Source organism: Mesoplodon densirostris, chromosome X, assembly GCF_025265405.1.
Source record: "Mesoplodon densirostris isolate mMesDen1 chromosome X, mMesDen1 primary haplotype, whole genome shotgun sequence".
Lineage (NCBI taxonomy): Eukaryota > Metazoa > Chordata > Mammalia > Artiodactyla > Ziphiidae > Mesoplodon > Mesoplodon densirostris.
In genome coordinates, this window is record NC_082681.1 from 49,823,311 (window position 1) to 49,895,399 (window position 72,089).

A 72,089-nucleotide genomic window follows, 5' to 3' on the forward strand; every position below is an offset into this window, starting at 1 on the left:
ACCCAATAATCTGCTTCAAAATGCTTGAGCAAATCCTAACTAACACTGAAAAGATACATAGACAAATCTGAAATTATAGTTGTAGATTTCAATGCTCCTCTCTCAATAATTGATGGAGCAAGTTGACAAAAAATTAAGGATATAAAAACCTGAACATCAACACATGAAAATCTGCACACAAATATTTGTAGTAGTTTATAATTGCCAAAGTGTGGAAACAACCAAGATGTCCTTCAACAGGTGAATGGATAAACAAACTGTGGTTCATCTATAAATGGAACAGTATTCAACAATAAAACTACATGAGCTATCAAGCCACAGAAAGACATGGAAGAAACTTAACTGTATATTTCTAAGTGACAGAAGCCAAACTGAAAAGGCTCCATACTGTATGATTCCAACTATATGACATTCTGGAAAAGGCAAAATTATGGAGACAGTAAAAAGATCCGTGGTTGCCAGGGGCCAGCGAGAAGAAAGCAAGTATGAACTGCTGGAGCACAGCGGATTTTTAGGGCACTGAAAGTATCCTGTATAATACTACAATGGTGGATAAATGTCATTATACGTTTGTCAAAACTCATAGAGTGTACAATTCAAAGAGTGGACTCATAAACTCTGGACTTTAGTTAATAATAATGCATCAGTATTGGTTGGTTCATCAGCAGATGTAAACTAAACTTATCGTGGTGATCATTTTGCAGTATATACATATAATCATTGTTGTACACCTGAAAGTAATATAATGTTAAATGTCAATTATCTCTCAATAAAAAATAAAATAATAAACTGAAAAAAATATTGGCTCATCAGTTGTAGCAAATGTACCATGCTAATGCAAGATGCTAATATTAGGGAAACTGTTGGGGGCAGAAGGTGTGTATGGGAACTCTGTACTTTTGATTTACTGTTTATGTAAACCTAAAACTGCTCTAAAAAATGAAGCCCATCAATTAAAAAAAAAACCTGAACAACACTATTAACTTGACCTAATCGAAATTTGTAGAACAAATTTCAACCAACCAACAACAGCAGAATAAACATTAGTAAACATGGAATATTCAAAAACATTCAACCATATTCTTAAGACAGACAAGTTTAAAAAAATTTGAGGATTAAAATCATACAGAGTATGGTCACTGCTGGCAGCTGAATTAAGTTAGTAATGAATAACAGAAAGATATCAGAATATCCTCTAATACTTGAATTTTAAACAACATGATTATAAATAATCCATGGATCAATGAAGACCTCACAAAGAGAATTATAAAATACTTTGACCTGAGTAATAAGAACATAATATATCAAAATATGTGGGGTGTAGATGTGTCCATGCCATGACCAAGTGGTGTTTATTTTAGGGATGCAAGGCTGATTCAACATTCAAACATCAACCAATGTAATCCACCAAATAAAAAAATATATATAATTTCAATTAGTGCATAAAAAGCATTTGAGGGACTTCCCTGGTGGCTCAGTGGTTAAGAATCCGCCTGCCAACGCAGGGGAAATGGATTCGAGCCCTGGTCCAGGAAGATCCCACATGCTGTGGGGCAACTAAGCCCATGTGCCACAACTACTGAGCCCATGCTCTAGAGCTCACAAGCAACAACTACTGAGCCCGCATGCCACAACTACTGAAGCCCGCATGCCTAGAGCCCATGCTCCGCAACAAGAGAAGCCACCGCAATGAGAAGCCTGGGCACCAAAACGAATAGTAGCCCCCCACTTGCCGCAACTAGAGAAAACCCGTGTGCAGCAACAAAGACCCAACGCAGCCAAAAATAATAAAAATAACAATAATAATAAATAAATAAACTTAAAAAAAGCATTTGACAAATTCCAAACCCTTTCATGATTAAAAACTCTCAGTAAGTTAAGAATAGAGGGAAACTGGGGCTTCCCTGGTGGCGCAGTGGTTGAGAGTCCACCTGCCGATGCAGGGGACGCGGGTTCATGCCCCGGCCTGGGAAGATCCCACATGCCACGGAGGCCTGGGAAGATCCCACATGCCACGGAGCGGCTAGGCCCGTGAGCCATGGCCACTGAGCCTGCGCGTCCGGAGCCTGTGCTCTGCAACAGGAGAGGCCACAACAGTGAGAGGCCCGCATACCACAAAAAAAAACAAAAAAGTGGTACCTACCTCAGAGACTTGTGCTGAGGATTAGATGACGCAAGTAGAGCACTTAACACAACCCCTGTCACACAGTATAAAGTATTTACAGTAAAGGCTACTTACAAAACCTGTACAAAATGAGAAACTTCAGGAGATAATGACAAGAATATGCAGAGGCAGAGACAAGGAAATTTGCTGATTTTTATGTTTTCTGCTCTTATGTCACATGGCGTGGAGATCCGTGGTTCTTTGAGCAAAGCCAGAGCCAGTTATTCAATACCAAAAGGTGATGGTAATGGACTACATGATCTTCTCTTTCAGCCTGTTCTTTGTTCTTTTCTTCTGAGAGCTTCAGACACCAATGGAGTTTGAGAATCTTTCATCTTAGAGAGGCTGAATCTCCTGGAGTTAAGTTGTCCGAAGTTGTTTCCACATTTGAAAAGCCCTGTGGGACGCTAATGTGATGAGGAGCAGAAGAGAGAGAATCAGCTGCAACATGAAAAAGTGATAGGGAATCATGTCTGACCAACCACCCATTGTGATGGACAGGTTTTCACTCAGAGAAGGCCCTCTCTTCACTCTGCCAACAGCAAGGAGTCCATAATTTTAAAGTGTTGGAAGAGGAGCTGTCCCACAGTCACAAACTCCCTGGGTTGTCGTCTCCTCTTTCACTCAGTCTAAGTTCACAGTGATGGGTGATTTGGGCAAGAGGCTTAAAGGGAGGCTGACCAGAGGAGTTCAGTGTCTGTTGACCTGGCAACGGGGTGGCTCCATTATTACCTGCCTCTTTTTTTTTTTTCTCCTCTGAAACTTCCATTATTACCCTAGCATGCAGAGCTGCTTATCAGAGTCTTGGTTGCCAGTTCAGCCTTGGGTGGAGGAGCTACTGCTAGTTTTCCTAGAAACTTTATTCACCGACTAATTTATTTGGTGTTTCCCATTTTGTACTGAAAAAATGACTTGTGATTCTTTTCTGCCAGTATATAGGGTGGGAAAAGAAACGTAGCACTCATCAAAAGTGTCCAGCCACTGTTTGTCACATGTAGTTATCTCCTTCTGGGCTTCACTATAAATCCTTACTCTTGTTTTGGGTGGATTATGCTAGACATGGGGTTCTTTGTCCCCCAGGGCCCTCAAGGAAAGACCTCATCCACCCTCCTCCCCAATTAGTCTCAGGGAGAGGAGGTCATTTCTCAGAAGCCCTTTGCCTGGTTCTCATCAGAGGCAGCTCCCTTCACTTTGCCAGGAGGCCTAAATTAATTCCTTTAAAAGAATCTACCACATGAACAACCTTACTCTGTGACTCTCTCCATGTCTAAAACTGCTGGAACTGAATACAACCTCTGAGTTCTAATTCTTGCCTAGAAACAGCCTTCTTCCAAAGGAGGATCCCGCCACCTCCCTGCTCTCCTGGAGTGACCCACCAGGATCAGAAAGATGCTCATCAGGAGGCATCCAGCACCCTGGGAATATGAGGATGGTACAGTCACTGTCTGACTTAGGGCCTTGGTGCCATTCCCTTCCAGCCTCAATGGGCCTGTGAAGACAGAAGCCGAGCCATACATTCAAAGGAAAAAGGAAGAGGGACTCACAATTTTTGAGGACAGATCTGCTGAGTCAGGGATCTGGTGGAGCTTTACCTTACTAGTAGTGGAGGGAGCAAGAGAGTGTGAACACAGATGTGAATATATTTGAGGGGCAGCATGATCTGGAGAGCATGTGGAGAGAAGGAAAATACACACACATTTCCATTTTGACTGTAAGTCAACACCGTTTCATGCGGTGGAATAAGTGCCCTGAGGGCTGGGGAAAAAAGGTGTTTGCACCATTTCCATTCAATTGAGTCATGTGCCCCATGAATGGAGTTTGGGGTAAGGGAATGAACTCACCACTGACTCTGTTTCCCGTGTTTCCCATGTTTTCCCGTCCCCTTATCTTATTCCCTTGTTTCACATGAGAGAAGAGTGATTCCTCTGAGATCCTGAAGGGTGAGATCAAAGTCACTTGTCTGCCAGACAGGACACTGGACACTGGATTAAGAGAGACAGGAGACCTCTCTGTTCATGTCTGTAAGTCACTTCACTCCTCTTAGTCTCACTTGCAAAATACATATTTGTGTTACCTGTGAGCTTCATTGCTATGGGGTAGAGTGATGGCACTGCAAACAAACAGGTGGAAACTGAGAGCTTGATGGATGAACCAATGGCCAGGGCATGGGCTTCAGTACCTGTGTTTCCTGATGCACCATTCTGGTTGTCAGGCACCTCCCATCTTTCTGTCCTCACTGTCAAGGCACCCCAGTTTCCTGGCTTCTGTCTACATTCCTCTAATGTCACAAAGGGCTGGGCTGGAGCAAAGGGGTCAGAAAGGGGGCAACGAGAGAGCCCCTGGAAAACCTGCTGTTTTCTGCTCTCCTCCCCTGGAGAAGCTGGGGAAAAGGAAGAAAGTCATCATCCTGTTTGTTCTCGTTCCATGTGCTCTCATATTCCCTTACTTCTCCCTCTGGATAACTTCAAGAAAATACTTTTCCATTGAACCTTTGAAAGGTAGGGTGCTGCATAGGATCAAAAACTATTTCTGTGTATTTTGTACAGGACCCTACAATACCAGCCAGGAGATCTCGCTGGGTCCCAGCAGCAGACCTCACCTCAAAACTCTGGGATGACCTTGGGTAAGTCACTGCCCAAAAAGGAGGTGGTCTCACCTGTCAAAGAAGATCACACCAGCCTCTTCTCCCAGCTAGCTAGGTCTGGGCCAGAGAATAAAGTCATTTCTATTCAGAAAAACACTTTGAGTTTCTAGAAGGGAGATATTTTTCCATGTAAGTCCAAGAAATTATTTTAAGAGTCATGCTGCAGGCTCACCAGAATTCTACATTCAGTCACTATATCTAAGTTCAATTCAGTTAAAAAGTCACTGAGTTCCAGACCCTGGGCAAGGCTTTAGAGATATCTGTTGATGCATGGTAGGATATCTTTGTGGTTAATATCAATGGGCTTTAATACCATACAGTCCTGGGAAGGGCCCTTCCTCTGTCTCCTACTAACCGTGTGACCTAGACAAGTTCCTTAACCTCTCCATGTGTTGAATTTCCGATCCATAAATGGTGATAAAACCTTAAAGGGCTTTTGTGAAGATCAAATATGTTAATGTCATTAAAGTAGTTAGCATGGCGTCTGTCACAGAAATACAGGCTACACTGGACCTTCAGGCTTTTGTTCCATCATCTTAATGTTGAGCTCTGGCTCTGGCTTTACCTGGTGGTAGTGTAACTCACTTAGACATGTTCTTCCATTTCAAATACATTACTTTTACAAAGGGAAACAAAAGCTAAGCAATAAATGTTGGGTTGAAAATGCAGATTTTGATAAAGTTTATAAGAATGATCCTACTTCAGTTTGTAGACTGGTGTAAGGATAGAAAAAGGCTTGATAACTCTCAATTTTATAAGCCATTTGCATTTATTTAACAAATATTTATGGGGAACCTATTACATGCCAGGCCCCATTCAGCCTATAAATCTTGTCTTCATCTCAGGACTTTTTTCTAGTCTCCAGACCCATGTATCCAGTTACCTGTCAGAAATGTATATCTAGAGTGGTAGTTCTCAAATGGTGGTGATTTTGTTCCCCAGCTCCAGGAGACATGTGGAGATGTCTGAAAACATTTTTGGTAGTCACAACTGGGGGTGCTACTGAAATCTTGTGGGTAGAGGCTAAACATCCCACAATACATAGAACAGCCTTCACAACAAGGAGTTCTCTGACCCAAAGTGTCAACAGTGCTAAGGTTGAGAAAACCTGCTCTAGAGCAAGGTAAACGTTACTACCCATCCTATGTGCACAGATGCAGAGTAGAACCCAACTTTGGAATCCAACAACCCTGGATTAGGATACACTCTTACCAGGTGTGTCCTTGGAAAATGTATTTAACCTCTCTGAGTCTTGGTAGAGTGTGCCTTGGGGGAGGAATGAGTTGTAACAGGGAATACTGATACTTAACTTACAGAACAATTGTAAGAAGTTATAAAAACAGTATTTAGAGTTCTTAACACACTGTCTGGCTAGTAGTAGGCCCCTGAAGTGTTAGTTTCCTTCCTACCCCACTTCCTAACTTCTGCTTCCAAGATTACTTTAACCTAAACTACATAGCCCTAAACAGCATAACTATGTCCTAAAGAGCTTCTGGAACTATGACAACAAGAAGGAATATAACTCACACAGACCCACCTTGTGTTTAAGAGTTGGTGCCACTTTTGTGTTGTAAAGTTGTCTAATGGAGGTGGGCTAGGGGAAAAATTGTCACCCCATTTCCATGCAATCAGTGTACCTTTACTGAGCTCTTATGAGGCCCTCTTGGAGAGTTAACATCAGGAATGCCCACTAACTGGGTATGTGAGTTCATCTTGTGGCTCAGTAAACATAAACACCCAGAGAAGCACAAGCATGATGATGGGTGTTCTGGAGAAAGCAATGGAGCAAAAGGAAGGAAATGTTGGTCCCTAACTATTTTCTGTAGGACCCTGGGTAAGATGCATAACTTCTCCTGGCTTTTGACTCAGTTTTAGGGCATAAGATTTGAATTGATCTTCTATCAGGCCAAATTTGTGTATAAGCCATTTAGCTTCTCTCTTCACAAGCATTCCTGTCATCATTTAAATTATCATATTTTAGTATTACTGAAAGATTAGATGAGTGAAACTACTTTACAAGAAATCTGGGACATTCTGAGGCAGAGGGAAAAAAGAGTACTGATGGAACCTCTCAATGGTTCTTAACACTTCCACTCAAGGGGTGTATTTGATTTCCTCTTATATTTGGCCACATCTAGTCACATGTCCAAGGCTGATGTCAATGGGGTGGGATCAGTGAGCCTGGGAGTGATCTCAGGGACCAGCCAATCTGTGTGACCCCACTGCTAGGCATCTTGGTCTAAGGAGCAGGATTTAATCATCTATCATCTTCCTCAACAAGAGAAGTTGTTGAGTGTGTACCCATGAGGGTACAATAATGGGGAAGTGTAAAACTATCATCTTCTAAATGGGAAGCTCCTGGTCATACTGTGGGGAGAGAAAGAGATGGGGCCTCATCCTATCCTGCCATTTATCTGAAAAGGTGACATAGGCTCTGTCAGCCTAAGCTTGGTTATCTGAGACTTATCATGATACCTGTCTCACAGTGCTGTCCTGGGCTGTAAATGAGAAAACCTGTAAAGTACATATGGGAGGTAGTAAGACTTCAACCAGATTATGGTATCATGTATCAGTTCTGCCCCACCGGGCTCCTCCCTTCCAGAGAGGAGATGACATTAACCTAATCCAAAGAGCACTACTGCCATAAAGAGCATTTGGAAAGGTAGTAGCAAGAGCTGAAATATATCCCCATAATGTATTAGCTTTAGTGCCAGTTATGAATTACGGGATGAGTTACTTGTGGAAGTTGGGGAAAGAGAAGAAAATCACCATTCCGTCTCCTGTTAAAGTGTATGCTTTCCTGTCCCCTTAGTTTATCATCTAGTTTGACACTAAAGGAAGAGCAGTTTCCCATTGATTCTGAGGTAGAAGAGATAGTACAGAGCAAAATAATGTGGATGCTGGAAAGGAAACTGGAGTCAGGAGACCAGACATATCCCTGGCTATAGAACCTCGTTTGAGACACTCCCTCTGTTCTGGCCTCAGCCCTAACAATATGATGTTCTATACCAGTAGCCTGAGCTTTGGGTCAGAAAACTCAGTTTAAAGCTGGATATCACTGATTAAAGGTTGCACAACATTTTTTGGTCTGAAGTTCCATGTGGTAGGCAGGATTCTAAGATGATCTCCAATGATCCTCAGACTTGTATAATCCCCTCACCTTTGAGTGTGGGTGGAACCAATGAATATGAAGAGATATCACTTCCATGATTATGGTATGTTATATTGCAAAATGGAGACTATCTGGGTGGGTCTGACCTAATCAGACAAGCCATTTAAAGCAGATAATTTTCTCTGGCTTTTTACAGGAGGAGAAGTCAGAGATTCAAAGTACAAGAAGGATTAAATGTGCTGTTGCTGGCTCAAAGACAGAGGGGTCCACATGACAAGGAATTAGAGTTGCCTCTAGGAACTGAGAGCACCCTGAGCTGACAGCCACCAGACAGCCAACAGATATGCACTGTAGTCCTTGACCTTTGTGACAGTTCCAATGTAGTACTGCTGGGTGGATAAGTATCTGATTCTAGGTTCATTAATAGGAAATGTGGTGCCTGTAGATCTAAGCCACTTTCTCAATATCACTTTTTTAAGGAGTAAAGTTGATATATTGTTCTTATTCTTTTTTCATATTTCTTAATTGGTTTAGAGCTCAGATGTGGAGCAGTGATGTATTAGGGGTGGGGGAGCCCTTAGAAGCCCAAGCATTTTGGAGCAAGACCATAGGAATAATTGGGAGCCAGCAAGACACAGAAAGGGGAGAGAACTGTGGGCCAATTGTAAGACCCACCTGTGAGGGCAGAGCAGAACATGTGCTCCATAAGGGCAACTCACCACCAAGAGTTTTGAAGGGAGCGGGCCTGGGCTCTGCAATTAGTTTCTCCTTCCAGTGTCACTAATCAGGTAAGTCGTTCCTGTGATAGAGAAGAAATGAGTGTACGGAGAGGCTAGAAGTGTTTTGGTCATGGATGCCCCTTCATATAGAAGAAGTTAACAGGAATGGAGGATTAGAATTCCCCAGGACAAACCAATGTATGGTCCAACTGACTAAATTTCTGCCTACTAAATAACTATAATATTCTAGGCCTGCTTTCTTTAAATAATTCCCAAATTGCCTAAATGGCATTTATTTTGTGTGTTCCTCGATCATTCAGTCACATGATTACAGTCAGTCTCTTAGTTTTCTGCCACAGATGGCTAACTGCTTAGCATGGCCTGTGATTTTACACGTTCACCCTCCGAGGGCTAGTTCACCTTCAAGAACCCTGTTATACTGATACTTCCTTCCTGTCTCATTTTAACACAAAATTCCTGACGACAGGCACATGCCTTGTTACAACAACGTGGGCAGAATTTCGCCAACCGCCCGGGCCCCAGTCTAGTGCCTCTATTTCTCCGGTGGCAGCCTGAAGAGCAAAGGTACTCTGCTTTCGGCGAAATCCAGGGTGTGAATGGGTGGCTGTGAAGAGGCATTTCCGGTATGGAGAAACAAGCCTGCGCCTCGCGGTTGCCATAGAAACCTGACGTCAATATGGCGACCGTGACGATTTTTTAATGCAGACGGACGCTGCTTGATGAGAGAAACAGGTCCCGCCTTCACGGTTTTGGGACTCAGCTGAGAGTGTGGGTCCGTGAGGTGGGGGCTGGTCCGCCCTGGGGTGTGGGGAGATAAAGGGATCCACATCCAAGTCACCTCTCCCGCTTTGGGGCTCGGTGCCTCCGCTGTCTCGTAGGTAAAGCCACTGGGGTCCCTCCTGGACCCAGTGGGTGCGGTGTCCTGCTCCAGGGGTGTCCTGGAGCCACTTTACTTCTAAAGGCAGGGGCGCGGGAGGTGAGACAGGTAACGACTCTCTCTGAGCCTCAGCTTTCCCCTCTGTAAAATGGGGATAAGAATGCTTTCCCCACAGGATCGCTGTGAACGTTTAGCGATAACACATGAATAAGCCGATGGTCCTGTGGTTATTGCAGGATCATGAATGTCTGTATGAATTCAGGCCACTTCTTATTCCTTTTCCACTTTGTTCTTAGGGGACATATGAGGAAAGGAGAAGAAAAAGGCCCTGGTGGGAAGCTCATTGTACCTTCTGGTGGGTAGGATCACTACCCAGTTGTTTCACTGTTATTGTCACTAACCCAGTGCTTAGCACGGTGCAGGGCACACAGTTACACCAGTAAAGCATGGTAATTGCTGGATCTGTCTCTCCCTGTGCAGCTCCTCATGCCGATGGCCTTGCTCATATCAGGTGTCTGAAGGGGGCAGGTTCTGAGGATCTGTGTCCTGATGGCTTCTGAAGCTTCTACTCCAGATTCAAAGGCAGCAGTCTTCAGGAGAACCCAACAGTTCACATCTTTATTTGGTTATGCCACCTGGTTCAAGTGAGTTCACAGATCTGATAAAAGCATGCTGTGGAATAGCTCCTGTGAGGTTCACAAACTAGCCTAAAAGTAGAGAAGCTACTTTGATCTTATCATGGAAGAAGAGTTTTAGCAGGTGGAACTCCATTCATTCTATCAGCAGCTGCATGCTTTGTAATAGCCCTTATTTTGTCTGAAAGCAATTATTTGTCCAGTCTGAGGGAGGAACTTGATCTTTAACATGCATTTGGAATAAATATACCTAAATTGTTCTCACTGGGTAAATATTATTCAGTGATTCCCATGTTTCTCTCAGGTGGTTGTTGAAATATGCATTTGGATAGAAACTCTTCCTAGTGATTTGAGATTGTAATATAGTTTCTTCCCTGGAAGCCACGTTTTTATCCATTCTATAATGAAAAGTTTTAAGAAGGCAGAAAATTTCCAAATGTAAGTTTAAAATATTTTTTAAGAATTTATATTTTTAAATAATTACTTTAAAGTGTCTTATTAATCTGCTAAAATAACCAAATACTCTTAAATATAGTTACGTTTACTTTCCCAGTACATAACAGTTTCAGCTCTTTATTACCTGGCCTCCCTCCCCCTCCCTCTGCAGTGTACCGAGGTAACCACTGAACTTCTCTCACTATAGATTAATTTTCATATCCTGGAATTTTATTCAGATGGCATCATAAAGGTTTTTTTAGTTCATTGGTTTTGGTTTGGCTTCTTTCATTCAGCCTATTTATTTTAGATTTATCCCTTTTGTTGCATGTATCAATAGTTCATTCTTTTTTATTGATGACTAGTATCCCAGTATACAGTTATACTGCAATTTGTTTGAAATTTGTTGTTGTTTTTTAATTATACCTCCAGTGAATATTTGTATATTAGTTTTTGCATGGACATATGCTTTCTTTCTCTCAGGTAAATACTTAAGAGTGCAGTGTCTGGATCATATGGTAGATGTAAGATTAACATTGTTAAGAAACTGCCAAACTGGTTGCACCATTTTTCATTCCCTCCAGGAGTGTGTGAGAGTTCCATCCTCCACAACCTTGCCAATGCTTGGGATGATTAGTCTTTTTAATTTTAGCCACTCTCATGTGGATGTAGTGGTATCAGATTGTAGTTTTAATTTGCAATTCCCTAATGATGTTGTTGAGCATATTTTCATGTGCTTATTTGCTAATTCTATATCTTCTTCGGTGAAATTTCTATTCAAAAATTTCCCTCATTTATTTATTATAGTGTCTTTGTTTTCCTAAATGACTTTTGATAGATTTTCTATATTCTGGATATAGGTCCTTTGTCAGATATGTAATTTGCACATATTTTCTCCCACTCAGTGCCTTGACTTTTCTTTCTCACACCAGTATCTTAGGAAGGGCAGTTTTTAACTTAGAAGTCCAGTGTATGTATTAGTTCACTTATGGATTATAGTTTCGGTGTCTCATTTATGAAATCTTCACCTAACCCAGGGTCACAAGGATTTTTCTCCTATATTTCGTCTAGAAGGTTGATAGCTTTAGAGCATATTTGGGTCTATGATCCATTTTGAGTGGACTTTTCTGTATAATGTGATATGTGGGTCAGTTTATATTTGTGTATATGATATCCACTTGTCCCAGCACCGTTTGTTGATAAGACTATCATTTCTCCACTGAATTGCCTTTGCCTCTTTTTCAAAAATCAGTTTTCCATGTATGTTTGCATCTATTTCTGGACTCTTTAGTATTTTTCTTCAATCTACTTATCTACCTTGATTCCAATACCACACTGCCTTGATTGCTGTAGGTTTATAGTAAGTCTTCAAATCTGGGAGTGTTCATCCTTCAACCTTATTCTTCTTTTTCAAAGTTGTTTTTCATAGTCCATGGCCTCTGCATTTCCACATGAACTTCAGAATTGGCCCATAAATTTCTTTTAAAAATATTTTCTAAGATTTTTATTGGGATTGCACTGAATATATAAATCAATTTGAGGAGAAGTGCCATCTTAACAATACTGAATCTTCTGACCCTTAAAGACAGTTGTCTCTCCATTTATTTAAGTCTTCTTTAATTTTTCTGAGCAATGGTTTGTAGTGTTCAGTACAGGCCTTGCACATTTATGGACAGATTATCCATAAGTATTTCAGACTTTTTGATGCTATTGTAAAGAGCATTATTTTGTAAATACAGTTTCCAATTACTGTATTTTCACTGAACTGTCAGCAGCCAAATGCTTAACAATAGCCATTGCAGGAACTTTTTGGTTGAAAGCACAGGCTATCCTAGGGTGGAAAAGCTACTTAATGCATAACATGCTTTTGACTGTGTTTCTATATCAGCTTTTAGACGTTATTGGCAATGTGCTGAAACTAGGCAGGAAAATGTCATGGAGATAATTCTACATGACATCTTCAGAAAAATTAGCCACTGAAAGAAAATAGTTACAGTAGCTTTTAACTTCATGTGTGTGGTTAGAATTGAACCAATTTAATTGTGGGGTTCTTTTCTGTCCCACAGCAAGTCCTCCTCAATGAATTCCTGGGTTCTCGGGTGGTGAAACAGACAGAAGGAGAGAGCATGTATGTATATGAACATGTACGTTTGTATGTATATTGGGGAAGCTGCCAGGAATCTTTATTATAAGGAATACTTGAGATTAATCCTGTGGTCATGTCAGTCCTTTCAACTTCCTAGCACATAATTGGAACCAAATCACAGTTGTTGTTCGTTTTTTTTCCAGCTTCACTTGGCCAGCATGGTTACCATGGTGACTCAGTGACTACTGTGGGATTTGGCACAGATTGAACATCATTTTATAATTCTAACCTGAATTATTTATTACTATGATAGTTGTCAAGTGTTGCTTTTCTGATTTGCTCATTCCTTTCAGTTTGTTCATTGAAATTTGACTGGAGGTAGAGCTTTCTCTTCTCTCTATTTTAAAATTTATATCAGTATCACTCATAGATTCCTATTTTGCTCAGAGGGCTACCATCTGATGCTATATTTATTTTGATGCTCAAAATGTCCCAGAATCGGCCAATAGAGGCCGTTTTAAGTTGGCTTCTATGTCTATTTGACACCTCCTTAGAATTCTTTGAACATGTACTTTGTTCTCTAAATTTGAGTATCTCCTAATGTGTAGAAAGAAAATTATGATCCCCACCTCAGAACATCCCTTTGAGGAACTGAAGAGAAAAAGTCTGATAATTACAGCCTTCAGTGTGTGGCACCTATTAGGCCCTCAGCAATGTTAGTTCCCCATTCCAACTTTGCTTACTTCATTCTGTCAATGTGATGCCTCTGGCATTACCATAGTAGCATGACCTCCAGGGAGAGTACTTGGACATGTAACACAAGCAGGGATAAGCGCACATGTCCATGACATGTGAGCCTCAGTGTCACTGCTGTGTGTGCAGAGGGGGCTGTGTGATGGAGCTGGGGAAGAGGAAAATCATCACTGCACAGCTTCCAGTGAACTGAGAGGGGGCAGGCAGAACATCCTCACCTCTTCCCCTGTGTTTCATGTACTTTCCCTTCATCTCTGTTTCCTCTCTATTCCATGTGCTGTCTTATCTCCTTACAGTGGAACATCAGAGAAGGGTGTGGACTTCGAGTCCCAGGAGCAGGATCCAATAGAGAACTAAGTGTGATGTTGAGTCTACTAGACAGGTTCCTGGAACAAGAGTGTAAGGTAAGTCACCACCCTTCCCTCCATTGTCTTCTATACATCAGGATAACAGTACTCAATGTTTCTGACCACCCAGGAGTATTGTGGGCTTTAGGTATGATCCCATGTGGGAAAGCAATCTGTGCTCATAGGTGGGAGGGAAGGACCAGTGCACTTTCAAGTAATAACATTAACAGATACACCCCAGATATCATAGAACTCTTCATGGTAGGCATTAAATTAATGCTACACAAATGTTAGCTGTTTGGGTCAGGATTTCTCCAAGTGGGATCCTCAAAGCACTTCATTAAACTCACTTGGGGTCTTGTTAAAAATCCCAGACCCCAGGTCTGCTGACTCAAAACCAGGGAGGTAGAATATGAGGTGTCTACATTTTGAGTAACATCTCCAGTGTTTCTGGTATTCATCCCATTTTAAACAGCTCTGCTGCAGATTTGCAACAAACACTTCTTAAAATTTTGAATCCTTTAATGTCTAATTTCCTTGTTAACTTTTCCTGTACCTCAATCTTAAATACTTGTCTCTGCTCCTATATGTCAAATAGGTAACAGTTCCTTCATGTAAGTAATATTTATTCAGAGATTTATATGTGAAGCACTGAACTAGGCACCAGGGACACAGCACAGAGAATAAGACAGGCAAGGTCCCTAGTGACATACTCTGATTCACGTGCTTACAAGGTGACTCTGGCTGCTGTGTGGGGAATGGACTGGACAGGGACAGGATAGTTATGGGGATAACCATTAGGAGAATTTTCAGGGTCCAGGGGAGAGATGAGAGTGGATCGGCCCTGAGCTGCAGCAGTGTGCAGAGGATGGGTGGCCTGGACAGGGCCTGTTGGAGGTAGGGCAGGAGGGACCGGCAGTGGGTGTGCACGGGAGGTATGTGGGGATAAGGCAGGATCCTGCATGGGGCCTCAGCTTTATGTTTGGCCACGTGCAGAAATGGTGGTGTATTTCCTGAAATCAGTTGTTCCAAGTACTTTGAGATGTTCTCATAATTAGTTAGGTATCCAACAGTGGTTAACAGTGAAAGTTAATGATATACAAAGTCTAACATTTGATGAATAGGATTCAGTTGTAAGACTATTAAGCTTTATTAAACATATGTGTAAACTATAAAACTATAAAAATATCATATTGTCAGTATTTGTTTAAAGCAGCTAGCATTTAGTGAGCTGTTATTGTGTGCCTAGCACTGTTCTAATGGTTATATATTAACTCAGTTCTCAAAGCAGCAGCCCATGACGTAGGGATGGTTGTTTTCCTCCTTTTACAGAATCGGTAACTGAAGTGCAGAGTGGTTCTTTCAGTCTCCCAAGATCACAGAGAGCCAGGTATCGCAATATATCTGCAGTAGAATTTTTAAATTATTGATATTCAGGACCATTTATCCTTGTAAAGACCAGAACACAAAGCCATATCTGTTTAGAAATGTTTCGTCTTCTACAGTAAGTACTGCACAATCCCAATTTTATACATAAGGCAATTTCATACATTGAGTGACTATAAGGTGAAGTAAGAGTATTCCAACTCACACAGTTTATAAGTGGCAGAAGGACGGTTTGGACCTGGTCTTTCTCCATAGCCCATACTCCTAACCAATATGCTTAGGAAGAAGAAAGAGACATTTGTTGAACTATGTCAGCCCATAATGGGTGATGATAGGTTAGGGCCATCCATATCTCTTTGGGTGGAAACTGTGCTTCGTTAGGCATTTTGCCATGTACCAGATGGTATTTATTTAATAAAAAGGTAATGATTATAGAAAAAAACTGTCAAAGATGAATAAAGCCAGACCCTAGTTAAAGTGGTAAGGACATATTTTAATCAGTAATATACTATTATGACAGGGAAAAGAGTCCAGCGTGAACTGACCCCAACTTCAATTTGTACAGAGGTGACTAGGCTTTTCAAAGTGAGCATGAGGGAAAAGGGAGGGGGTGAGTAGGGGCCAGTACAGCCAGGGAAGTAAAAATTACAAGAAAACAGGAAAGGGGTGTTCATCCATGTGAAACCCATTTGGGTTTCTAACTGGCACTTGAATTCGAGTTAGATTTCTACCCTCCCACAGAGTCTGGGAGAAAAGGTCCTCTCCTCCTGTGTTAGCTGGAACAAATAGTAAATTGTCCTGGAAGACTTAAGTGTTCTCAGACAATCACTTTAAGGGAATTTAGGGTCATCTTAGGGATGCAGCCTTGAGCTGTTAGAAACTACATTAGTGTTTTGTTCAAGACTATTGGCCAGGTTGAGGCCTGGTTCAAAAGAGAGGTAAGAGGAGTGTAACTAGTGTTTGGTCAAGGAGAGAATCTTTTTCAAGGGCAATAATTATTTATTTATTTATTTTTATTGAAGTATAGTTGATTTACAATGTTGTGTTTGTTTTGGTGTAAGCAAAGTGATTCAGTTTTATGCATATATATATATATATATATATATTTGTTTCCATATTCTTTTCCATTATGGTGTATTATAAGATACTGAATATAGTTCCCTGTGCTATATAGTAGGACCTTGCTGTTTATCTATTTTATATACAGTAGTTTTTATCTGTTAATCCCAAACTCCTAATTTATCTCTCTCCCCCAACATCCCCTTTGGTAACCATAAGTTTTTTTTCTATGTCTGTGAGTCTATTTCTGTTTTGTAAATAAGTTCATTTATATTATATTTTAGATTCCACATATAAGTGATATCATACAGTATTTGTCTTTTTCTTTCTGACTTACTTTACTTAATATGATAATCTCTAGTTGCATCCATGTTGCTGCAAATGGCATTTTTTCATTCTTTATTATGGCTGAGTAGTATTCCATTGTATATATGTACCACATCTTCTTTATCCATTCATGGGTCAATGGGCATTTAGGTTGCTTCAATGTCCTGGCTATTGAAAATAGTGCTGTAATGGACATAGGGGTGCATGTATCTTTTCGAATTATGGTTTTCTCTGGATATATGCCCAGGAGTGGGATTGCTGGATCATATGGTAGCTTTATTTTTAGTTTTTTAAGGAAGCTCCATACTGTTTTTCATAGTGGCTGCACCAATTTACATTCCCACCAAGGAGGGTTCCTTTTTCTCCACACCTTCTGCAGCATTTATTATTATTATTATTATTATTATTATTATTATTATTATTATTTATTTTTTTGCAGTACGTGGGCCTCTCACTGTTGTGGCCTCTCCTGTTGTGGAGCACAGGCTCTGGAAGTGCACGCTTAGCGGATATGGCTCACGGGCCTAGCTGCTCCGTGGCGTGTGGGATCTTCCAGGACTGGGGCACGAACCTATGTCCCCTGCATCAGCAGGCGGACTCTCAACCACTGCGCCACCAGGGAAGCCCAGCATTTATTATTTGTAAACTTTTTAATGATGGCCATTCTTACCAGAGTGAGGTGATATTTCACTGTAGTTTCGATTTACATTTCCCTAATAATTAGCAATGTTGATCATCTTTTCATGTGCTTTTTGGCCATCTGTATGTCTTCGTTGGAGAAATGTCTATTTACATCTTCTGTCAAGGGCAATAATTATAAAAACAAATGGAAAAAGGGAATAATAATTATAGTTCCTATGCATTAGGCAACTTGGATGTTAAAATAATTACTTGGATGTCCATTATGAATTATTTTCCCTTTTATGAAATTAAGGTGCTTTTCAGATGGGAATCACATTGCTCTGTGCTCTAGGCTTCACTGGTTGGGAGGCAGGGATGGTCTGATAGGTGAGGCCAGAGGAAAAATTCCTGGAAATATGCAGCATGTACTCTTGAGTATGGTTCCTTTTAATCAACATAATGTATGTATGAGTGATTTACGTTACTGTCATCTAGAGTTGTAGATCATTCATTCTCATTAGTGTATAGTATAGTATTACATTGTGTGGATATTTCATAATATATGTATCTGAACTTTTTGATGATGGCCATTCTGATTGGTGTCAGGTGATACCTCATTGTAGTTTTGATTTGCATTCCTCTAATGATTAGTGATGTTGAGCACCCTTTCATGTATTTGTTGGCAAGCTGTATATCTTCTTTGGAGAAATGTCTATTTAGGTCTTCTGCCCATTTTTTGAATTGGGTTGATTGATTTTTTTATATTGCGCTACATGAGCTGCTTGTATATTTTGGAGATTAATCCTTTGTCAGTTGCTTCATTTGCAAATATTTTCTCCTATTCTGAGGGTTGTCTTTTCGTCTTGTTTATGGTTTCCTTTGCTGTGCAAAAGCTTTTACATTTCATTAGGTCCCACTTGTTTATTTTTGTTTTTATTTCCATTTCTCTAAGCGGTGGGTCTAAAAGGATCTTGCTGTGAATCATGTCATAGAGTGTTCTGCCTATGTTTTCCTCTAAGAGTTTTAGAGTGTCTGTTCTTACATTTAGGTCTTTAATCCATTTTGAGTTTATTTTTGTGTATGGTGTTAGGAAGTGTTCTAATTTCATTCTTTTACATGTAGCTGTCCAGTTTTCCCAGCACCGCTTACTGAAGAGGCTGTCTTTTCTCCATTGTATATTCTTACCTCCTTTTTCAAAGATAAGGTGACCATACTGTGTGGGTTTATCTCTGGGCTTTCTATCCTGTTCCATTGATCTATATTTCTGTTTTTGTGCAAGTACCATACTGTCTTGATTACTGTAACTTTGTAGTATTGTCTGAAGTCAGGGAGCCTGATTCCTTCAGCTCTGTTTATCTTTCTCAAGATTGCTTTGGTTATTCGGGGTCTTTTCTGTTTCCAAACAAATTGTAAAACGTCTAGTTCTAGTTCTGTGAAAAATGCCATTTGTAATTTGATAGGGATCACATTGAATCTGTAGATTGCTTTGGGTAATATAGTCATTTTCACAATATTGATTCTTCCAATCCAAGCACATGGTATACCTCTTCATCTGTTTGTGTCATCTTTAATCTCTTTCATCAGTATCTTAAGTTTTCTGCGTACAGGTCTTTTGCCTCCTTAGGTAGGTTTATTCCTAGGTATTTTATTCTTTTTTTGCAATGGTAATCTCTTTCAGATTTTTCGTTGTTAGTGTAAAGGAGTACAAGAGATTTCTGTGCATTTATTTTGTATCCTGCGAATTTACCAAATTCATTGATTAGCTATAGTAGTTTTCTGGTGGCATCTTTAGGATTTTCTATGTATAGTAGCATGTCATCTGCAAACAGTGACAGTTTTACTTCTTCTTTTCCAATTTGTATTCCTTTTTTTTTCTTTTTCTTCTCTGATTGCTAAGGCTAAAACTTCCAACACTATGTTGAAAAATAGTGGTGAGAGTCGGCACACTTGTCTTCTTCCTGATCTTAGTGGAAATGGTTTCAGTTTTTCACCATTGAGAATGAATTTGGCTGTGGGTATATTGTATATGGCTTTTATTATATTGAGGTAGGTTCCCTCTATGCCCACTTTCTGGAGAGTTTTTATCATAAATGGGTGTTGAATTTTGTTGAAAGCTTCTTCTGCATCTATTGAGATGATCATATGATTTTTATCCTTCAATTTGTTACTATGGTGTATCACATTGATTGATTTGCATATATTGAAGAATCCTTGCATTCCTGGGATAAACCCCATTTGATCATGGTGTATGATCATTTTAATGTGCTGTTGGACTTTGTTTGCTAGTATTTTGTTGAGGATTTTTGCATCTATGTTCATCAGTGATATTGGCCTGTAGTATTCTTTTTTTGTGACATCTTTGTCTGGTTTTGGTGTCAGGGTGATGGTGGCCTCATAGAATGCGTTTGGGAGTGTTCCTCCCTCTGCTATATTTTGGAAGAGTTTGAGAAGGATAGGTGTTAGCTCTTCTCTAAATGTTTGATAGAATTCGCCTGTGAAGCCATCTGGTCCTGGGCTTTTGTTTGTTGGAAAATTTTTAATCACAGTCTCAATTTCAGTGCTTGTGATTGGTCTATTCATATTTTCTATTTCTTCCTGGTTCAGTCTTGGAGGGTTGTGCTTTTCTAAGAATTTGTCCATTTTTTCCTGGTTGTCCATTTTATTGGCATATATCATTGCTTGTAGTAGTCCCTCATGATCCTTTGTATTTCTGCAGTGTCAGTTGTTACTTCTCCTTTTTCATTTCTAATTCTGTTGATTTGAGTCTTCTGCCTTTTTCTCCTGATAAGTCTGGCTAATGGTTTATCAATTTCCTTTATTGTCTCAAAGAACCAGATGTTACTTTTATTGATCTTTGCTATTGTTTTCTTCATTTGTTTTTCATTTATTTCTGATCTGATCTATATGATTTCTTTCCTTCTGCTAAATTTGGGGGTATTTTTGTTCTTCTTTCTCTAATTGCTTTAGGTGTAAGGTTAGGTTGTTTATTTGAGATGTTTCTTCTTTCTTGAGGTAGGATTATATTGCTATAAACTTCTCTCTTAGAACTGCTTTTGCTGCATCCCATAGGTTTTGGGTCATCGTGTTTTCATTGTCATTTATTTCTAGGTGTTTTTTGACTTCCTCTTTGATTTCTTAAGTGATTTCTTAGTTATTTGGTAGTGTATTGTTTAGCTTCCATGTGTTTGTATTTTTTACAGTTTTTTTCCTGTAATTGATATCTAGTCTCATAGTGTTGTGGTCAGAAAAGATGCTTGATATAATTTCAATGTTCTTAAATTTACCAAGGCTTGATTTGTGACTCAAGGTGTGATCTATCCTGGAGAATGTTCCGTTTGCACTTGAGAAGAATGTATATTCTGTTGATTTTGGATGGAATGTACTGTAAATATTGATTAAGTCCATTTGGTCTAATTGTCATTTAAAGCTTGTGTTTCCTTATTTATTTCCTGTTTGGATGATCTTTCCATTGGTGTAAGTGGGGTGTTAAGGTCCCCTACTATTATCGTGTTACTGTTGATATCCCCTTTTATGGCTGTTAGCATTTGCCTTATGTATTGAGGTGCTCCTATGTTGGGTACATAGATATTTACAATTGTTATATCTTCTTCTTGGACTGATCCCTTGATCATTATATATTGCTCTTCCTTGTCTCTTGTAATAGCCTTTATTTTAAAGTCTATTTTGTCTGATATGAGTATTCCTCCTCCAGCTTTCTTTTGATTTCCATTTGCATGGAATATCTTTTTCCATCCCCTCACTTTCAGTCTGTTTGAGTCCCTAGATCTGAGGTGGGTCTCTTGTAGACAGCATATTTATGGGTCTTGTTTTTTTGTCCATTCAGCCAGTCTGTGTCTTTTGGTTGGAACATTTAATGCATTTATATTTAAGGTAATTATTGATATGTATGTTCCTATTACCATTTTCTTAATTGTTTTGGGTTTGTGTTTTTTTTTTAATTTACTAAATTTTTTTATTTTTGGCTTTGTTGGGTCTTTGTTGCTGCGCAAGGACTTCCGCTAGTTGCGGGGGGGGGGTCCCCCTTCATTGTGGTGTGCAGCCTTTTCATTGTGGTGGCTTCTCTTGTTGTGGAGTGTGGTCTCTAGGCGCACTTGGGCTTCAGTAGTTTTGTCGCATGGGCTCCATAGTTGTGGCTCGCCGGCTCTAGAGTGCAGGCTCAGTAGTTGTGGTGCACGGGCTTAGTTGCTCCACAGCTTGTGGGATCTCCCCAGACCAGGGCTCGAACCCATGTCCCCTGCATTGGCAGGCGGATTCTTAACCACTGCACCACCAGGGATGCCCCTTGGGTTTGTTTTTGTAGGTCTTTTCTTTCTCTTTTGTTTCTTGCCTAGAGAAGTTCCTTTAGCTTTTGTTGTAAAGCTGTTTTGGTAGTGCTGAATTCTCTTAACTTTTGCTTGTCTCTGAAGCTTTTGATTTCTCCATCGAATCTGAATGAGATCCTTGCTGGTTAGAGTAATCTTGGTTGTATGTTTTTCCCTTTCATCACTTTAGATATGTCCTGCCACTCCCTTCTGGCCTGCAAAGTTTCTGCTGAAAGATCAGCTGTTAACCTCATGCGAATTCACGTGTATGTCATTTGTTGCTTTTCCCTTGCTGCTTTTAATAGTTTTTCTTTGTGCTTAATGATTGTTAGTTTGATTAATATGTGTCTCTGTGTGTTTCTCCTTGGGTTTATCCTGTATGGGACTCCCTGCCCTTCCTGGACTTGATTGAGTATTTCCTTTCCCATGTTGGGGAAGTTTTCAACTATATTCTCTTCAAATATTTTCTCAGACCCTTTCTTTTTTTCTTCTTCTCCTGGGATGCCTATAATGCTAATGTTGGTGTGCTTAATATTGTCCCAGAGGTCTCTAGACTGTCGTCCATTCTTTTCATTCTTTTTTCTTTATTCTGCTCTGTGGCACTTATTTCCACCATTCTGTCTTCTAGCTCACTTATCCGTTCTTCTGCCTCAGTTATTCTGCTATTGATTCCTTCTAGAGTATTTTTTTTCATTTATTGTGTTGTTCATTACTGTTTGTTTGCTCTTTAGTTCTTCTAGTTCCTTGTTAAACGTTTCTTGTATTTTCTCTATTCTATTTCCGAGATTTTGGATCATCTTTACTATCATTACTCTGAATTCTTTTTCAGATAGATTGCCTATTTCCTCTTCATTTATTTGGTTTTCTGGGTTTTTATCTTGCTCCTTTGTCTACAAGATATTTCTCTGTCTTCTCTTTTTGCCTAATTTACAGTATTTGAGGTCTCCTTTCCCTAGGCTGCAGAGTTGTAGTTCCTTTTGCTTCTGTTCTCTGCCCCTGGTGGTGGGGTTGGCCCAGTGTGTTGTGTAGGCTTCCTGATTGGAGGGCCTGCTGCCTGTGTTCTGGTGAGTGGAGCTAAGTCTTTTCCCTCTGATGAGCAGGGCCCGTGTCAGGTGGTGCATTTTGGGGTGTCTGTGAGCTTAGTATGACTTTAGGTAGTCTGTGTGCTGATGGGTGGGTTTGTGTTCCTGTCTCTCTTGTTGTTTGGTGTGAGGTGTCCAGCGCTGGGAGTTGCAGGCAGTTGGGTGGAGCTGGGTCTTGGATTCAGAGAGAGGCCTCCATGAGAGCTCTCAGTGATTAATCTTCCCTGGGGCCAGAAATTCTCTAGTGTTCCAGCATCCTGGACTTGGTGCTCCCACCCCAGATCCTCAGGCCCAACTTCTGGTCGAGGAACCAAGACCCCGGAAGTCACTCGTCCTGGCAGTAAAGGGGATTAACTAAAAATGAGTAACAAAAACCCAGACAAATGGTAAAAAGTAGAGTCAAACAAACAAAACAGAAACAAGGAAATACACACACACACAAAAGAAACAAAAACAGAACCAAATAAAACAAAAAGCAAGAGAACAACCACACAAAGAAAAGAACTGAAGAACGAAATCAAACAATTAAAAAGAAAAGTAAAAAAAAAACACAAAGCCAAAAACGAAACCAAAGCAGAGTAACAACTGATATGTGAAGCAAAGAAAAAACAAACTGACAAAAACGATTTTAAAAAATTAAAAAAAGAGAAAGGGGAAACAAGACAGAACAATAGAAAAGAATGTAGAAATAGAAACATAAAAAATAAAAAATATATATATTAAAGAATGAAAAAAAGACAAGCAAAACCCCAGAGAATGGTAAAAACAAAATCAAACAAACAAAAAGAGAAACAAGGAAACACACACATGCAAAAGAAACAAAAACAGAACCAAATAAGACAAAAAGCGAGAACCACCAGACAAACAGAACCCCCAAACGAAATCAAACAATTTGAATCAGAACTCAGAAAAACACAAAACCTAAAAACGAAACCATAGCAGTATGTCAATTAAAGAATAAAGCAAAGAAACGGAACAATCTGATAAAACTGATTTTAAAAAAATCAAATAAAATGAAAAGGGAAAAAACACAGAACAACAGAATAGGAAAGTAGAAATGGAAATATATAAAAAAATTAAAATATGTTATAAAACACGAAGATCTCAAAAGACTGAATAAAAAACATTTTTTAAAATACTAAAACAGGGACTAACCTGGTGGCGCAGTGGTTAAGAATCTGCCTGCCAATGCAGGTGACATGGGTTAGAGCCCACGTCCAGGAAGATCCCACATGCCACGGAGCAACTAAACCCAGGTGCCACAACTAATGAGCCTGCGCTCTAGAGCCCGCGAGCCACAACTACTGAGCCTGCATGCCACAACTACTATAGCTCTCACACCTAGAGTATGTGTTTCGTAACAAGAGAAGCCACTGCAATGAGAAACCCACGCACTGCAATGAAGAGTAGCCCCAACTCGCCGTAACTAGAGAAAGCCCGCATGCAGCAATGAAGACCCAATGCAGCCAAAAGTAAATAAATAAATAAATAAACAAATACTAAAACAACAACAAACAAAAAACAAACAAAGAGTGCTTATATAAATTAAGTATACTGTTTTCAGAAGTATAGAAACTAACTGAAATATTTTTCAAATTCATGTGATCTAGGTTGATCTTTAGTAAATAAAAAGCTAAATTTGTTGGTTTAATTAAACACATCAGAGTTATCATTATTAAATATAATGCAGATATACAACTTTCATTTTATCTGGGTATAGTAGTCATAAGTTCAAGTTATCTGTTACAGAATTTGTTGGCAAGAAAAATAAATTAAGATTCTTTAAAACATGGCAACAAGTCCCAAATGGAGTCACTTATGGTAAGCCCCGCCAAACCAAGACTTCATTACTGTTTTGGCTTTCCCAGAAATGGAACCTTATACCAGTCAATCAGGAATTGCCTGATCAGCACTTGTTTGGTAATCTGCCTAATAGATCTCTTCTGTCCTCTGAAGAAAAGTAATCTGGCAATAACCAATCTACTTTGTTGCCTATATAACCTCCTTATTCCTACTCTCTTCCATGTATAAGTCATTTTCTACAGCTCTTCAGAGCTACTTTCTATCTGCTAGATTGGATGCTGCCCAATTCATAAATCATTGAATAAAGCCAATAAGATCTTTAAAATATATTCAGTTGAATTTTGTTTTTTAACAAGATGATGGTTAGCTGCTTAATGCCTCATGAAATTTTCATGAGTAATCTAAACATAATTGTTAAGAACAAGTAAATTAAATAGAGGTAAGTAAGATAAAAGTTTATAAATGAACATTTCAATAATAACTATGCTTTATGGTATATCTACTTAAAAATAGTCTCCAAAATCTTTTTGGTAACTTGAAACCTTAAAGTAACTAAATTAAGTTAAATGATGAATATTCATTGAATATCTACATAATTTCCATATAAGATAATATACTGAAACATTGGTTACTGAATATAGGCTTATCTACTTTTTATTACAGAGGAACTAAAGATATTTGGGTCAATTAGTCAACATATTTTATGGCAAATTAAAAAAAATTACTATGAGGAAGAATATACTTCTAGAAATTATGAAATGTATCTATAAATTTGCTAATCCACAGAATGGTAATGTAACAGGCAGTCCACGGTTACTTCTTGGTTTTCACTAGAAATTAAGAATTCTAAGGGTTAAGAATTCTTATCAGTGTATGTAATTAAAACTTTCAAAGTAATAAGGGCAAAAGAAAACAACTGTGTATGGAAAGTGGGTAAGGATATTAGAATGTGTTTTTTGAATAAGGAAAGGTGTGAAGGACATGTTTTTTTTCCTGAGGGAAAAGGAAAGAATTTTGTCCTAAAGTAGACTGGCTGGTTGTTCCAGAATGAAAGAGAAGAGAAAATACAGGACAAAACCTGAATGTATAGAAGGTTTGTGGAAAAGGAATCTTGAGAACAGAATTGTATGTGTGGTCAAGCTTGTTAAATTGGAATGAATTTATTTTTGTTTTTAAAGAATGAGTCTTAATATCAACATTACCTTGGTGTAAAATCAGAATTTGGTTTTCTCTCTGTTAAAAAAAAAAACAATTTCTTGGACTATTGTTCTTATCTTGATAAGCTGTTGGGAAAGGTTTTTCTTTACCTTTTGGTAGTCTGCCTGGTCAACAAAGATTTTATGTCATACCAAAATGATTTCCTGTGCTTCTTGTTGTCTTTATCAGGTCTTTGGTTACTTGGGAAAACTGAGTCTTCTCAATATTAAAAGTGTTAAGTTTTCTTCACAACTATGTCACCTTCTGTATTTGCCTTTAAAATCTTCTATTGTCCCTTTGGTTAAATAACTAATTAATTATTTCATAATGATCTATGATCCTATTTAATCAAATGCTCAGACCTTTTGACATTTTTGACAACTTCCCCAAACCAAATTATGAATAGAATCTTTTTAACCTTAAATTATATTTGAGATTTCCCAGAGGGCTTCTGGAAAATCTCAAAGGTTTTGTCTCTCACCTGGTAAGACGTTAAAATAATTAGATTTCTTGGATATGGTGAAATACATGGGAAGCATTGTCAAATGAGTGATACTAAACCTTCTTAGGTTATATTTGTATGGATATATGTTTTTAATATGTGTTCTAGAAATTGTATGAAAGTCCTAGAAATCTAATATGTCCTGGTATAATGTTATCAGTCATAACTCTGGTTACTATCTTGACATGTTTTATGTCACATAAATAACCAAATTTCATAGTCAATTTAATTATAATAAACTCTCATCAGATATTTAATCATGGGCATTTAAAACTTTTTTTGTCATTTACAGACAGTTGTTGTTTTACTCTGATGCTTTTGCAAAAGTGATTCATCTTCAGAGAGATTCATGGAAAAAACTCTGAAAAGTACTATAGAATACAGGTTTCTGTAAACTTTAAGAATGTACTACTGACTGGGTAAGAATTTCCAGAGCTCTAATGGAAAAACTAGATTCAAGCAGAACAAGAATTAATAACATGGGTTGAATGAACTGATGGGGATGATTATAATTTTTATGACTTTTTATGTGAAACACTGCTGCTTCTTTAATGTTTTTATTTATAGTTTTAAAGAAACCTGTTTCTTTTAAGCTGCCTATGATGTATAGTAATTTGCTAAAGTATACCTTTGTAAACAGAATTGAAACATTTCATTTTTCTCTGTATCTGATCCCTCCAGAATTGGGAAATTTGTTGAGTGTTCTTATTTTCATGGCAATTTAGTTATTTGTATAAATTCAGTAAGAGTCTGTTTTTAGGATACAATTTGAAACATTGTTTATATTATGGCTTTGACAGAATATCATAATTCAGAATATGCATAGAATATAGACCACACAACTTTAAGGAACTGAGGCTGACTTTATGGAGCCAGTAAAGCCTCTTGGAAAACCAGCCTGTTACCTTGCTTGGTGGGTTCCCAGAAGCTTTCCCAGGTAAGTAAGGAAGGTCTCTTCCTGCAGGCCCGGAAACCTCAAGAAATTGAGGAGACTTCAAGAAGAAAGGAATTAACCCAGATCTATAGGTATTATAGGCAAAGTTTGATGGCAAGTCTTAGGCTTGGCTTCTTAGCCTCAAGAGGCTTTTAAATGTCCAATTGAGATTCCTTATGAAACGTTCCAGCAAAGAAAAATTTAAAATAGCCTCTGTGGTCAGTCACTACTCTTGCTACAGTTATGTAAACATCAGGACGAGTTTAATGAGACTAGACCTATTTTGCAAACAAATTGGTCTTACTGTGATTATCTTTAATAGAAGTGAGAGAGTGGTTGTAGAGAGAAGAAGATGTTTAGTAAAAAAGTATAAGACATCCTTGTGGATATCAGGTTCTATTCATGTTCATTATCTTTGAGGTTTTGTTATCTACCTGTAAATTGGACTGGATCCTGAATTCTTCCAGTTTCCTCAGATACTGGCTACAACTCTCCAAACTAACACTTCCCATTTTCTCCCACCCTTCTGACCTGAGTCAATAAGAACAAAGACTTCCTTTCAGCCTTCTTGAAGGGGACCATACCATGTCCCTCTCACTATCCAGATAGCAGCCAAACTGCAGGCACTTGAATCTTGACCCAAGATTCAAGAGTCAAGTTTCAGGAATCACTTCCAGACCCCTGAAACTGCATAAGGGCTGGAGATCTAAACTTAAAATTGACTAGGGATGTTCCTCAGCATCTTGAGGCATCTAGAGATGGACAGGTCTCCCAATATCACAGATCAAGATCCTCATCTCCAATATGAAACTTTTAATTCTTTTGCCTTTTTGGTACTTTCTTTTTCTCTCTGTTAATGCATGGGAAGACAATGCCTCTTAACTCTGGCAACTATTGCTGAATACAAAAAAAGGCCATAGTTATACAACAGAGTCCCTAGACTTTTCTTGCTAAGATGGCTTTAGATAAGAGATTTCCTTTAGATTACTTCCTGGCTGAACAAGGAGCAGTCTGTGCCATAACAAATACCTATTGTGGTACGTGGATAAACACCTCTGGTATTGTAGCCAATATGAGGAATTAACAAACAAGACACTTAGCTAAAACAAGTTGATGCCTTTCCAGGTACATTCTTTGATTTATTTGATGCCAACTGGTTTGGTTCATGGGGGGCCTAGCTAAAGAGTAGACATTACTCTCTTGGTATTATCCTCCTGATAGTCATCATTGTAGTCTCCCTGGTGCTCTGTGTTCTCTCAAAGGTCTTAAATGCATATTCACAGCCATCAGATGGTCTCACTGTGCTTGAAGAAACAGGAACAAGATGAACAATGAGATAAATAGCAAAAGTAATTCTTCTATGGACCTGATATCATAATCTACAAGTTTTCATGGTGAGACAGGAACAATTTTGATGGTGACTGAGAGTGACACTAATACCAAAAGGTGGAATTGTTAAAGTAATTAAACAAGGGGGCCATTAGAGGTGGCCCTAATGCCATGATGGCCTATGTAAGCAAACCAAAATCTGAGCCTGTAAATGCCTCAAGGTTACAAAATCAAAAACTAAGGACAGCCAATCACAAACAGCCAAGTGAGCTTTAAGCTGTTGCCAGCCAAATAATTTCTTTTCTTTGCTTCCGTACCTTCCCTAAGTAAGTCATTCTCCTGGCTCCTGTCAGTGGAGCACTCCTATTCACTTCCCATTTGGTGCTCAATTAGAATCAATCTTTGTTCATTTACATTTGTAAAAATGTTAATATGACTCAGTTTATCTTTTAACAGAACTCAAGAGAAGAAGAATAGTCTATTATATTTACCCAGATATTTACCATCCTGTTCCTTTTCCTCTGCAAGTATAGTCATACTTCTGTCTAAAAATAAAATTTCATCTTTCTTATAGTGTTATACCCTGCCTTTCTTCACTAGCAACACAAATTAAATGTAATTCAGTGTCAATAAACATCCATTTGCACCATAATTTCAGTGCTTACAAGAATACTAATGGCCCATAAAAACATGAAAGTATTAAAATTCGCCAACATTTGTTTTGGGTCAAGTAACATTTATTCTCAGAATTACAGTGTGACTTTTTTCCATCCTTATTTTACAGATGAAGATAGTAAAGAACTGGGAGGTTAAGTACTTTGCCTAAGCTAGCATACTTAGAAAGTGACACATCATGGATTTGAACCCAAATAGCATGGCTCCAGAGCCCATGAATATTTAGGGTGATAGAACTTGAGGCACAGAAGCACACAGATTAACTATCAAGTTTCAGCCACATAAACCCAAACTGAGACACACTTACACATACAAATGCATTATCAAAAATTGTGCTCAGCTTCTTCCCTCCATTTTAAATAGGTATTCTTTGAATATATTTCCAAAACACTAAAATCTCAAGTAACTTATTTATCTGTAAAAAGTATTTTCTATTTTCAAATTTTTCTCTTAATAAATTTTCCTGTTTACCATATAGAAATGTATATTTATAATATGAAATTACCCTGACTCTCCCTTCTGCTTGATACCTGTCCTCTGACCCAAAGGTGTCCACTCTCAATAGATTGGTGCATTTTCTCCAGATGTGTTTGTCTGTAGGTGAAACATTATCATAATCAGAGATACACAAAAAATATTTATTCATACATGTTTTCTTTTTCAGTATAGAATCCCATTATTCATATTCTGCAACTTGCCTTTTTTTCATTGAAAATAATAGCTCTTCATGTTTTCATGTAGTTTGTTAGCTAATGTGTCTTCAAATGTTATGTGGTATATATATTGTTCTTTACATGAATACTCCATTTATATTTCTACTATCCATTGCTGTGAAGGGTAGCAGAACATGCCACCCAAGATATGCTTCTGTGGTGTAAGGAATATTTTGAGCTGATTATTTTAAGAAACAGCAGACACAAGAAAATCTCTAAAAACAGAGTAGAACTTACCCTTTTGTAAGGAACATTTACATTTATAACGGAAATCTCCACTAGTAAGTGTCTCCCTCTCTGTTCTTCCCTCTGAAGGAGGACTTGAAATCACATGAAACTCTTGTCAATGGAGAAGGCACCAACTTTAATCGGCATAACAAACCTTACCCTTGTTAACCTTGCTTTTCTTGGTAACCTCGAATAACTGGCCTCTCCTCCCACCCCCAACATCTTTCGTTGCCTTTGGCTGAAGATTGTTTTTAAGGTGGTGGCATGGGCCATCTCAAGGAGTTATTCAGTTTCCCTGGGTACCTCCCATGTGTACAAGACATATATATATTAACAAACATTTGTTTTTCTCTTGTTAATGTCTTTTATTACAGGGGGTCTCAGCCAAGAACTCTGAAGGGTAAAGGGAAAATTATTTTTACTCTCCTACCATTTTGGCAATCATGAAGGGCTCCACTGGGGCACCTCACTTGCTCTGGAGTCTACAGATGGGATCCTGAAAAACTGGCAGAAGCTGGCTAAGGGTAAGAATTCTTACCAAAGTCAGCTCTCCTGGATCTCTGTCTGTAGTGTCCAGTCAAGAGGGGAAGGTTAAAATCTTACAGTGTCTCTTCATTTCCAAATTCCAATTGGCAGAAGAAAAACATTTGTAAGATTTAATTCTTTGAATTGTGACTGGTGAATTTGGTTTTAGGTACCCATTGGCTATTGATCCTTTTCCTCCCAGGGACAGCTATCACTTTCCTGTTTGTCTTGTATGTTCTGAGAACTTGGCTTGGCTTTCTGCCTGCCCAGAGCACATAGGTTGTCATTTCTTGTGTGTGCAGGTGGCTCGAACATCAGGATGTAGGCCCCAAGAATATAGTCAACCAGAAATGTGGGTTGCACCCCATTTGTAGCTAGTGTCCTACTGACTGTTGCCTACTCTTAGGGGGGCATATTGATAATTACTTTGAGTGTAAATGGATTAAATGCTCCAGCTAAAAGACACAGACTGGCTGAATGGATAAAAAAATGAGACTCGTGGGCTTCCCTGGTGGCGCAGTGGTTGAGAGTCCGCCTGCCGATGTGGGGGACATGGGTTCATGCCCTGGTCTGGGAAGATCCCACATGCCGCAGAGCAGCTATGCCCGTGAGCCATGGCCGCTGAGCCTGTGCGTCTGGAGCCTGTGCTCCACAATGGGAGAGGCCACAACAGTGAGAGGCCCGCGTACCACAAAAAAAAGAAAAAAAATGAGACTCATATATATGTTGTCTACAAGAGACCCACTTCAGACCTAGGGACACATGCAGACTGAAGGTGAAGGGATGGAAAAAATATATACCATGCAAATGGAAATCAAAATAACGCTGGAGTACCAATACTCATATCAGATAAAATAGACTTTAAAATAAAGACTGTTACAAGAGATAAGGAAGGACACTATGTAATCAAGGGATCGATCCAAGAAGAAGACATAACAATTGTAAATATTTATTCACCCAACATAGGAGCACCTTGATACATAAGGCAAATGCTAACAGCCATAAAAGAAGAAATCGACCATAACACAATAGTAGTGGGGGACTTTAACACCCCACTTACACCAATGGACAGATCATCCAGACAGAAAATCAATAAGGAAACACAAGCTTTCAATGACACAGTAGACCAGATAAATTTAATTGATATTTATAGGACATTCCACCCACAAGCAGCAGAATACCTTTTCTTCTCAAGTGCACATGGAACATTCTCCAGGATAGATCACATCTTGGGTCACAGAACAAGCCTCGGAAAATTTAAGAAAATTGAAATCATGTCAAGCATCTTTTCTGACCACAATGCTATGAGAATAGAAATCAATTACAGGAAAAAATATATAAAAAACACAAACACATGGAGGCTAAACAATATGCTACTAAATAAGAGATCACTGAAGAAATCAAAGAGGAAATTTTAAAAATACATAGAAACAAATGACAAAGAAAAAGAAGGAAAATTTAAACAATAATTATCCTAGGCCTTTGATAATAGGCAAATATGCACCAAAACTCATTGTTAGAGAAAATTTACATCTTTTCTCAGTGCCTTTGAGATGTAGACTTTCAACTCTGTCTTCTCTAGGACCTGAGAGCATCTCTTTTAAATGCAAACTTCAAGGAGGTGATTCTTGTCAGAAGTTAAAGAAATAAAAAAGGAGCTACTTGGAAACTAGACAAATGAAAAAATCTTAAAAGTCTTCTCTACAAATAGTGGCAAAAAGCTTTAGCCATCTGAGCAGATAACCTTAACTTTTCCATCTGCCAGAAACAATTTGAATCCAAGTGTTCTATTATAAATTAGTGAGTTTTAAACTATTGTACCTACATCATTGCTAAATTTTAAAATGCAAGCTATATCTTTATTTGTCTGTATGTCTATGTGTATGTTAGAGATGTGTGATACTTCTCTACCTCCAAATGGTAAAAGATTTGTAAAAGATCTCTATTTGATTGGCTTAAAGAAAAATAGGGCTTCCCTGGTGGCTCAGTGGTTGAGAGTCCGCCTGCCGATGCAGGGGATATGGGTTCGTGCCCCGGTCTGGGAAGATCCCACATGCCGCGTAGCGGCTAGGCCCGTGAGCCATGGCCGCTGAGCCTGCACATCCGGAGCCTGTGCTCTGCAACAGGAGAGGCCACAACAGTGAGAGGCCCACGTACCGCAAAAAAAAAAAAAAAAAAAAAAAAAAAGAGAGAAAAAGAAGTGCTTATATAAATTAAGTATTGCTAAACACTAAGAAATAAAATAGAAAGTAACACAAATGTTTTTCAAGTTCACATGATGTGAGATAATCTAAAGTAAATAAAAACTAGTTTGTTTGTTGGATTAATTAAGACAGACATATCTTCAGAGTTATCAACATTAAATATAATGCAGATAAAACTTTTGTTCTACCTAGATGTACTAGTCATAAGTTCATGTTATGTCTTACAATATTTGCCAGCAAGAAAAATAACAAGATTATGGCTAGCTGCTTAATGTCTTGTTAAAATTTCATGAGTGATCTCAACATAATTGTTAAGAGCAAGTGAATTAAGTAAATGTACATAAGATAAAAGTGTATAAAAGAACTTTCAAACAGTAATTATTTTTTTAAAAATATTTAATTTATTTTTGGCTGTGTCGGGTCTCAGTTGTGGTTCATGGGATCTTTCATTGTGGCGCACAGGCTGTTCATTGCAGCATGTGAGCTTCTCTCTAGTTGTGGTGTGTTGACCCCAGAGCATGTGGGCTCAGTAGTTGGGTTGCGCAGACTCTCTAGTTGTGGTGCATGGGCTCCAGAGTGCGTGGGCTCTGTAGTTGTGGAGTAATTATGTTTTGTAATGTCTCCTTAAAAATAGTTTCCCAAATTACTAACTTTTAGTAATTTCCAACCTTATAATTTAGCTGAGTTAAATTATAGATATTCTTGTAATATCTAGATCATTTCAAAATAATACACTGAAACATTAATTGCTAAACATACATCTAGGTTTACCTACTTTTGTCCCCTTATTAAAAAGGAACAAAAGATATTTGGTCTTGTTAGCAAAAATGGCTTGTGCCACATTGAAAGTTTGTACTATGAGGAAGCACATGCTTTTAAAAATTATCAGGTGTATTCATAAATTTGCCAATCTACAAACTGTTGGTATGGAACAGAGAGTTCACAATTGCTTACTTCCTAGTTTTCACTATAGTTTATGGTTTGTAAGCATTAAGAATTCTAATTAATACATATAATTAAAACTGCTAAAATTACTATGGGAAATTCTTTGATCTCTGTATGTAAGAAAAGTAGGATGTTTGGGGATAAGAAAAGGTGTGAGGTATGGAGATGCATTTTTGGTAAAGGAAAAGGTAATTTTGTCCTACAGTAGAATGACTTGTTTCAGAATGAGAAAGAGGAGAATACAGGACACACTAAATGGATATAGAAAGTAGAGGAGAGAGAAAGAGAAATTTACTTTGTATGGTCAAGCTGGCTAAAATTGAATGAATTTATTATAGAGGTTTAATTTTTTACTTTATTTTTTGGATGTATTTTTTTAACTTTTTATTTTATATTGGTGTGTAACTCATTAAAAATGTTGTGATAGTTTCAGGTGCACAGCAAAGCAACTCGGCCATACATATGCATGTATCCATTCTCCCCGAAACTCCCCTCCCATCCAGGCTGCCACATAACATTGAGCAGAGTTCCCTGTGCTATACAGTACACCCTTGTTGGTGATCCATTTTAGATAAAGCAGTGTGTACATGTCAATCCCAAACTCCCTAACTATCCCTTCCCTCCACCCTTCCCTCCTGGTAACCGTAAGTCTGTTCTCTAAGTCTTTGAACCTGTTTCTGTTTTGGAAATAAGTTCGTTTGTATCATTTCTTTTTAGATTCCCCATATAAGCGATATCATGCAATATTTCTCTTTCCTGTCTGACTTACTTCACTCGGTATGACAGTCTCTAGGTCCATCCACGTTGCTGCAAATGGCATTATTTCATTCTTTTTTTACGGCTGAGTAATATTCCATTGTATATATGTACCACAACTTCTCTATCCATTCCTGTGTCGATGGACATTTAGGTTGCTTCCATGTCTTGGCTATTGTAAACAGTGCTGCAATGAATATTGGGGTGCATGCATCCTTTTGGACCATGTTTTTCTCTGGATGAATACCCAGGGGTAGGATTGAAAGATCATATGGTAGCTCTATTTTTAGTTTTTAAGGACCCTCCATACTGTTCTCCATAGTGGCTGTACCAATTTACATTCCCACCAACAGTGTAGGAGGGTTCCCTTCTCTCCACACCCTCTCCAGCATTTATTGTTTGTAGACTTTTTGGTGATGGCCCTTCTGACTGGTGTGAGGTGATATCTCATCGTAGTTTTGATTTGCATTTCTCTAATAATTAGCGATGTTGAACATCTTTTCATGTGTTTGTTGGCAATCTGTATGTCTTCTTTGAAGAAATGTCTATTTAGGTGTTCTGCCCATTTTTGATTGGGTTGTTTGTTTTGATGATATTAAGCCGCATGAGCTATTTGTATATTTTGGAGACTAATCCCTTGTCAATCACATCATTTGCAAACATTTTCTCCCAATCTGTGGGTTGTCTTTTCCTTTTATTTATGGTTTCCTTTGCTGTGCAAAAGCCTTTGAGTTTAATTAGGTCCCATTTGTTTATTTTTCTTTTTATTTCCATTACTCTGGGAGACGGATTGAAAAAGATTGCTGCAATTTATATCAGTGTTCTGCCTATGTTTTCCTCTAGGAGTTTTATAGTGTCCAGTCTCATATTTAAGTCTTTAATCCATTTTGACCTCACTTTTGTGTATGGTGATAAAGAATGATATAATTTTATTTTTTTTACATGTAGCTGTTCAGTTTTCCCAGCAACATTTGCTGAAGAGGCTGTCTTTCCACCATCGTATAGTCTTGCCTCCGTTGTCATAGATTAATTGACCATAGGTGCATGGGTTTATTTCTGGGCTTTCTATCCTGTTCCATTGATCTATATTTCTATTTTCGTGCCAGTACCATACTGTTTTGATGACTATAACTCTGTAGTATAGTCTGAAGTCAGGGAGCCTGATTCCTCCAGCTCCATTTTTCTTTCTCAAGATTGCTTTGGCTATTCAGGGTCTTTTGTGTCTCCATACAAATTTTAAGATTTTTTATTCTAGTTCTGTGAAAAAATGCCATTGGTAATTTGATAGGGATTGCGTTGAATCCATAGATTGCCTTGGGTAGTGTAGTCATTTTGACACTATTGATTCTTCAAATCCAGGAACATGGTGTATCCTTCCATCTGTTTGTCTCTTCTTCGATTTTTCCATCAGCATTTTATAGTTTTTGGAGTACAGGTCTTTTGTCTCCTCAGGTAGGTTTATTCCTAGGTATTTTATTCTTTTTGATATGATGGTAAATGGGACTGTTTCTTGAATTTCACTTTCTGATCTTTCATTGTTAGTGTATAGAAATGCCACAGTTTTCTGTGTATTCATTTTGTAGCCTGCAACTTTACCAGATTCATTGATGAGCTCTAGTAGTTTTCTGGTAGCATCTTTAGGATTTTCTCTATATAGTATCATCTGCAAACTGTGACAGTTTTACTTCTTCTTTTCCAATTTGGATTCCTTTTATTTCTTTTTCTTCTCTGATTGCCATAGCTAGGACTTCCAAAAACTGTGTTGAATAAAAGTTGTGAGAGTGGACATCCTTGTCTTGTTCCTGATCACAGTGGAAATGCTTTCAGCTTTTCACTATCGAGTATGATGTTAACTGTAGGTTTGTTATATAAGGCCTTTATTGTGTTGAGCTATGTTCCCTCTGTGCCAACTTTTTGGAGAGTTTTTATCATAAATGGGTGCTGAATTTTGTCAAAAGCTTTTTCTGCATCTATTTAAATGATCATGTGGTTTTTATTCTTCAATTTGTCGATATGGTGTATCACATTGATTGATTTGTTGATACTGAAAAATCCATGCATCCCTGTGATAAATCCCACTTGATCATGGTGTATGAACCTTTTAATGTATTGTTGGATTCGAATTGCTAGTATTGTGTTGAGGATTTTTGCATCTATGTTCATCAGTGATATTGGCCAGTAATTTTCTTTTTTATGGTATCTCTGTCTGGTTTTGGTATCAGGGTTATGGTGACCTCATTTGAATGAGTTTGGCAGTGTTCCTTCCTCTGCAATTTTCTGGAACAGTTTGAGAAGGATAGGTGTTAGCTCTTCTCTAAATGTTTGATAGAATTCGCCTGTGAAGCCATGTGGTCCTGGGCTTTTGTTTGTTGGAATTTTTTTTTTTTTCTTTTTGCGGTATGCGGGCCTCTCACTGTTGTAGCCTCTCCCGTTGCGGAGCACAGGCTCCGGATGCGCAGGCCCAGCAGCCATGGCTCACGGGCCCAGCCGCTCCGCGGCATATGGGATCCTCCCAGACCGGGGCACGAACCCGTATCCCCTGCATCGGCAGGCGGACTCTCAACCACTGCGCCACCAGGGAGGCCCCTGTTGGAATTTTTTTTTTTTTTTCTTTTTGCGGTATGTGGGCCTCTCACTGTTGTGGCCTCTCCCGTTGCGGAGCACAGGCTCCGGATGCGCAGGCCCAGCGGCCATGGCTCACGGGCCCAGCCGCTCCGCGGCATATGGGATCCTCCCAGACCGGGGCACGAACCCGTATCCCCTGCATCGGCAGGCGGACTCTCAACCACTGCGCCACCAGGGAGGCCCTGTTGGAATATTTTTTATCACAGTCTCAATTTCAGTGCTTGTGATTGGTCTGTTCATATTTTCTATTTGTTCCTGGTTTAGTCTTGGGAGACTGTACCTTACTAAGAATTTGTGCATTTCTTCCAGGTTGTCCATTTTATTGGCATAGAGTTGCTTATAGTAATCTCTCATGATCCTTCATATTTCTGTGGTGTCAGTTGTAACTTCTCCTTTTTCATTTCTAATTTTATTGATTTGAGTCCTCTCCCTTTTTTTCTTGATGAGTCTGGCTAAAGGTTTATCAATTTTTTAATCTTTTCAAAGAACCAGCTTTTAGTTTCATTGACCTTTGCTGTTGTCTTCTTTGTCTCTATTTCATTTATTTCTGATCTGATCTTTATGATTTCTTTCCTTCTACTAACTTTAGGTTTTGTTTGTTCTTCTTTCTCTAGTTGCTTTAGGTGTAAGGTTAGGTTGTTTTCTGAGATTTTTCTTGTTTCCTGAGGTAAGATTGTATTGCTATAAACTTTCCTCTTAGAACGGCCTTTGCTGAATCCCATAGGTTTTGGACCATTGTGTTTTCATTTTCATTTGTCTCTAGGTATTTTTTTATTTTCTCTTTGATTTCTTCAGTGAACCATTGCTTGTTTAGTAGCATATTGTTTAGCCTCCACGTGTTGTGTTTTCTATAGTTTTTTTCTTGTAGTTTATTTCTAATGTCATAGCACTGTGGCTGGAAAATATGCTTGATATATTTTCAATTTTCTTAAATATACCAGTGCTTGCTTTGTGGCCCAGCATGTCATCAGTCCTGGAGAATGTTCCACGTGCCCTTGAGAAGAATGTGTATTCTGCTGCTTTGGGATGAAATGCTCTATAAATATCAATTAAGTCCATCTGGTCTAATGTGTCATTTAAGACCTGTATTTCCTTATTGATTTTCTGTCTGGATGATCTGTCCATTGATGAAAGTGGGGTATTAAAGTCTCCCACTTTTATTGTGTTACTGTTGATTTCTCCCTTTATTGCTGTTAATATTCTCCTTAAATATTGAGGTGCTCCTATGTTGGATGCATATATATTTACAATTGTTATATTTTCTTCTTGGATTGATCTCTTGATCATTATGTAGTGGCCTTCTTTGTCTCTTATAACAGTCTTTATTTTAAAGTCTACTTTTTTCTGATATGAGTATTGCCACTCCAGCTTTCTTTTGATTTCATTTTGCATGGCATATCTTCTTCCATCCTGTCACTTTCAGTCTGTATGTGTCCCTAGGTCTGAGGTGGGTCTCTTGTAGACAGCATACATATGGGTCTTGTTTTTGTATCCGTTAAACCAGTCTGTGTCTTTTGGTTGGTGCATTTAATCCATTTACATTTAAGGTAATTATTGATATGTGTGTTCCTATTGCCATTTTCTTAATTGTTTTGGGTTTGTTTTTGTAGGTCTTTTTTCTTCCCTTCCTCTTTTGCTCTCTTCTCTTGTGATTTGATGACCATCTTTAGTGTTGTGTTTGGGTTACTTTTTCTTTTTTGTTTGTGTATCTATTGTAGTTTTTGCGTTTGCTGTTTGCATGAGGTTTTGATATAGCTGTCTATATGTGTACAGGGTTGTTTTAAGTTGCTAGTCTCTTTCCCATATAGAGGAGTTCCTTTAGCATTTGTTGCAAAGCTGGTCTGGTGGTGCTGAATTCTCTTTGCTTGTCTGTAAAGCTTGTGGTTTCTCCAGTAAATCTGAATTAGAGCCTTTCTGGGTAGAGTATCTTGGCTATGGGTTCTTCCCTTTCATCGCTTTAAACATATTGTGCCATTCCCTTCTGGCTTGCAGAGTTTCTGCTGAGAAATCATCTGATAACCTTATGGGCATTCCCTTGTATGTTATTTGTCATTTTTCCCTTGTTGCTTTTAGTATTGTTTCTTTGTCTTTAATTTTTGTCAGTTTGATCACTATGTGTCTTGGCATGTTCCTCCTTGGGGTTTTCCTGCCTGGAACTCTTCACTTCCTGGACTTGGTTGACTGTTTCCTTTCACATGTTAGGGAATTTTTCAGCTATTATCTCTTCTAATATTTTCTTGGGTCCTTTCTCTCTCCTCCTTCTGTGACCCCTGTAATGCGCATGTTGGTGTGTTTAACGTTGTCCCAGAGGTCTCTTAGGCTGTCCTCATTTCTTTTTTCTTTATTCTATTCCATGGCAGTGATTTCCACCATTCTGTCTTCCAGGTTACTTATCCGTTCTTCTGCCTCAGTTATTCTGTTATTAATTCCTTCTAGTGTATTTTTAATTTCAGTTATTGTACTGTTCATCTCTGTTTGTTCTTTAGTTGTTCTAGGTCTTTTTCAAACATTTCTTGCATCTTCTCCATCCTTGCCTCCATTCTTTTTCCAAGATCCTGGATCACCTTCACTTTCATTATTCTGAATTCTTTTTCTGGAAGGTTTCCTATCTCCACTTCATTTAGTTCTTTTTCTGCGGTTTTATCTTGTTCCTTCATCTGGGACATATTCCTCACCTTTTCATTTTGTCTAACTTTCTGTGGTGTGGTTTTCATTCTGCAGGATTGTATTACTTCTTGCTTCTTCTGTCTGCCCTCTGGTGGATGAGGCTATCTAAGAGGCTTGTGCAAGCTTCCTGATGAGTGGAACTAGTGGTGGGTAGGCAGGGCATGCTCAGTAAGACTTTAATCGACTTGTCTGCTGATGGGAGGGGTGTGTTCCCTCCATGTTGGTGTTTGGCCTGAGGCGACTGCGCACTGGAGCCTGCAAGCTGTTTGGTGGGGCTGATGCGGGCCTCTGGCAGGGTTCACACCAAAGAGTACTTCCCAGAACTGGTGCTGCCAGTGTCCTTGTCCCCATGGTGAGCCAAAGCAACCCCCCACCTCTGCAGGAGACCCTCCAACACTAGCAGGTAGGTTTGGTTCAGTCTCCTGTGGGGTCACTGCTCCTTTCCCCTGGGTCCTGGTGTGCATAAGACATTGTATGTGCCCTCCAAGAGTGGAGTCTCTTGTTTCCCCTAGTCCTGTAGAAGTCCTGTGATCACATCCTGCTGGCCTTCAAAGTCTGGTTCTCTGGGGTTTCATCCTCCTGTTGTCGAGGCCCCCCAGGTTTGGAAGCCTGACACGTGGCTCAGAACCTTCACTCCAGTGGGAGAGCTTCTGTCATATAATGGTTCTCCAGTTTGTGAGTCGCCCACCCAGCAATTATGGGATTTGATTTTATCATGATTGTGCCCCTCCTACCATCTCATTGTGGGTTCTCCTTTGTCTTTGGATGTGGGGTATCTTTATTTCTGGGTTCCAGCGTCTTCCTCTCAATGGTTATTCAGAAGATAGTTGTGATTCTGGTGCTCTGGCAAGAAGGGGTGAGCACACATCCTTCTACTCCCCCATCTTGAGCCAATCTTCCATAAATGTTTAAATAATAAGCTTTAATATCAATAGTATATTTATGTTAAAATAAAACTTAATTTTCTTTCATCTGCTATGAAGACAGGGTTTCTTTGACTGTAGGTCTGCTCTTGATAAGAGATTGGGAAAGGTTTCTCTGTACCTTTTAAATAATCTGCCTAGAAAGGTGATTGTTTTTCTCTTTCCAAAATAATTTCCTGTGCTTCATGTTGTGTTTATCATGTCTTTAATTACATAAGAAAACTGTCTTCTCAGTATTAAAATAGCTAAGTTTTGCTCACAACTATGTAACCTGCTGTATTTGCTTTTAAATTCTTTTATTGTCACTTTGGTTAAATAGATAATTAAGTATTGTTCCATAATGATCTGTGATCCCATTTAGTCAAATGTCCCTTTCTCTTAAACTATCTATAACCCCATGTTATTTTGGGGATCTCAAGAAGAGACAAAAAGAGCAAAAATCATTAGAAAACCTTGGTGTCTACTATTCAACGATAAGTACTCTTAAGAGGTGAGTGTGTATTTGTTTTCAGAAATTTTGTTATGCAAATATAACCTGCATTTTTAAGATGAGCAATGAGATGATACCCTACATACGGTTTTGTAAACTGCTTTTTTTCGACAAACATCATATTATGGAGGTCAAGTCAAGCCAATCAGTATAAGCCCACATAATAATAAAATGGCCTTAAGCACTAATGGTCAATTTAGGTATGATAATAATAAGAATGGTTAATATTATTACTGACTTCCTCTGGCCCTACAGTGTTGTAAATGCTAAACCTATATTTGGTCATTTAATTCCCACCACGTCCTGTGAGGAGAAGCTATTGTTTCTGAACTGTAACCATCGGGGAACTGAGACACAGTGATGGCAGTGCTAGCCTGTCACAAGATTAAGATATGAACCAATTCTGGGTGGCAGCTGAGCCCCACATCTATCTAGTGTACACTAGTGCTTCTCATCTGATAAGACCCTCAACCTTACTGTTCATCAGGGCACAACGAAATAAAACTAACGTCCTATGTTTTTTTCTCAGTTAGCTGGGCAAAAGTTTAAACAACAGATCTTAATCAGTGTGGTTTGGAATTTGGAGACCTGTGTCCTGTTATATTGTGGAAGGGGCTCCTCCAACATTCTGTCTCCCTTCCTGTGCCTCAGGGATGTTCCCCTACTAAAGTGGAAAACTTTCCTGTGCTTGGAGCAGAAAATGTTTATGTTTCTCCAGGCTTTTTAATATTTTGTATAATTGCAAGGGCAATAGGAATTTGTTACAGTTAAAAATAGATAACATACAAAGGGAAATAAAATAATAATACCTCAAAGCCCACCATCTGAAGAAAAGCCCTTCTAGGCGCTTAGCACCGAGCCGACTGAGAGGAAGATGTGTTGGGTGCAGCTCTCGCCGCTTCGGTCACCGCCCCTGGAAACCCCTTTTGTAAAGCCTATACAGTTCAGACCCCCGAGAGTGTGTCTCCAACTGCTGCTACAGAGGTTTATTCAAAAGCTTTAGCTGTTTGCCATGGACCACTGGACCTCTATGACTTTCTGATCAAAGCTCGTGAGCTAAAGGACGATGAACATCAAAGAAGAGTTGTACAGTGTTTGCAGGAATTACATGAGGACCTTAAAGGATACAGTATAGAGGCAGAAGACCTTTTTTTTTCCTAAGGTACAGGGAAAACAACGGTGATGGACGTGTTTTATGCTTATGTGGAAATGAAGAGGAAAAAACGGGTTCATTTTCATGGTTTCATGCTAGATGTTCACAAAAGAATACGCTGCCTTAAACAGAGTTTGCCAAAAAGGAAACCAGGACTCATGGCTAAATCATATGATCCAACAGCTCCTATAGCTGAAGAAATCAGTGAAGAAGCATGTCTCTTATGTTTTGATGAATTTCAGGTCACTGACATTGCTGATGCCATGATTCTGAAACAGCTTTTTGAAAATCTGTTCAAAAATGGGGTCATCGTTGTGGCAACATCCAACAGGCCACCAGATGTTCTCTATAAAAATGGACCCCAAAGAGCTAACTTTGTACCATTCATAGCTGTCCTGAAGGTCTCTGAGGCAATGAGAGAATGGAATGCATGTATGTGGGCAATGCTGTATTTCTTTCTGGAATACTGTAACATGGTCCAGCTAGATTCTGGGATAGATTATCGGAAAAGGGAACTTCCTGATGCAGGAGAACTCTACTATCTCACAAGTGAAGCTGATGTGGAGGCTGTCATGGATAAGTTGTTTGATGAGCTGGCTCAGAAACAAAGTGATTTAACTAGACCAAGAATTCTAAAAGTGCAAGGCAGAGAGCTGCGGCTGAATAAAGCCCGTGGAACCGTTGCCGCCTGCACATTTGAAGAGCTATGTGAGAGAGATCCCATCCAGGATACCACATTACCTTTAGTCATCATGCCTCCTTAGATTCCTCTTAGTTGTGACAATTTCTCAGACTTTCCTTCTTTTTGATGACCCTGACAGTTTTGAGGAATACTGGTCAGTTATTTTGTAGTCTGTCCCTCAAATGGGATTTGTCTGATGTTTTTCTCATGATTTGACTGGAATTGTAGGCTTTGGGAAGAAGACCACAGAGGTCAAGTGCTATTTTCATCAGATCATATCAAGGGCACATATGATCAATATGACTTAACACTGTTGATGTTAACCTTGATCACACTTGTCTGAGGTAGTGTTTGTCTCCACTATAAAGTTACTCTTTCCCCCCTCTTTCCATAGTGAACTCTTTGGAAGGAAGTTCTTGCTGAGTTTTTATGCTTATGTGGAAATGAAGAGGAAAAAACGGGTTCCACAATTATCTAACAAGGCTGTTAAAATACTTTCCCCTTTTCCAACTACATATTTGTTTGAGGCTAGATTTTCTTATATGACTCAACTAAAGCAACATATAACAATAGTCTGACTGTAGAAGCAGGTATGAGAATTCCACTATCTCCTACTACGCCAGACATTAAAGAGATTTGCCCAAAGTATAAAGCAATTCTACTCTTCTTACTATTTTCTTTTTTTTTTTTTTGCGGTACACGGGCCTCTCACTGCTGTGGCCTCTCCCACTGTGGAGCACAGGATCCGGACGTGCAGGCTCAGCAGCCATGACCCACGGGCCCAGCCACTCCACGGCATTTGGGATGCTCCAGGACTGGGGCATGAACCCATGTCCCCTGCATCGGCAGGTGGACTCCCAACCACTGCGCCACCAGGGAAGCCTCCTTACTATTTTCATTTTAGAAATATAATTATTTTCATAAAAATGTTATTTCTGTTCATTTTATGGGTTGAATATAATGGTTTTATCATTGTTATTTTAAATAAATTAATAAATATTTTATTAAAAAAGAAAAGAAAAGCCCCTATAATGTTTTCATCTGCATTATATTCCTCCAGAATTATTCTTATGCAGGTATTATATATTTATACATGTATGCATACATTTATATATTTACATACAAATCATAAAATCTCCTCTTACACTTAAATTTTATAACTTGTCTCACTGTAGTGGGTTGAATTGGGTGCCCCCCAGTATTTCCAAATCATAACACCCCCGTACCTTAGTTGGAAATAGGGTCTTTGCAGATATAATTAAGTTAAAGATCTCAAGAGATGATTGGATTTAGGATGGTCCCTAAACCCAATGACTAATGTCCTTATAAAAGAAAGGAGGCAGATTTCGCACACACAGGGAAGAAGGCCATGTGAAGACAGAGGCAGAGACAGGAGTTATGCTGCCACAAACGAAGGGAAGCCAGGAGCCACCAGAAGCTGGAAGAGGAAAGGAAGAATTCTCCTCTGGAAGCTTCAGAGGAAGCTTGGCCCTGCCGACACCTTGATTTCAGATTTCTGGTCTCTAAAACTATGGGATAATGCATTTCTGTTGTTCTAAGCCACGACGTTCCTGTTAATTAGTAACAGCAGCCCTAGGAAACAAACACTCTCACTAACCATATACCCCAAATGTCATTGATTGTGAATAAACACCACTCTGTATCCTATTTTTTTGTGTGTGCCTGTGGGGATAGTAATGATAAAAATATATGCGAAAAATAAATATGGCTAAATTTTTAAACTCCTAATGATTTTTACTGTATTGATTCATTTAATGCTCCAGGCACCCTTATGAGGTAGATACTGTTGCTCAACCCCATTTTGTAGATGAAAAACTGAGGGACGGAGAGAACTTGGCCTAGGACTACACAGTTAGAGAACAGGACAGCTTGGGTTTGTACCTCACGCTCCAGAGCCTGGGAAACTGTCAAAGATTTGTTGTTAAGTAACAGAAGAAGTCTGCATAGCATGTATAATTTAGGAGGTCATTAAGGCAATTTTCATGTATTAACTATTTATACAAATAGCTGGACCTAGTGACCTTGGTGAGAGCACGTTCACTGCAGGATTCAATAGTGCAGTGAGATAAGAGGTTAGTGGGAAGTGAAGAATGTTAACTGGGAATGCAGAAAATGCTTTCTGGAATGTTGATTTTGAAGGACAGGGGAGAAAGGGAGAGAGAAACAGAGACAGACAGACAGACACACACACACACAGAGAGAAACAGAGACAGACACAGAGAGAGAGAAGGCCTGTGACTGAATGGGGAAAGGGGGTCCAAAGAGGGATTTTTTAACATCTTCAGTTCCTTGAAAGTATAAAAGTTAATATTGCAGGAGTCATGTCATCTCAGATTTAACCTTTGAAAGAAATTTCCCATATTTCCCTCTTATTTCCACTTTAGAGTTAATGGGATGCCTCCAATGAACAGTATGGGTTTTTGAGCTCAATATATATTGAGCTATGAGTGATAGGAAGAATGGATAATTGTGAGTCAAAGAAATGGTAGTAATTTATGGATTTTTGCCTCTCAGGAAGGGAGCACATGACTTAAATCCTGGTGTGACATGATCTGAGGACCCCTGCACAGTTGACTTGGAAACAAGTCTAGACTTTTCCCATAAACGTATTAACAGGCGGAGCAGTCCAGGAGCAGCAGTTAGACAAACACCGCAACTCGCTGCCCTGGTGCCATCTCTCACTGAGCTCACCAGGTGAATCAAAGGCAAGCCTGTCTTCCCAGCATGGGGACTGGGTTAGGGTCTGCTCAGAGGCACGATGTTGGGCAGCTCTTAGGAGCTTCTGAGTCTCGCATGAAACTAGAGATCCTTCTGTCCTAAAAACTTTGAATTCAAGGCGTACCATAGAGAGATTTGCTTCCTTCATAAAGGTATCTATATTCTCATTAGGAGAAAGAATGAGAAACACCTTTCCATAATGCCTGCCTTAGCCCTAAGGCTCAGCCAGCCCCTGCTACTGAGTCTTGACTTTTAAAGAGCCCTTGAAGTCCCACAATGTACCATATACTTTGGACAGGTTTTCTCAGTTTCTCCTTGGGATGGCTGTGTGACAAAAGGATCCTGAGTCCCATTTCACAGACAACAAAGCAGAGGCTCATAGAACTGACAGCACCTCTTCAGATAAGTGGCAGGATTCAAATGAAGTTACATCCCTTGCCCTAAGAAGAGGACACAGAGCAGCCTCCCTTTGAGAAAATGGGCTTCCAAGGCTTGAGAAGTGAGCATCTTACAGTCCCCTGATATTGTGGCCCCATGGGTGCTCACCCAAAAATCCCTCTTGACGATGAAGATGATAGTGCACATATGTGTGCACATACATTCTTCACGTTATAAACATTCATTACATTCAATTTTATAGAAGAACAAAGTAGATTTTAAAATTGAATTGACAGTGTGTGTATGTGTGTGTGTGTTTCTATATGTCCTATGGCTTGTACACTCCACAATCTTTATCTTCATATCAGACCAGAGCTTGATTCCTATCTCAGATTTAGATATGGCAGAAAAATGGTAGATACAGAGAAATTGCCACCAGCAAGTGAACAATTCCGGAAAACACTGGCTAAAACCATTAACCCAGAGCCCAAAGTTCTTCCTCACTCTCCTTTGCCAAGCTCCCTGGTCGGAGCCTCAGAGCTACAATCCTGGATCTGGCCAGCAGGTGGCTTCCACCTCCATTTTTCTTTTACAAAGAAAATGAGCGTATGACGCCAAGAATAAGAAGATCTTGGAATGTTTTGTTTACTAAGACACTAATTATGTTTGTGAAACTTATATGTATTACTAGAGCAGTCCCATCTGCTGTTGACCCGAAAAGAACATCGAGTTCATTGAGGTATCTCCTTCCCTCCTAAGTGTAGGTTGAAGTGTCCACACTGCAGATGGGGTGACCCTCCCAGAGAGTAGGGTGTTCACCCTCCAGCCCCACCCAGCCCGTAGAGTCTGTCCAGAACTTTTCCCACTCCGTGTCTGTCATACCCTGTCCATGACACTGGACACAGCCGCCAAGACCCCGCTCTGGAGCCCCATTCTCTCTTCCACCTCCCACCAGTCCTGCAAAGCCCTTCAACAGCCAACCATTGCCAACACGCTACTGCCACCTGCTATTTCGTCTTCGTATTCAAGACCCGGAGTATATGATTTACCCTCTGATTTTACACCTAACAGGTTTTTCAGACAAAATTAGAATCATTCTATACATAGGTTCATGGGCTGGGTTTTGAGGAAGAGGATGGTATTTTTTTGCTCTTTGAATGAACGTCTTTGTAGAGAAGTTTGACCATCGAGGTAACATGGTGCCACCTCGTGACTGTGGACTGAACTGCAGCATGAACATCGCTGAGCCAGAAGGTGGGAGAGAAAGGCCTAAATCCAGAGAGCTTTCTGGAAGTCTGCGTGGAAAAGGGGCACACTCCAGCTACAGGGATACTGAGGTATCTAGACAGAAAGTGCAGCTTCTTTCTATGCTGAGTGTAAAGCTCTATGTGATTTCAACAGAAAGCCATTTTTACTTTTATGTTTTAACAGAAAGATTTTGTTTCTTTGAGACCTCTGGATAAAGAGGTATACATCTATATAAGCAAATCTGGATCCCTGTCATTTATGATCATTGTAACCCACCTTGGCACTTATTGTGACCATATTTCCATGTAAATGAATTTCTGTGATAACATTTTAAGTTACTTCACAATAAAATTTCACTTATTGTTTTATATTGACCTGTTGTTGCATCATATAGATGTTCCAGAATTCACTGTTCCAGTACCAGTGATGTAAATATAGTTCCTTTATCATGTTTTCTATTATAAACTATAATGTGCTTAACATTCTTGTTCATATACATGCAGGTATCTTAGTAAGCATTTTTATAAGTTCCTGAAGTGTTCTTTCAAAACAATGAAAAAACTATTTTATTTGAACAAACTCTTACTATTTTATATTTCTAACAATACTATATGAAAATTCCTGTTTCTGCACACTTTAGAAATAATGTGAACCGCTGCTAATCTGATAGGCAACAAATCCTCTCTCCTTGTCATCACTATAACTCATTTTTTCTGCCTGACTAGAATTACATCTTGAATTTCATCACAGTTTTACTCACAATAGTTAAGAAGTGGAAATAGCCCAGATGTCTTTCAACGGGGGAATGGCTAAACAAACTGTGGTACATTCACACCATGGAATCCTATTCAGCAATCAAAAGGAACAGATGATAGACACACTTTACAACTTGGATGGATCTCAGGAGAGTTATGCTGAGTGAAAGAAATCCATTGCTAAAGGTAATGTACTATAGGATTCTATTTCTATGACATTTAGGAAATTATAATAGTGTTTGACAGAGTTTAGGGATGTGGGATCAGGAAGAAGGTGGGTGTGACTATAAAGGCTAACATGAGGGAAACGTGTGGTGATGAAACAGTTTTTTATCTTGTTTGTGGTGATGTTTAGAACACCTACACAGCTGGTAAAAGTGCATGGAATTATATATATAAGTACTACACACAAGTGTTCTGACACACAAATGAGTGCATGTAAAATGGCGAAATTGTGGTAAGCTCAGTGGATTGTACGAATGTCCATTTCTTAGTTTCAATATTGTACTAAAGTAATACAAGGTGTTATCATTAGGAGAAGGTGAGTGATGGGTATACATGATCTCTCTACACATTTTTTGGCAACTTTTGGTAAATCAATAATTATTTCAAATTTAAAAAGTTAAAAAAACAACACAGGATTTGTGGGGAAAACAGTCTTAGGTACAGAGCCTAAGAACCTAATAAAAATGTTAACAAAGTTTTAGACCTGTTAAATGATTAAGAAACCCATAATTATTGGAGTAAATATGGTACTTTACTTGCTAAATCCATTATATTTGTTTATAGAAGTGAACATCAGAACGGTCACAACTTGTGAGTACTGAAGTGGTGGAGAGAAGGTTATCAGGAGGCAAAGCGTGGATTTTAGGGTAGTCCAGGAATGGAGTCGTTACTGTATAATTTTCAAGCACTGTGTAGGTCAGATATAAATGCTAGAGACTGCCAGGAATGATGTAGGAGATGGGACCTTTTGGTCCTGGCCCCACTAACTCATGGTTGGGTCAGGGGAAAAGCAATCCAAGACACACAACATATAATGTGCAATGTTACTCTTTAATATAAAGATAAACAAGGATCATGCGTGGGAAAAATATAGAGCAACGGGCAGGCCTACACGGTAAACTTTGGCTTCGTGATTAGCTGGACTGCAAGCTTAGTCATGGATGTGGCTTCAGTTAAGAGAAGAGAGGTAACAAATATGATGAGGATGAGAATGACATCTAAAGGCTCATTTGCAGAGTTTTGCTCTCAAGATCCCAGGTCAGTGGGTGAGGGTCTCATCTGGAATTTTGCCCTTGGACTGAAGAAAGTAAAGAGAAAGAATTGGGATGTCAGCAGAGCCAGCAGCCGTGAGTGTCAACCCCAGGGCACCTGACTTCTGTCCGCCTGCACCTTCCTGAAACCCTAGAGGTCTATTTCGTCTTATCGCTGAATTCTCAGAATTCACTTTTTGATGAGTAAAGAAGTTTTTATTTCTGGTATAGTCTAGTCATTGTACCGAAAGCACCTGTAGTGGGGGAGGATAGATGACCTCCCTTAGGACCAAACTGGAGACACTTGACCACACAACTTCACTGCTAAATCTATGCTACAAGAGCAAGCCTTCAAGTTTACCAACATGTATGTACCAGAAGGAGCAGATGCCACTGCATGTAATGCTGAAAAAGAGGCGAAAAGGTAAATGGCGATCAATAATAGCTTACGGCTTCCAGGAATTCAATTGTTTGATATATTGATCTTAGAAAGAGTAATGTAGCTTCACATATACTGAGAAGAAACTATGCTGGTACTGCTAATAAAGGAAGTTTCAAAACAGTATATAAGATAGGAAACCTGTATTTTATAGTACATGGAAAGGTATTAGTATGAAATTAGGGACTTTTTCACAAGTAAACGTTTGTAAGAAAAAAATAGATTTAAAGTAATGACCTGAATATTCCCATTAATCCCTCCTCTACTCGTCCCAGCTCCCTCCTATCCCCATGCAAACCCAGAACTCACTTCTGAGACCACTAGAGGTTCATCTCAGATGGCGTGGAGGATGCCTGCATGATGTCCTGCTGCTGCTGGGAGAGGGTGTGCATGGAGCTGGAGGTGGGTGTAGGCACTGGGATGCAGAACACACTCTGGGTCTCACTGGGGTTGGCATCCCTCACAAACAGCTCGTCATTCATGATGCACAGACTGAAGGAAAAATGGGCCCTCAGACAACTGATGGATGGACACCCTCACCCCCAATACTGACTCTGCTCCCAGTGGCACTCAGCAACCAGATTCCTTCCACGTCCCTCCTGTGCCTGTCTCCCAGGTTCCTTGACTGGTACCTCTGCCCTTCCCCACAGAGCCCACCTTTGGAGAGACTGTCTACCACCTTCACTCGATTTATAGGTTTATCCCCAACCCACGGGCAATTTCGCATTTACCCTTTACCACAGCCCAAGGGCTGGACGCTCTGATCCCCATTCTCGGAAGAAGACACTGAGTCACACAGAGGTCATGTGACTTGACCAAGATCACACAGCGAGTGAGTGCTGTGTCAAGGAGAGAACCCATAGCCCGATTCCAGAGCCCACACTCTTCTTAACCACTAGGCTAGACTGCTCCTGGCATCTCCCTGCTGGCTTTCCACAGTACCGAGTAAACCTAAGGTCTGCACCACCACATTCCCATGCCCCTGAGCCCAGGCGGGGATGGGCATTCCCACCCACGACAGGGCTCTCACCTGCAGTATCTGGTAAGGGTAGTGATGAAGGTCCGGGTGAAGGCACGCACACAGCCCTGACAACTTCCTTCCACTTCAACAGCAAACAAACAACAGTACCCCTGAGAGCTGCACGTGCTGTACACGCTCACATGGCGGTCCCCAGTCAGGGTGTGACTGGACACTCATGCTGAGAGGGCAGTTGTTCACGGGGGCCAGGGTGTCGGGAATGGGGAGGGCAACTATAGGAGCAGTCTGCGCCCAGTGACAACAGGGCCCCTGACAACCACTACACAAGTTCACGGGATGCATTCTTCACAGCCGCCCAAGACGTGGATACTACTACCCCATTGTGCAAATGAGGAAACTGAGAGGTTCAATAGCGGCCCAAGTTCTCACAGTAAGGATCTGGGATGAGAGGCACCAAACTCCACAGCCTGTGTCCCCAACGCCCAGGGTGTGCAGGGCAGACAGGCATGGACACAGCTCAGACCTGGGTTGTCTGTGGGAAGCCTGTGGGCTGGAGAACATAGTGGGGAAGGGGAGGGGAGGGGAGGGGAGGGGAGGGAAGAGAGGGAGAAGGAAAGGAAGGGAAGGGAAGGGAAGGGGAAGGGGTCAGGGAAGCTGGGTGGTTCTGGGAGTGAGCCTGGCCAGGGGGACGCAGCAATGGGGCATGTGGGGTGGGGGTCTACACACACGCACCTTCCTTGAACACCCCGCTGACGGAGAAGCAGAACATCGTTTCCTGAAAGGGAAGAGCCCAGGCGCCCAGTCACCACCTCCACCTCCTACCCACCTGCGGTTTCCTGCGCCCGCCCTAGGGAGGAAGCAGGCGCTCACCGTCTGGAACCAAATGTCCACCACGAAGGAGCTCAAGTCATGCTGAGTCTTGGGCAACCCACAGAGGGTGTGCACAATGACACGTTTTGTGTGCTTCAGCAGCTGAACCCGCAGGTCTGTGAGGGGAGGGCAAGCGAGCGAAGGTCAGGGGCTGCCACGCCCTGGGCCCTACGATTGACCCCTTCACCGCCCTTTCCCACCCAGTCTTCCCATCGCACACTCACGGGGGTCCTTGAGCTTCTTCATATTCCTGCTGTCCTTGAAGTACTCGCACAAGCTGCTTCTAGGAGACAAAGAGCAACAGTGGGTGGTGCGTATTTGCAGGAGCTGGCCTGTGTCTGCTGGGGAGCCACACGGCCCAGGAGCAGAGCCTGTGCTGTGATACTCACGGGGCTGGGTCCTCGGGGTGAAAGGGAATGGTCAGGGAGAAGCAGGCCTCCTCGTGATAAGCCCCTGCGAGAACCTGTCGGTCTCCGTAGTCATGGATCAAGTAGTACCTAAGGGGGGGCAATGAGGACAATCTCCCTCCATGGTCTGCACCTCAAATGAGACTTGAAAACTCCCCTGAGCAGACCTGTGCTTAGGTGGCCTCACCTGTCCTAGCCCTCCTCCCCTTGCTCAGCTTCCCAGAGGTACTTACAGAGTCAGGAATTGCAGGACTTGGCTCTTCACCTCATCAGATCCAAAGTAGCTTCCCTGGAATCAAAACAGTCCTCAGGACCAGGGCTGACACCCCCTTCTCAGGCACCACTTAAAACCCAGCTTGATCCTCCGTCCTCACCTTGCAGGTTGGTAAGCGCTTGCAGGCTTCAATACCACACTTAGCCTGTGGGGATGTCTCCTGGTCATCCTGGGGAAGAGAAGAGGATGTCAGCAGTGCAGACCAGGAGGTGGTGTTGGATGATCAGGGAAAAGGATGGGCCCAAGAGAGGGTGAGGGTCAGAGGTCAGGGGTGAAAGGGCCCTGGAAATTCCATGGGCAGCACTACAGTTTGGATCATCACCGTGGGTTCCCCAAAGCCTGTGAAGAACGTGGTTGAAGAAGATCCAGAGCCTCTGTCAGGCTACCACAGGGGCTGTACCATCCCCCTCCGCCCAGGACGTTTAAGGGTCAGTTTCAAAACTGTAACTGTGGCAAGACCTAATGGGGTGCAGAGTAGTTTGTGGGTGCTGTCAGTGCCAGTTAGAGGAGTCTGTGAACAAGGAATACACTTACCAAGGTTAGTAACTTGGGGAACAATTCCAGGATGGAGCTGCCAAAATCAAGACAAAACAGAAAAGTCAGCGAAACTGTGGAGGTGACCCTCTTCCTCATGGGAGCAAGTACACCCACACCCCAGTGTCCCAGCCTTCCAGGGCCCTGAACACGTCCCCCATCGACTGACACAGAGGGAGAGCATGCCCTGCCACCCTCCCCGCCTCCCTCCCTCCCTTCCTCTCCTTCCCCTGGGTAGCTCCCCGCAGAATGCGCGGACTCCCTTCTCCAGTGCCACCATGACCAACATTTCAAACCCATGCTGCAGGGCTTCCTTCCCCTCCCTTCCTTCCTCCAGGGCCCGGCTGAAGGCTGTGGGGAGAAGAGGGATTGGGGTGTGTGCTCGAGGCTCTGCCACCTCACTTAGGGTCCTGCACTCTGCCAAGACCTGGACCAAGACCTGGACTCCCCCCATGGGTGGCCCAGCATGCTGGGGCAGGGAGGTGAGTGAGGTGGGGCTCAGGGAGGGAGATGGAGGGGATGAAGACAGAAAGGGAGTGAAGGTACGAGGAGTGAGATGACAGAGACATACGGGCCTAGAGACAAGGGAGAGAGAGAAAACAAAGGGAAGGGAAAGAAGCTCTCCCGTGGTTGGGGTCAGGGAAGAAGAGAGAGGAAATGTGAAATGGCACCCCTTTTGCAGCTCTTCACCTGCCCCAGAATGGCTCAGACACAGCAGGTAAGAATGTAAAATATGCACATGTTGGGCTGGGGGCCCATATGGATTGTGGTTGAAACTCTGTGCACTTTGTGATGCAGAGAGGAGAGCATAGGGGCTATAGTCCTCCCTGAGGTCCACGTCAGCTGCCCCTTGCAAACGGGCACTTTCGGGAATAGCTCAGGCTGCCAGCGGGAAACAGAGGATACATCTGACCTTATGTTGGTTGACTTATCAGGGAAGGTGGTGCACAGGGGATTTCTCTCTGCACACATCCCTTCTGGCTCCAGCCGCTCACCCTTGTCCATCTCCCCTGCAGACTTCACCTGTGATTATGAGGAGGAACCACATGGGCCAGAGAAACAGAGCCAGGATGGCCGTGCACCCCTAGTCCCTTCCTTTTCCTACAAATCCATTTCCCTTCCTCTGTCACCATCACATGAGCCTTCCCACCTTCCCTTCAAAGACGGATCTGGGTACCACACCTCACCTCAGTGTTGGAGAGGTTCCAGTTCTTGGTGTTGGAAGCATTCGGCATAGTGTTGGACAGGCCGTGCAGCTGGTAGGGTTTCTTATCGCTCAGGTCCAAGGCCAAAAGCTATGATGAGGAAAGAGTTAGAGTGAGGACCCCAGCAGGGGATACCTGAGACCAATCTGCCTCTTCTACCTAATCTCTCCCACCATCACCACCAGCCCCAACATTGGGTCTAAGGTCCTCATCTTGGGCATATTCCCTGGATGGGTCTGCAGGGAGGCAGCCATGCCATTTCTAGGGTTTTGCGCCATTCCAGTATCACGGGTCATCAACTCTCCAGGAAGCCAGGAGGAGGGAATCGGGGGCTGAGAGGCTCCTGGCTGGTACAGCTCCAGCACCAACCCCTCCCCGAGTTACCATTCCTGAGTATCCTTCCCAGCTAGACCCCTCTGCTCTCACCTGCTCTACAATTGCTGCTGTCGCCATACCAGGGTCAGAGCGGACTCCCTGGATGTCACGAGATTGCTGGGAGGCATCATATCGTTCCTTCACGGGCAGCTGCTGAGTTAGGGATGGGGTTCAGGGGCTCTGAGTCTGAGGTGGTGATCGGGGGCAATAGGTGGGTCTGGCTGTGAGTGCACAGGTTGTGTTGAGTCTGCATTACCTTTATCTGCTCCACCTTTTCTGACCTCAGCTCCTTCAGCACAGAGTGGGGTGCATCACAGGGATCAACAAAGATAGATATCTGTTGAGAACACAAGAGGGGCTGGGTAAGCTCCAGGAAATCTGAGCTCTGGGATCAAGCAAGACCATGCCCCTGCCCTGCCCTCTGGCTCCCAGCTAGCCCTGCTCATGCCCTTGACACACACCCTTTCATTAGCCTCATTGTAAATCTTGCCGTTGACATTCTTCAGTGCGGAGGCAATGTTGGCATTCTGAACGAAGAACTGGGCCTCCATTTTCTCATAGTGAAACTGTAGGGAGAGTGACAAGAGAAGCATAATATGAGACCAGAGCCATTTCTCATCTGGGCCTGCCATCTACCCCGTTTCCTCTCATTGGCCTCAATGTCCTCTCTTACTTCGACTGGGGTGAAGGGGACACTGCATTGCTTGTGAATCAAATTCAGCAGCCACTTCTCATCATATTTAATACCGAAGGGAACCTAAGAGGCAAAGAAATAATTGGGGAAAGAAAAGTGATACAATGGAATCCAAGGTTAAGATAAGACCCAGTTGTGTCTTGCTTTAGGACCTTTTTTCAGGCTTTAGGTAATTTCTTAAGATAGGACAATATCTGTTATCGCTAACTTTTACACCAGACATGGGCTTCCTATATATCCTTTCTTTCCATTTAAATACTTTTCCTGAAATAATCGACTTCATATCTTTCACACGTACTTACTTTTATAAAGTTCTAAGAGATCCTACCTAAGGCAGACCTGGCCTGCCCCTCTGACGAGGATCCCAGAGACTCAACCTCCTCCTACACTCAGCTTGAGCCAAACTGCGTCTTCTGGTGTGGAGTTGCTCCATCTCCTTGGCAGTAGTTTCCTCCTTTGTTTTAGACAGCGTCTCCCATGGTCCCTGCAGTCAGTCTGCTCCCTTTATATTGCTTCTCTGAACCTGCCCTCACATGATCTAGGAAGTTAACTCCTAGTAATAACAAGACAGATTACCAGCTCCACTGCCACGAGAGAAAAGTCCCAGCATCTCTACATGCGCCCAACATGACTCTCTCTGTCATCTTCTTCTACATGTTAGGTCCATTTAGCCAGCACACTCACTCTGATCTTGAACCAGCTCCCCAAGGTCTCATCCTGCCTGTTTCTCTCCATTCTTCTCTCTGGAGGCTTTTGCTTGTTAACAGGGGTTTCGTCTTGTTCCTGAAAATTGCCTCTCCGATGACAGGATGGAAGGGCATAGGGAGCACTGTGGGGAAGTGGAGAGAAGAAAGTGGTCCGTATAGTCTTGGGAAGTCCTCTCTACATTTTCCCCAATGATAGCAGAGCAACAATAAAGATTGCTCAACCGTTAACCTGATCCCATCATTCCTCACTCTTCCAGGTTAGAGAGAAGAGTGACATATTTAACTACAAGGTTTTGTTTTTCACTGGTTGATACTTGTCAGCCATGGTACCTCATCACTTACTATCTTGCTTGGATGTCCACGTGAGCATCACTTCGTAGTGATTCTCTATCTTGCTGCTGCTGGGATGTGGCCTGTTGAGACCAAGAGCTCTGTCTCCTTCGGTAGATACCCCTGCATCTTGCTTTTCTTTGTAAAGTGTTCACTTGATCAATGTTCTCTGAAATTGAGAACAACACATCAATGGGCCCAGTACCAGAAAAATTCCTGGGAAAGTTCTCATGGCTAATGAAGAAATATCACTGACTTTATAATCTAAAGAGAAATGTATCACAGTGCTAAAAAAGGCTTAGAAACTTCACTGTGGTTCCACTTCTCAGGAAATGAGAGGTGGGGAGCGTTCACAGCCAAGAAGAAAACAAGCACAGAGGAAAGGGTCTGGACACATGGTTTAGTCTGTGATGTTAGTCCCTGCTCTGCTTGGTTCAGGTTATGTGACCTGGGACAAGTGGCTTTTCACCTCTAACTCTCTCTTCTCTGCTCGGCTCTAGGGGCACAATAAAACCTACCCTGAAATCTACCCTGGTGTGATGGTTCAAGGGTCAAAGGTGACTTCCCTGCCTGATGGAAGAATTAGAGATATGATCGATAAGGCCGATGAAAAGATCCAGAATGGAGCCTGGAGAGACATAACATGGAGAATACCAAAAGCGAGGGGGAGATAATTAAAGGTGATGCAGTGAACATAGCTAGCACATGGTTAATGTGAGTCCTGGAAAGAAGAGGAGGGAACAGTGGAGAACTGGTGTTTGAAGAGATCTTTGTTGAGAAGTTTCCAAAGTAACAAGATATCAACTCAGTGTAACAGTATTATTGTAATAGGAGAAAAAGTATGCTTTAAGGACAAACAGTCCTAAAATATGCATTCATTTCATCATCATGTAACAAAAACTCGGAAAACATGTGACCAGAAGACTCAGACTCAAAGAAATGTTACAGGCTCTTCTTTGGGCAGAAGAAATATCCTCCCAGGTGGAGGCACATAGATACAGGAAAGAAAGACTAATGACATTTGTGAATATGTAGGCAAATTTAAATGAGTGTTGACTATATAACACAATGATAGTAATTTCTTCTGGGGATTTAAATATATAGACAATGAAAATGCATGACAATAAATTTGGAGGGTATATGGAATCAAAGTGTCTCAAGGTCCCCTAATTGTCTGAGGAGTTTTAAAGAACTAATTAACTAACACTAGACTGAAAGGGCAAAAATGTACATTGTAATCTGAAAGTTAAACACTACAAGAATGGCAAAAGAATGTTTATCTAGCCACATGAGGTAACAATTTAATAGTTATAAAATGTTAATCATTTCACAGGAAAGGAAAGGAAAAAGAACTTAGAAGAGACAAAATTAAATATACAGCAAGATAGTATATATAAACCAAATTACATCTACTTTTGCATTAAAAATTTCAGATTAATATTCCAAATAGAAAGACAGCTATGATCAGACTGGACAAGAAACTTTCCATCAAATGCTCCTGAAAAGAGACACATGCAACTTTTAATCATCTAGAATATCTGAAAATTAAAAAAATGGCAAAATGTATACCTTTTCCACAGTAACCTACAGAAAGCTGGTATTACCCTATTAGTAAAAGAAAAGGTACACTTTAAAGAAAAAAGCATCACTAGAGAAAGAAGGAGATTTCTTTGTGATAACAGGTTCAATGCAATAAGGAGATATTAATATAAAATTCTAAATTTGTATGCATGTCCTAAAATAGAGCCAAAATATGCAAAGCAAAATCTAACAGAAATAGAGCATGGACAAATTTACAGTCACAGTGGGAAATTTTAACGTAGTTCACTGAGTGATGCACAAAATGGCAAACAAAAACTCAGCTAGAGGGAGAAGGTTTCAAAATGTTACTTAACAAATATATTTAATTGACATAGAACAATGCACATAAGAACTACTCATCGAACATTCCAGAGTAGATCATATGCTGGGCAACAAAGCAAGCCTCAGTAAGTTTCGATGGACTAATACAATTTACCCTGACTAGTTAATGTAATATTCAGTGGTAATGGTGGGTTTTCTGCCCCTCCCCCACCTCGTAGAAATCCAAGTAATATTAGTTTACACAATCCCTCGCCCCACCTTGATGACCCTCCCTACTCTCCAAACCCTAGACCTGAGAAGATCACATGACTTTTGCCTTTTCCTTAGCCAGGGGAAATAATTCACCTCAGCCATGGCCATTTCCATAAGAGAAGAGGTTTTCCCCATGGAATCAGGATGGGTGTGTCAGAGCCCACTTGGCCCATTTCCTCAAGAGAGTGGGAAATAGTGAGCCTGAGCCCTCTGCATGCCTTCTCTAAAGGGGGGGTTAGCTGGTTGCGGGTCCTGTGGGTTGGGGTTAGGGAGGGAAGCCGGAACCCCTCCTGCCCTGTGGGGATCTGAGGACAAGGTCTCATGCTGACCAACTCACCCATGGGCTGGCCTGAAGGCAGTGATCTGTCACCACCCTCCTCACAGGCTGCTCGTGAAGAGAATCTGTGGGTCTGGAGCTGGAGGTCTCGAGAATATCAGGAAGGGCTGCCGAAGAAGGAGAGTGCAAGCCCCAAACCACGTTGTCAGAGCCAAACAAACAGGATGGAGTCCTAACAGGAAGTCCCTTCCCCAAGGGCATAGAGGAGGACAGCCCTGGGGGCCAGAGGAGACTTAACTTCCTGTAATTACTGCCCCCTGAGTTTGCTACCAGCCTAACACCCAGGGAACTCTTTCCAACTGTACCACCCTTGCAGAGGAGGGCATCTGCTATCAGGAGGCTTAGGGGACCTTGGTACTTCTGGTTACAAACACAGGGAGCTCTGTATGCCAGACTCTGGATCAGCTACACTACATTGTGTTCCTTCGTATGGCAAACCCAGAGAACTCTGTGTGCTAGCTGTACGCCAGGCTCTGTACTTGCTACATTGCCTCTATTCTTTCATGAATTCCTCACAAGGGGCTCTGATATCAGAATCACCAACTTTCCAAGGTTGCTGAGGCTTACTGAGGTGCTGGAGCTTGTCTAGGGTCATTCAGATGCTACCTGGGGAAACAGAGACTGAAATTCAGCTCCACGGAATGGAAGATGACTTCTCCAAGCATAGATTTACCAAGTTATTGCTGTAGTGTGGCAGATTGTCTTAAGTTAGTTTGTACAAAGCAACAGAATTTTCTGAAAATAGTCAAATGGCTGGAATTAACCTCAGCCCACCTCAGAGAGATAATGCCAAAAAACAAAGAAAAATCCAAAAACCAAACAACAAAGAACAGACCTGAAAACTATAAACGAAATAGCAATCAGAGTTTTGTGGGTCCCTGTAATGACAGTAAAAGAAAACAAATCATGTATTTTCCTTTAAAAAAAAAAAAAAAGTTCTCAATGTAGATAGATGCCCCTAGTGGTCAGAGCCGGAATTGTAGCTCTGAAAGTTCCAGACCAGAGAGGTTTCAAGGCAGAGGGAAGGAGAGAGGAGATTGGGCTCCAGTGCATTAGTTGGACATTTCTGGAATTTTCCACTACTTTCTGGAATTTTCCGCCCGATGTCTACAATCCCTTCCTGGATCTCAATGCTTTGAGAAAAGTCCAGCCACTGAGAGAGGTGAAGAAAACTCTGCACATAAGTGTGTGGACATTTGGGGGTAAAAGAAGTGTAAGACAGAAATGCACACACCACACAGATAAACTGTCAAGTCAATAATTGAAATTTTTTATTTTTTATGAAATAGTGTCATGTGAACTCTTTGATAACATGGTAAATATATGTGAACTTTTTTTGTTAGTTGCTTATTAGATATTTTCAAGTGTTCCTCTCAACAAATTAGCCTAATCACAAAATATTAAACATTAAAAATGTATACTTAGTAAATAAAATCATTCTGCACCTTCCATCTACATGATCCCCTCACCCTGACTCACAAATACCCAATGTAATAGGATTGGTGCACATTTTCCAGATGTGTTTCTCTTTAGGTGATGTGAATACCTAACTTAAAGCATTTGTGGAGTTCTATACATATTCTTTTTACATTTTGCAATTACGTAAGTAATTTTATGCAAATTCATTTTTTCACTTATTATGACATCTTCAGATTTTCATTTCCTCAGTTAATGGTTTGTCATCTTTCCAGAGGTTATTGGAGAAGCATTTTGCTTCTTAGGCGAATTATTTGCAATTATCTTTTGTCCCTTTCTCTACTGATTAACAGAAATCCTTTTGGTTCTTGCACATGAGTACAAAATCTGTAATAATGTTTGAAATGTTGTCTCCCAACTTTCCAGTCTTTTAGTTTTTTTCTTTAGACAGTACAGAAATTGCTTTAATTTTCATGGATTTTTTTTACTTTAAAATAATGCAGCTATGACAGAAAAGAAAATGAGAAATACATAAGGTAGCATCAAATACTAGTTCACTGGGAATTCTAGTCCACTGGGAATTCTAGATTCAAAGCCTTGAGGGATTCAGGGCACAATGGAAAAGGGGTTTAGACCAAAATCTACATTGATGAAGAATGAGGAAAAGACTTGAACATGTGTTTGCTTATAGGAGATACCATGTAAAGTGCTTCTGGCCTAAAATAATTCTGTAAGTCATCATCTTGTGGCAAATGAAGCATTAAGGATAGCCCACGTACATTAAAACTAGTGGCAAAAACATTTCTTCTGCCTCTCCCTCCCATGGAGGGGATCTCATGGAGGGGATCATTTTCTCCCCTCCATGGAAGTTAACTTTCCTCTGCTTCTACCTGGGCCCCACATGCCCAGCACACCTGCCCCCAGACAGTTCAATCCCTGTGGCACTCCAGGCTTAAGGGAGTGGATTTTATCTCCATCATGAACTTCCAAGACCAAGACATGGGTGAGAGGGTGTTTGAGTACCCTATCTGCGTGGCATTGACACCAGGGAAATTCAAAACTGCATATGTGACCCAAAAAACCTTTTAACTGTTACACACTTATTTGAGAAATTGAAGGGAAGTTAGTTAGAAAAAGAAAACCTTGTCAATCCCAAACAAAAATGCCACATAGAAAGGAATGCAAATTATAGGAAAAATATTTTATAGGCAAATGTTTAATATTCTCGTACATAAATAAATCTGATTAGTAAGAGTGTCTTTCAAAGTCTATTGAAAAAATTTAAATAAGATCTATACATCACAAACATATAAAGATTAAACAAGTACAAAAACAATTATAAATGTATGTGTGTACATATATTTACATATGCACATATACATAAACATACATAATGAGGAAAAGTGTATACGTACTGTGAGCAAAATTTGGAAGAATATATATGTCATGTAAACTTGTTTATATAGTACTGTACACAGAGAAATATATCTGGGGAATATAAACTAAACTATCAAGGATGTACATCTTGCTATGTAACAAGATGAAAAAAATATAGAAAAAAATTTCTCTAATACACATTCTTGCACTTCATTAGTTTATAAAGATAGCAATTTGAAATCAGAAAAATAACGGATGTAAAATTTTGTAGCATAGTAGTATATACCTGGTTGGGAATTTCACTACAAAAATAATAGTTGTGTAGATTAATGGCATATTTCTAAATCTATATGCTTTTTCACATTACTTTTGTCTCTCAATTACACACATATAGGTTGCCCGTCATAGTTGGGAGGGAGAGGCAGAACAAATGTTTTTGCCACTAGTTTTAATGTACGTGGGCTACCCTTAATGCTTCATTTGCCACAAAATCTTCCAGAAACGTCACTCTGAATGAGACCTTGCTCCCTCCATCCTTCCAAAGATTCCTGCTGAGTGATGTCTAAGCTGCAATTCTAGACATGTGGACCATGGACAACAAAATGTGGTTACTTATGTCAAAGGGATTGGAAATGGAGCCAGGAGACTAGTAAGGAAATAGGACTTAACATATTTCTACCCCCAAATGTAACATAAACCTTTGACCCGGCCAACCTGAGACCGACTGGAACTTGTTTTCGTTATTCCCTGGAGACCAGAGCATGACAACAAACCTGGTGCCTCAAGTGACTGAATGCCTGCCAGCACCAGTCATAGTGCTGTAAAGATAACCTATGTAACTTCTCTGGAATGTCTTTATATGTCACCTTTATAAACTCTTGCCATTTTTGTTTCCCTGTGAGCACATTTGAGTTGCTACTCAAATCAGTGCCTCCCAAATTATAATTCATAAGACCCTAAGTAGAAACTCTTTTTCTTATTTGCAGCCTTCTGCATTTCTTGGTTGACAATATGTTCACCAGTTATCATGGACCTCCAATTTCTGAATTTCCTCCAGTGGAAAATTTGGGAAGAGGAAAGAAAAAATTATTAAAAGTTGCTTTGCATGGTGAGTGGTGGAAGGATACGTAAAATAAAATCATGCTCAAATTGCTTTACCTAATGACTTTCTTCTTCTCTATGGTTTCACAGATAGAAATCATAGTAATAATATAGGACTCCTCTTAGAGAGCTGGTGGTGAGTAAAGGCCTGAGGTGGGAGCAAGGGCAGAAGGGGTTCAGGTACTTTCTACAACTGTCCTGTTAGGTTTCACAAAGTTTTTCCCAGTGTGACAAACTTCTGGGTAAGGGATTGCCACTCTGGATTTTCCAAAGGGATGAACCAGGTTACAGGGTATTTCCTTCCTGTTATATCTGGCTAGTCTCCACCCTCTCCTCTTCTGCTGGCTAAAGCCTCCTTAGGCTCAGATCTCAGCTTAAACTTCACTTCACGTGAGAAGTCTCAGACATACCCTACTGGTGTGATTACCACTAAGGCATTTAGTAACTCCACCAGCTTTACCATCTCCAGACACATGTTTCATGTGAAAGGGGACCAACGACTGTGAGCTCATAATGTTTCATAGGCTGTGGCATCACACAGTGGACTTAAGACATTGAAATTTTCAAATATCTTGTCTGAGAGTTGCCTCAGATTCTCTCTGCCACTTTTGAGAGGGATGCTGGGGACACAGGTCAGTTCAGCAACGGAAATGCAGAGTTCTTCCACAGACAGCAATCGGAGCGTGTAGTTCAGAGAAGTTGAGGAGGCTGTGGATTGATGTTCTTTCCTCTACAAGAGCCCATGAGAGTACTAAAACGAGAGTCTGTGATTTTTCGCAGGCATAGTTTTGCATGGCAAAGACCAAATGAACCTTCCAGAGGTAAAATTCCAGGTTTGAAAGTTTTTGAATAACTTGCTGCGTGGAATACTCTTAAATATATTTCAAAACATTTAGATGAATTTGGAAAATAGTAAAAGAAATATTAAGGAAGGAAGCAAAACGCTCCATTAGCCCGTGATAATTTATCATCATTTTTATATTCTCATTAATTATGTGCATAATAGGACACTGGCTTATCTTTTAATCTACACATAACATTTAATCCTTCTGACATAACTACAAACTCCATATTGTGACTCATTCTTTACTGATAAGGAAACCGAGCCTCAGATTTCAGGCCTGGCTGAGACTAAGGCACTTTTGTGACCTTCACTGTCTTGTGATTTCAATAAATACTGACAAGGACCCTATGAGGGGGAGAATCCTCACTCCCGGGATGGGGAACCTGAGGTTTGGGACCTTAATGTCCCACACTGCCCCATGTCATGCTCCTACTCATTGGCTGATTCCAGATTGGAACCCATGTCTTCTGAACCCGGCCTTTACGCTTCCTACTGATTCACTCAGCCTTACCTTAATTATAGATACGGGTATACTTTGGAAATATGGTGAACTTGGTTGCAGACCACGGCAATATAGCAAATATTGCAATAAAGTGAGTCAAACAAGTGCTCTGGTTTTCCATTTCTTATAAAAGTTATGGTTACACTATACTGTAGACTATTAAGTGTACAATAGCATTAAGTCTAGAAAACAGTGTACATACCTTAATTAAAAAATACTTTATTGCTGAAAGTTGCTGCCAATCATCTGAAGCATCAGTGAGCCATAATCTTTTTGCTGTTGGAGGGTCTTGTGTCAGTTTTGATGGCTGATGACTGATGAGGGTGGTGGTTGTTGCAGGTTGGGGTGGCTGTGGCAGTTTCTTGAAATGAGACAACAGTGAAGTGTGCTGCATCGATGGACTCTCCTTTGCAGAAACGATTTCTATGCACTGTTGTTTGATAGCATTTTACTCATAGTAGAACTTCTTTCAAAATTGGGGTCTGCTAGACAGACATTTCTCCAAAGAAGATAGACAGATTGCCAATAAACACATGAAAGAATGCTCAACATCATTAATCATTAGAGAAATGCAAATCAAAACTACAATGTGGTGTCACCTCACAACAGTCAGAATGGCCATCATCAAAAATCTACAAACAATAAATGCTGGAGAGTGTGTGGATGAAAGGGAACCCTCTTGAACTGTTGGTGGGAATGTAAATTGATACAGCCACTATGGAGAACAATATGGAGGTTCCTTAAAAAACTAAAAATTGAACTACCATATGACTCAGCAATCCCACTACTGGGCATATATCCTGACAAAACCATAATTCAAAAAGAGTCAGGTACCACAATGTTCATTGCAGCTCTATTTACAATAGCCAGGACATGGAAGCAACCTAAGTGTCCATCGACAGATGAATGGATAAAGAAGATGTGGCACATATATACAATGGAATATAACTCAGCCATAAAAAGAAACGAAATTGAGTTGTTTGTAGTGAGGTGGATGGACCTCGATTCTGTCATACAGAGTGAAGTAAGTTGGAAAGAGAAAAACAAATACCGTATGCTAACACGTATATATGGAATCTAAGAAAATTTAAAAAAAGTTCCTGAAGAACCTAGGTGTAAGACAGGAATAAGGACACAGACCTACTAGAGAATGGACTTGAGGATATGGGGAGGGGGAAGGGTAAGCTGTGACAAAGTGAGAGAGTTGCATGGACATATATACACTACCAAACGTAAAATAGATAGCTAGTGGGAAGCAGCCGCATAGCACAGGGAGATCAGCTCGGTGCCTGGTGACCACCTGGAGGGGTGAGATGGGGAGTGTGGGAGGGAGGGAGACGCAAGAGGGAAGAGATATGGGGACATATGTATATGTACAACTTATTCACTTTGTTGTAAAGCAGAAACTAACACATCATTGTAAAGCAATTATACTCTAATAAAGATGTTAAAAAAAAAGATGTGGCACATATATACAATGGAATATTACTCAGCCATAATAAGAAACGAAATTGAGTTATTTGTAATGAGGTGGATGGACCTACAATCTGTCTTACAGAGTGAAGTAAGTTAGAAAGAGAACAACAAAAACTGTATGCTAACTCATATATGTGGAATCTAAAAAAAAGGAAAAAGTTTCTGAAGAACCTACAGGCAAGACAGGAATAAAGACGCAGACATAGAGAGTGGACATGAGGACATGGGAAGGGTAAGGGTAAGCTGGGACGAAGTGAGAGAGTGGCAGGCACATTTATACACTACAAAATGTAAAATAGGTAGTGGGTAGCAGCCATATAGAACAGGGAGATCAGCTTGGTGCTTTGTGACCACCTAGAAGGGTGGGATAGGGAGGATGGGAGGGAGGGAGATGCAAGAGGGAAGAGATATGGGAACATATGTATATGTATAGCTGATTCACTTTGTTATAAAGCAGAAAGTAACACACCATTGTAAAGAAATTATATTCCAATAAAGATGTTAAAATAAAACTACATATGTGACCCAAAAAAAGCTTTTAACTCTGTTACAAACTTATTAGAGAAATTTAGGTGAAGTTAGAAAAAAATTCTTGTCTATCCCTAATAAAAATCTCACATATAAAGGCATGTGAACTATAGGAAAAAATATTATTATTATTATTATTTTTGCGGTACGTGGGCCTCTCACTGTTGTGGCCTCTCCCGTTGCAGAGCACAGGCTCCGGATGCGCAGGCTCAGCAGCCATGGCTCACGGGCCCAGCCACTCCGTGGCATGTGGGATCTTCCCGGACCGGGGCACGAACCCGTGTCCCCTGCATCGGCAGGCGGACTCTCAACCACTGTGCCACCAGGGAAGCCCAGGAAAAATATTTTAAAAGCAAATGTTTAATATTCTACTATATAAATAAATGTGATTAGTAAAAGTGTGTCATTCAAAGTCTATTGAAATAATTTAAATAAGAAATATGCATTACAAACATATGAAGATTAAACAACTATATATGCATATATGTATGTGTGTACATATATTTACATATACATATATAAATACATAAATTTATATGTAACATATGAAGAACAGTGTATATGTGTGTGTGTGTGTGTGTGTGTGTGTGTGTGTACTGAGCAAAATTTCAAAGAATATATACGTTTATGTACACATACTTATATAGTACTATTCACAGAGAAATATATCTGGGGAATATAATCTAAATTAGCAAGGATGTACATCTTGCTATGTAACAAGATGAAATAATATAGAAAAATCTTTTTTCTAGTAAATACACATTCCTGCACTTCATTAGCTTTTGAAATAAAAATATTAATTTGAAATCAGAAAAATAGCTGATGTACAATTTTATAACATTATGATATATACCCGATTGGGAATTTCATTGCAAAAATAATATGTACATATGTGGCTTAACTGTATATATAGAAATCTATATATATTTTCACATTACCCTTGTCTCTCAATCACACATATATGTTTCCTGTCACGATTGGGAGGAAGGGGCTGAAGAAAAATTCTTGCCAATAGATTTAATGTACCTGGGTTCTGACTCACCCTTAATGCTTCATTTCCCACAATATCTTTCAGATATTTCTGTCCAATGGGCACCTTGCTCCCTTCTTCCTTCCAAGGCTTCTTGCTATGTGATATCCAAGCTGCCATTCCAGATATGCTCACCAGGTGGCATAGACCTCCAATTTCTGAATTTTCTCCAGTGAAAAATGTTATTTGGGAAAGGGAAAGAAAAATCTCTCTCGGTGCTTTGTGACCACCTAGAAGGGTGGGATAGGGAGGGTGGGAGGGAGGGAGATGCAAGAGGGAAGAGATATGGGAACAGATGTATATGTATAGCTGATTCACTTTGTTATAAAGCAGAAACTAACACACCATGGTAAAGCAATTATATTCCAATAAAGATGTTAAAACAAAAAGAAATGAAACCTCAATCTTACTATCAGTTAAAAAAAAAGAAAGAAAGAAAAATTTATTAAAAGTTACCTTGCATTGCGAGTGGTGGAAGAACATGTAAAATAAAATCATGCTCAAATTGCTTTACCTAATGACTTTCTTCTTCTCTATGATTTCACAAATAGAATTCATAGTAATAATATAAGGCTCCTCTTAGAGGGCTGGTGGTTAGTAAAGGCCTGAGGTGGGAGCAAGGAGGGCAGAAGGGGTTCAGGTTCTGTCTACAACTGTCCTGTTAGGTTTCACAAAGTTTTTCCCAGTGTGACAAACTTCTGGGTAAGGGATTGCCACTCTGGATTTTCCAAAGGGATGAACCAGGTTACAGGGTATTTCCTTCCTGTTATATCTGGCTAGTCTCCACCCTCTCCTCTTCTGCTGGCTAAAGCCTCCTTAGGCTCAGATCTCAGCTTAAACTTCATTTCACGTGAGAAGTCTCAGACATACTCTACTGGTTTGATTACCACTAGGCACCTAGTAACTCCACCACCTTTACAATCTCCAGACACATGTTTCATGTGAAAGAGGACCAAAGACTGTGAGCTCACAATGTTTCATAGTCTGTAGCATCACACAGTGGACTTAAGACGCTGAAGTTTTCAAATATCTTATCCGAATACTCACATAAAATTCACTCTTCCACTTTTGAGGGAGATACTGGGGACACAGGTCAGTTCTGCAATGTAAATGCAAAGTTTTTCCACAGACAGCAATCGGAGCGTGTAGTTCAGAGAACCTAAGTGTTCATCAATAAATGAATGGATAAAGAAAATGCCATATATACATATATATAGTGTAATATTATTCAGCCAAAAGAAAGAAGGAATTCCTGCTATTTGCAACAACATGGATGAACATTGAGGGAATTATGTTAAGTGAAATAACTCAGAGAAAGACAAATATTGTATGATCTCACTTATATGCAAAATCTAAAAAAACAAATATATAGAAACAGAGAGTAGACTGGTGGTTGCCAGGGGCTGGAGGTGGGGGAAATGGGTGATGGTGATCGAAGGTTACAAACTTCGTTTATAAGATTAATAAGTTCTGGACATCTGATGTGCAGCATGGTGACTATAGTTAACAATACTGTGCTCTATAGCTGGAAGTTGCTAAGGTAATAGATTTTAAATATTCTTGCCACATACAAAGAATGGTAACTGTGAGACTGATGTACGTGTTAACTAACCTTACTGTGGTAATCATTTCACAATATGTTCATATATCAAGTTTTTATGCTGTGAAACTTAAACTTACACAATGTTATGTCAATTGTATCTCATTAATGCTGGGGGAGAAAAGACCAAGAAAACTACAAAAATGACCAAACACCCTCTTCTGAAGATGAATGTGTGTGATTGATGCTCCTTTACCAATTATAGCTTTAGTATTGCTCTATTGTTCTCTCACTTCAGACAAAATTTATTAATATATCCATTCATAGCACTCAACATGGAGCAACATGAACCCTTTTCAAAATCACCTAACACAAGTCCAAATCTTATACTACTTCATTCCTAATGTCCTCTATTTTAAAAATAAATTTATTTATTTATTTATTTATTTATGGCTGTGTCGGGTCTTCATTGCTGCGCGTGGACTTTCTCTAGTTGCAGTGAGTGTGGGTTACTCTTTGCTGTGGTGCTCAGGCTTCTCATTGTCCAACAGAAATGAAAATAAATGTCCATCCAAAAGATATGTACAGGGATTGGTTCAAGATGGCAGAGTAGAAGGATGTGCACTCCCTCCCTCTTGCAAGAGCACTGGAATCACAACTAACTGCTGAACAATCATCCACAGGAAGACACTGGAACTCACCAAAAAAGATACCCCACATCCAAAGGCAAAGGAGAAGCCACAATGAGATGGTAGGAGGGGTGCAATCACAATAAAATCAAATCCCATAATGGCTGGGTGGGTGACTCACAAACTGGAGAACACTTATACCACAGAAGTCCACCCAATGGAGTGAAGGTTCTCAGCCCCATGTCAGGCCTCCCAACCTAGTGGTCTGGCAATGCAAGGAGGAATTCCTAGAGAATCAGACTTTGAAGGCTAGTGGGATTTGATTGCAGGACTTTGACAGGACTGGGGGAAACAGAGACTCCACTCTTGGAGGGCACACTCAAAGTAGTGTGTGCATCGGGACCCAGGGGAAGGAGCAGTGACCCCATAGGAGACTGAACCAGACCTACCTGCTAGTGTTGGAGGGTCTCCTACAGAGGTGGGGCATGGCTGTGGCTCACCATGGGGACAAGGACACTGGCAGAGGAAGTTCTTGGAAGTACTCCTTGGTGTGAGCGCTCCAAGAGTCCACCATTAGCTCCACCAAAGAGCCGGGTAGGCTCCAGTGCTTGGTTGCCTCAGGCCAAACAACCAACAGGGAGGGAACACAACCCCCCCACAAGCAGACAAGTGGATTAAAGTTTTACTGAGCTCTGCCAACCAGAGCAACACCCAACTACATCCAGCACCAGTCCCTCCCATCAGGAAACTTGCACAAGCCTCTTAGATAGCCTCATCCACCAGAATACAGATAGCAGAAGCAAGAAGAACTACAATCCTGCAGCTCATGGAAGGAAAACCACATTCACAGAAAGATAGACAAAATGAAAAGGAAGAGGACTTTGTACCAGATGAAGGAACAAGATAAAACCCCAGAAAAACAACTAAATGAAGTGGAGATAGTCAACCTTCCAGAAAAAGAATTCAGAATAATGATAGTGAAGATGACCCAGGACCTTGGAAAAAGAATGGAAGCAAAGATCCAGAAGACACAAGAAATGCTTAACAAAGACCTAGAAGAATTAAAGAACAAACAAACAAAGATGAAAAATAGAATAACTGAAATGAAAAATACACTAGAAGGAATCAATAGCCAAATAACTGAGGCAGAAGAATGGATAACTGACCTGGAAGACAGAATGGTGGAATTCACTGCCACGGAACAGAATAAAGAAAAAAGAATGAAAAGAAATGAAGACAGCCTAAGAGACCTCTGGGACTACATTAAATGCAACAACATTCACATTATAGGAGTACCAGAAGGAGAAGAGAGAGAGAAAGGACCCGAGAAAATATTTGAAGAGATTATAGTTGAAAACTTCCCTAACATGGGAAAGGAAATAGTCACCCAAGTCCAGGAAGTGCAGAGTCCCAGGCAGGATAAACCCAAGGAGAAACATGCCAAGACACATAGTAATCAAATCGACAAAAATTAAAGACAAAGAAAAATTATTGAAAGCAACAAGGGAAAAATGACTAATAACAAACAAGGGAACTCCAATAAGGTTAACAGCTGATTTCTCAGCAGAAACTCTACATGACAGAAGGGAGTGGCATGATATATTTAAAGTGATGAAAGGGAAGAACCTACAACCAAGATTACTCTACCCAGCAAGGATCTCATTCAGATTCGACAGAGAAATCAAAAGCCTTACAGACAAGCAAAAGCTAAGAGAATTCAGCACCACGAAACCAGCTCTACAACAAATGCTAAAGAAACTTCTCTAAGTGGAAATCACAAGAGACGAAAAGGACCTACAAAAACAAATGCATAACAATTAAGAAAACGGTAATAGGAACATACATATTGATAATTACCTTAAATGTGAATGGATTAAATGCTCCAACCAAATGGCACAGGCTCGCCGAATGGATAGAAAAACAAGACCCATATATATGCTATCTACAAGAGACCCACTTCAGACCTAGGGACACATACAGACTGAAAGTGAGGGGATGGAAAAAGATATTCCATGCAAATGGAAATCAAAAGAAAGCTGGAGTATCAATACTCATATCAGATAAGATAGACTATAAAATAAAGAATGTTACCAAAGACAAGGTAGGACACTGCATAATGATCAAAGGATCAATCCAAGAAAAAGATATAACAATTATAAATATATATGCACCCAACATAGGAGCACCTCAATCCATAAGGCAAATGCTAACAGCTATAAAAGAGGAAATCGACAGTAACACAATAATAGTGGGGAACTTTAACACCTCACTTACACCAATGGACAGATCATCCAGACAGAAAATTAATAAGGAAACACAAGCTTTAAATGACACAATAGATCAGACAGATTTAATTGATATCTATAGGACATTCCATCCCAAAACAGCTGATTACACTTTCTTCTCAAGTGCACACAGAACATTCTCCAGGATAGATCACATCTTGGGTCACAAATCAAGCCTCGATAAATTTAAGAAAACTGAAACCATATCAAGCATTTTATCTGATCACAACACTATGAGATTAGAAATCAATTACAGGGAAAAAATGTAAAAAATACAAACACACGGAGGCTAAACAATATGCTACTAAATAACCAAGAGATCACTGAAGAAATCAAAGAGGAAATCAAAAAATACCTAGAGACAAATTACAACAAAAACACGACGATCCAAAACCTATGGGATGCAGCAAAATCTGTTCTACAAGGCAAGTTTATAGCAATACAAGCCTACCTCAAGAAACAAGAAAAATCTCAAATAAACAACCCAATCTTACACCTAAAGGAACTAGAGAAAGAAGAACAAACAAGACCCAAAGTTAGCAGAAGGAAAGAAATCATAATGATCAGAGCAGAAATAAATGAAATAGTAACAAAGAAAACAATACCAAAGATCAATAAAACTGAAAGCGGTTTCTTTGAGAAGATAAACAAAATTGATAAATCATTAGCCAGACTCATCAAGAAAAAGAGGGAGAGGTCTCAAATCAATAAAATTAGAAATGAAAAAGGAGAAGTCACAACGGACTCCACAGAAATACAAAGCATCATAAGAGACTAC

The 72,089-nt window shown here is 40.3% G+C and overlaps 1 protein-coding gene and 1 pseudogene across 1 annotated transcript; one reads left to right on the forward strand and one right to left on the reverse strand.

Moving 5' to 3' along the window:
• The first annotated feature begins 9,336 nt into the window (after positions 1 to 9,336).
• Positions 9,337 to 43,023, forward strand: LOC132481572 (AFG1-like ATPase; annotated as a pseudogene).
• Positions 43,024 to 49,239: 6,216 nt separating this feature from the next.
• LOC132482049 (nuclear RNA export factor 3-like) lies at positions 49,240 to 58,641 on the reverse strand. The gene is made up of 19 exons (XM_060087067.1): positions 58,584 to 58,641; positions 56,144 to 56,300; positions 55,779 to 55,923; positions 55,074 to 55,157; positions 54,862 to 54,966; positions 54,657 to 54,737; positions 54,452 to 54,550; positions 54,008 to 54,115; positions 53,734 to 53,843; positions 52,821 to 52,857; positions 52,387 to 52,455; positions 52,246 to 52,301; positions 51,995 to 52,102; positions 51,830 to 51,888; positions 51,606 to 51,721; positions 51,468 to 51,510; positions 50,787 to 50,859; positions 50,066 to 50,248; positions 49,240 to 49,364 (listed from the first exon to the last, which is right to left on the reverse strand). The coding sequence occupies exons 1-18, from the start codon at positions 58,585 to 58,587 to the stop codon at positions 50,077 to 50,079; spliced, it is 1,626 nt and encodes a 541-aa protein (XP_059943050.1). The 5' UTR covers positions 58,588 to 58,641; the 3' UTR covers positions 49,240 to 49,364; positions 50,066 to 50,076.
• Between the last annotated feature and the right edge of the window lie 13,448 nt (positions 58,642 to 72,089).

Coding starts and splice junctions, on each gene's coding strand:
- LOC132482049 (XM_060087067.1), bottom strand. Junction 52,103..52,245: donor GTCCTGCAATTCCTGACTCT/GTAAGTACCTCT, acceptor GCCCCCCCTTAG/GTACTACTTGATCCATGACT. Junction 50,249..50,786: donor ACCCTTACCAGATACTGCAG/GTGAGAGCCCTG, acceptor TTTTTCCTTCAG/TCTGTGCATCATGAATGACG.